At 31.6% G+C, this 72,089-nt stretch overlaps 3 protein-coding genes and 1 pseudogene across 6 annotated transcripts; 2 read left to right on the forward strand and 2 right to left on the reverse strand.

Moving 5' to 3' along the window:
• Positions 1 to 4,412: 4,412 nt before the first annotated feature.
• On the reverse strand, positions 4,413 to 21,187 carry LOC124842417 (Ran-binding protein in the microtubule-organising centre protein). Its single transcript, XM_047318889.2, has 12 exons — positions 20,768 to 21,187; positions 20,586 to 20,687; positions 20,424 to 20,504; positions 15,503 to 15,612; positions 15,228 to 15,363; positions 13,584 to 13,682; positions 12,890 to 12,977; positions 12,152 to 12,603; positions 11,907 to 12,083; positions 11,585 to 11,782; positions 5,269 to 5,595; positions 4,413 to 4,708 (listed from the first exon to the last, which is right to left on the reverse strand). Exons 1-12 carry the CDS (start codon positions 21,017 to 21,019, stop codon positions 4,616 to 4,618), a joined length of 2,115 nt encoding a protein of 704 aa, XP_047174845.1. The 5' UTR covers positions 21,020 to 21,187; the 3' UTR covers positions 4,413 to 4,615.
• Positions 6,578 to 10,680, forward strand: LOC148206755 (uncharacterized; annotated as a pseudogene).
• An 8,354-nt stretch (positions 21,188 to 29,541) lies between the features above and the next one.
• LOC124842420 (pentatricopeptide repeat-containing protein At5g39350-like) lies at positions 29,542 to 32,621 on the reverse strand. 3 transcript variants are annotated; one of them, XR_015783725.1, is made up of 2 exons: positions 30,392 to 32,621; positions 29,542 to 29,963 (listed from the first exon to the last, which is right to left on the reverse strand). XR_015783725.1 is itself a non-coding variant. In XM_047318893.2 (1 exon), exon 1 carries the CDS (start codon positions 32,459 to 32,461, stop codon positions 30,602 to 30,604), a length of 1,860 nt encoding a protein of 619 aa, XP_047174849.1. In that variant the 5' UTR covers positions 32,462 to 32,621; the 3' UTR covers positions 30,105 to 30,601. The 3 variants fall into 3 exon arrangements, 1 of the variants encoding a protein (XP_047174849.1); XR_015783724.1 differs by having other exon boundaries at positions 29,543 to 29,935; XM_047318893.2 differs by lacking the exon at positions 29,542 to 29,963 and having other exon boundaries at positions 30,105 to 32,621.
• A 34,085-nt stretch (positions 32,622 to 66,706) lies between these two features.
• LOC124842419 (cyclin-dependent kinase inhibitor 7-like) lies at positions 66,707 to 69,929 on the forward strand. 2 transcript variants are annotated; one of them, XR_007029181.2, is made up of 5 exons: positions 66,707 to 67,341; positions 67,477 to 67,532; positions 67,819 to 68,019; positions 68,113 to 68,256; positions 69,635 to 69,929. XR_007029181.2 is itself a non-coding variant. In XM_047318892.2 (4 exons), exons 1-4 carry the CDS (start codon positions 67,087 to 67,089, stop codon positions 68,180 to 68,182), a joined length of 582 nt encoding a protein of 193 aa, XP_047174848.1. In that variant the 5' UTR covers positions 66,708 to 67,086; the 3' UTR covers positions 68,183 to 68,611. The 2 variants fall into 2 exon arrangements, 1 of the variants encoding a protein (XP_047174848.1); XM_047318892.2 differs by lacking the exon at positions 69,635 to 69,929 and having other exon boundaries at positions 66,708 to 67,341; positions 68,113 to 68,611.
• The last annotated feature ends 2,160 nt before the right edge of the window (positions 69,930 to 72,089 follow it).

Here is a 72,089-nt window from a genome sequence, read left to right on the forward strand (position 1 = left end):
TTTATTAATAGAGGGAGTTCACTAGAAAGATACAAGCCCAATAAGATCTGAGTCCAACCATACAAGGGATTGACATCACTCTGTTCCCAAAATCTTAAGACAATAGGTTAATGGGTCTTCATCCTTATATGATGTTTCACTTTCTCATTTCTACCTAATATAGGACTTAGACTCACACTTGAATTTTCAACAATACCTCCTCAACCAACATCAAATGATGACATAAACTGACTTTCTAAAAGATTTAGTTATGTATTTTTTTATTTATGACCAATTTTTCATTCTTTTTCCACAATATGATATGTTATAGAAGCCTTAGCAACCCCAACCTCAATATCAACATGTTAGCTCTTCTATCTAATAATTTTTTTATTTATAACAAACTTCCATGTCCACATACATGGATGATCATCAATGCTTATCTTTTCAATCACCATATCAAAGTGTTCCGTACACATATAATTTTCTCTTCTTTGCCAAATCCTTTTTCTAGTCCATCAAATATGTTTGAAACTTCTATATTTATCCTTCAATTCGCATACGAATCTCACATTATCATGTCATTCAAGATTCCATAATGAAGATGACAATAATAAAAACATGATAATAATAATGATCCACTTCTAACTTTATAGAAAACATTTCAACAAAAACATAGAAAACACACAAAAAAATAACCAGTTTATGAGACATGAATAAATTATCTATCAATATATAATAATCATGTAAATATAATTGAATAGCAATTTTCAATATTAATTTTGATCTTACTTTAATTTTTTTAGTCAACTTTATAGTTTCTTATAATTATATTTTTTAATTTTTCTCAAAACAAAAACTACACATCTTAAAAATAAATTAAAAAAATAACATTCAGAACACTATTACACTGTTTTAGACAAATATGTAAATTATTAGAGTTATATGAAGATTTCACGACTTCAAAACAAAATAAAAAACACCAAAATCATTTCATCAGTGAATAACTTCAATAAAATTAAAAATATATCAAAGTCATCAACAATTTGCACCTACTTCAATATTACTCAATTTTTTGAACAACTCATGAACACAATTTTAGATCAAACAAACAGTATCAAAGTCATGATAAAGATAACAATAAATTAAAGGTTTAAGCCCTCCCTTGGTCCTCAAGTTTGTATGAAAATCTCAGTTGGGTCCTCAAGTTTTTTTCTGTCTCAATTGGGTCATATTTTTTGTAAAAATAAACAAATTTTACCCTAACCGTTAAATTGGTGACGTGTTGCATAATTAATGTGCTGATGTCAAAATATTTTATTACCTGGAATTTTTATTTAATTTGAGAGATTATGACATGGCGATCGTTCTCTTCTTCTCCTCCGTTTTGGTCTTCTATCCTGCGCAAAGATTCTTCTCCTTCCTTTTGCTTTCTCTGTTGTGGGCGTTCCTTATCCTAAAAAAATCACGATGCTGAGGGCACTGCACCTTGCTCCTTGAGTTCTCTCCCTCGGTGTCCACACCATTGGAAACAAGATCATTGCCTCCAGTCATAAATTTTTAAGTCTGGTTTTTTCTTTAATGAGTAATGTACATGTTTTGTAGCTTCAATCAAATTTTAACCTAGAGAATCTGTTTTTTATTTTATTTTTCTTTTTTTCTTAAATTGATTGATGTCCTGTCAATCAATTAATTTATATTAATAATAAGCTAAAGTATTATTGGCTGTCCTGTCAATAAGGGAGTAAGATGTTAAGCTCTTTTTATATTAATCTTAATAAATTCATGTGTTTTGTATTATTCATTTATTTATTTATTTTGAATTACATATTATTTTATTTAACTTATTTTTAATTATTATTTTTTATTTAATTTATCTTCAGTTACACATAGTTTTTTCTTATTTATTTTATAATATATATCCGTTTACAACTGAACATGTTTACTTATTTTATTTAATTTTAGTTTTAATTTTACGGATCTTATTTATTTTATTTTTAATTATGTACTGACCGTATTTAATTATTTCTTTTAATTTATATTTAGTTATGAAATACTTTTGTTTATTTGTTTTATCTCTGCATTAGTAGTATTTATTTATTTCATTTAATTTATCTTTTTTATCTATCGATTATGTTTATTTATTTTATTTTAATTATCTTTGATTACTTATTGATCTATTAATTTATATTTTTATTATTATATTTGTTTATAATATTATAATCCATGTATATTTATTATTTTAAATTCTTACTTTGATATATTATATATCATTCTTTTTTCTAAATATTATTTTTTCAGTGAATATAATAAAAGAAAGTTACTTATATGTTTTATATAATTTATTGTATATCTTTTGCATTTGTTTAGATGAAATATATATTATTGATAAATAATAAATATATTGATAGTCACTGATCTTAAGAGGATGTTTGTTCAAAAAAGTTTTAATTTTGGTTTTGATAAGTTGAAATCAAATCACAGTTGTGGATGATATGCGTTTGAATGACAGTTGTTTTTGTCTGTGATGAAAAAGAACATGTTTTGGTAATGGAATCTAACAGGGGTGTTCTGTTTTTTTGGATATAGGTTCACGTGTTGCCCAGAAAAAGTTTGCGCTTCATCTTGTTCCTTCTGGTATTCTGATCGAGGAAAAAGTTTGCGCTTCATCTTGTTCCTTCTGGAGAATCCACTGCAAATGTTGTAGATGGTGGGTGGCGCCGGTGGAGCAACAATGGAGGAGGAAGCAGAGGGGGAGGGAGGTAGTCAAAACATCACCACGTGCCATGTCATAATCTCTCAAATTAAATAAAAATTCCACGTAATCAAATATTTTGACATCAACGTATTAATTATGCAACACGTCAGCACCAACTAACGCCGTTTGTTACAATTTAACGGTTAGGGTAAAATTTGTTCATTTTTACAAAAAATATGACCCAATTGAGACAGAAAAAAACTTGAGGACCCAACTGAGATTTTCATACAAACTTGAGGACCTAAATTAAATCAAAATATGTATAGCATCTACCCATTATTTGATCAGAACAAAAAAAATCCACGTATTATTTATTCTATTATTCACCAAATACTTGTTTAAAAAGTATTCACAAAAAATTTTAAAACCCACAAATATCCATAAATACCATAAATACTTAGAAAAAATTTATTAACTTTTAAAATCAAATATAAATAAAATTATAAAAAATATAAAATATAATATAAATTAAATTAATTAATTTAATTTAGTTAAATTAACCAAATAAAATATGATTTTAATTAAATTTAATTAAATCATATATATTTAATTTAATTTACTTTTAATTAAATCTAATAAAATATAAATTTAATTTTTATTCTAATTTTTACAAAATAATGTATATTCACATTATAGATAATATAATACTTATATTAACCAATTTATAAACTAATATTAAAATATTTATTATTCACTGCAAGTAATAAATATCCGAACTTATCAACCATTTATTGTAAATTTTATCCACAAATACTTACATATACACTTCATCTCTAATCAGACGTTTATAATTAAAATTATTGATAAATATTTTTATTGACCCTCACAACTTCATTAATAGAAGTTATGTTATACCTACACAACTCCAATTTCCCAGTCAAAAGTCGTGTAATTTGTTGATAACTACTTCACAACGATATCATGTCGTATTCATATCCGTAGTTTACAAAAGGAATTACCTCATACTCATAAAAAATTAAAACCTCTCTCTATTTTTTTTTGTTAACACGGAACATCCATTAAAACTTTTAATCACCTTTTATGTCAAACATTAATGTAAAACTTTTAATCACCTTTTAAGATTTACTCATCTACTTTTAAAATTAAAATAAACAATTACTAACTTATACGAATATAATTTATTATATACTAAAATGTCTCTTCTAGTTTATTCATCTCTTATTTACATCCTATGTTAATTATCTCACAAGTTTCTTGAAAATTTAAGGACAATTGTTATACTACAAATTCAGTCCAACCAAAATTTAAGCCTAACAGATATAGACTCCCAGAAATGGGGTAAACAACAAAAAAAGAGACAATTAAGGGTGCATTTAATTTTAATTTTCAGAAACTGTTTTAATAAAAAAAAAACACTCCTGAAAATGCATCACTCACCTATATCTTTTTAAAGTTTTAAAATACCAACTTAAAATAATTTTAAAACTTCATGCATTCTACAGGTAAGGATTTGATTGTTGAAATAGCTTGACACTAGGCCAAAGAAGTTTTTAAAACAAAAAAGTCAGAAATCAAGTATGCCCTAAATTGCAGTCATGTATGAATTGTGCAAACAAAAGCACGAAACAATCAGCTTCACGAATGATTTTATCCGTGAATAGAGCCGCTAGTGTAAAATGTATATGCAAGTATCATTATCTTCTTTTGAATCCCCTTGAGTCACGCCAATAATTTTTTTATTAATTACAACTTTCTCATATTAAAACTGAGGTAATAATCAAGAGATTCTGTACAGAAGAGAGTAGTTTCCATCAATTTAGATTTCAAACATTACAGTGACTTCTTTGCAGCTATATGTACACGGGTATAAAAAAATCACAAATTTGAATAAAATAATATTTTAAAAAATAATTTTACCTAGGCAAATATCTGCTGAATGACTGTCTCGGCATTTCCGTTGTATTGTGCAAGCAGATGTATGGCATCAGCCCTAGGTAAAGCTAAAAACTCCTGCACTCAGCAAAAATTTGAGCATCAGAACAGACCCTGTATGTCAAATAAGTTGTATGGAAAATTATCTCCAAAGCTAAAACACTCCAACAATAAGAATCATGATGACTAGAAAGACTAAAACAACATTTATGACATGCTATTATTTAGTGGTCATAAGAGAGAATAATTATCATAGAATTGACGAAGAACCAACCAAGGAGAAAGACATTAAGATACTGTCGCAAAATAGACACTCAAGTCCACAACAAAACGGAAGTTTCCTGCAAGTTCAAAATCGCAAAATGTATACTTATGCATTTTATTTAATCTACCCTGTAAAAGAATAAATAACATTTGATAACATAGCAATGAGAATGGGGTCTCAAAACAAACTAAAATAAAATGGGAATGGGACACGGTAACAAGAAAAAGGAAGAAACAAAATAATCCGTGTAACTACATTTTTATTGTTTTATTGAAAAATCAAAACCCATCATGGAAAGCTTCATAGGTCAGAGTCATGTTACGGTCTTAATTTTTATTATGAAAAGAATTAACGGCAAGAACCCAAGACTCACCATTACTTTAAGTATTGCTCCTTCGTCACAGATAACATCCCTTGAGGATACTTGAGTTGGACTGCTACCATCTTCTGACGTCCTGGTCCCTGAAGATACTGTAGCCTGAGAAGATCCATTTGTGCAGCTATCAGCATAGGACTTGGATATAGATACTGGTGCAAGGAAGGGAGTGTTGGCTTCCTTCAAGGAATCAATCCTCAGAAGACCTTCAAAACGATCTTTGCACATTTGAAGTTTAAACCACTCGTTATGAGTATAAAGAGTGGCTCGCATTATTTTCATAAGTTGAGGTTCTTCAACACCAAGCCTTCGACCAACTGCAACCTATTTAGTATATAACAGCGTTACATAATATTACAGAAATCAGAAATAATAGAACAAACCCTACACAATAGATACCGATGTGAAACATGAAACCAAATAAAATATCTTACTATAAAGAACTAGTATGATAATAAGCCCCTGCACCTAGTAATTGTAAATCCTAGGAAGTAGATATTATTTAGCATGCTAAGCTATTAATACTAAGTAGGTGGCCTTACTTGCACAAATGGGTTAATATTGTGAAAAAATTACACGACCAGGTAACTTTAAATTTATTATGAAGAATGGAAAGTCATGTTTTAAGAAAGTTGTTTTAAAACATACATCATTTTTTTTAAAGTAATGCTGTTTTTAATAATCTAACTAATAATTTGTGAATATTTTTAGATAAAAGTTGTCTCGTTACACAACTTTTGCAAAAATAAAAAATATTACAAAATATCTTTTATGTTAAAAATGCTGAGTTATCTTTATCACTGTACTTTTTTCATCACCCCACTTTTTCCACGTGCATTTCAGCCCATACAGCAATTACGTTCCCATCACTTCCGAATGCAATAGCTTCACTACTACCAAAACTGTCACAATTTCGCTGGATCCCACATTTTTCAAGATAAAAGTTGTCAATTCTGCATTCATATTTCGCCATTTGTCATTCCTAGATAGCGAGCGGCCGACCCCAAAAGTGGGATGGAGGAAAACATATTTTATAATATATATAATAATTAAAAAATAAAAATATAAGCTGAAAATCTGCAAAGAAAACTCAAATTTCACACACTAATAATCATTAACAATAAAAAAAAGGGTTAAATATGTTTTTAGTCCCTGAACTATCAAGCGATTTTGGTTTTAGTCCCTACTCAGAACTTTGATGGTTTTCAGTCTTTATTGTTTTGAAACTCTGAGTAATAGTCCTTAAAATTAGACGGTGTTAAGTTTAAGTGGATGTGGCAAACGGCGTTGCCACGTGATCACTGATATGCTTTATTCTCTGTCTGCCACGTTGGATGTTTAAGTGTTTTAACTGAGATTAAGTTACTTAACCACTCAGTGATCTTTTATAAATCAGATTTGAAGAAGTTGGGTTCTTCTTCGTGACTGTGAGGACCGCCGCACGCTCGGTCTTGTACTCCTCCGCAGCGAGGAGGTCATCTCCATGACCGTCGAGGGATCACCTCCGCCAGAAGAGTCCCACTCAAAGGCCGTAGGTGCCTCCGCACTCGTCGGCCCCGACATCGGTCGTGCCGCCGGAAGAGACATTCCTCCCGCTCCTGTTGTCCAGGCCCAGCCTGGTCTCGCCGGCCCAGTTCGCGGCGTTGGCGGCCCTGCCCCGGGCATGATGCAGCCGCAGATCTCGCGTCCACCGCAGCTCAATGCGCCGCCGTATCCTGGCGGTCCGCCGGTTATGCGTCCACCGGGGCAGATGCCAGGGCAATTCGCTCCTCCCCCCATGGCCAGGGGTCCGCCTCCTCCGATGCCACCCGGACAATTTGTTCCTCCAAGACCTGGTGGCGGTCCACCTCAGTTCTCCGTTCCTCCCCGCAATTTGGACAGCGCCCCATGGGACCTCCTTCTCCGGGATAGATGGTGAGAGGACCTCCGGCTCCTCCGCGCCCTGGTATGCCTGCGCCTCCTCCACCTCGCCCCGGCATGCCCCCACCACCTGGCAGCGGTGTTCCGGTGTTTGGTCCTCCTCGACCTGGCATGCCTCCTCCCCCAAACCCTCCAAACCAACAACAGTAACGAGATAATGGATTGGTAGGTTGTATCTGATGTGTTACTCATTCCCGTCTTTTAGATTCTGGTGAGACCGAGTGCCTCTGTATTTGTGCTTGAGTTTGCGTTTGAAAAATTTACTGTGAAAACTGATTTATGCCTAGTCGAGTTTACTGTAATAGTAAGTTTGATGTAAGATCTAATTTTTGTCTTTCTCATTCCTCTCTTTTAGATTTTGGTGAGACTGAGTGCCTCTGTATTTGTGCTTGAGTTTGCGTTTGAAAAATGTTCAAACTGATTTATGTCTGGTCGAGTTTACTGTAACAGCAACCAGCTGCAGTCACGAAGAAGAACCCAACTTCTTCAAATCTGATTTATAAAAGATCACGAAGTGGTTAACTAACTTAATCTCAGTCCAAACACTTAAACATCCAACGTGGCAGACAGAGAATAGAGCAGATCAGTTATCACGTTGCAACGCCGTTTGCCACATCCACTGAAACTTAACACCGTCCAATTTTAAGGACTATTACTCAGAGTTTCAAAACAATAAGGACTAAAAACCATCAAAGTTCTGAGTAGGGACTAAAACCAAAATCGCTTGATAGTTCAGGGACTAAAAACATATTTAACCCTAAAAAAAACTCAAACAAATGCTGATACATATAAATAAAAACTTCTACAAGTCAATCGAATGCTGAATAAAAAACCAGAAACCAAAATCATAAGTAAATATAGACTGATAGAAGTCATGGTCATATACTGAACAAAAAGACCACAAAGTTGGGTATGTGGTCGCCAGAAAAGAGGCTAACTTTGAGGAGAGAGAAAACGTGTTCAAGTTCGAACACTAGAAGATGAAGACATATGTTCGTTCATGCTCTATTTGTTTCTATTGATTTACTCTAGACAAGTATGGAAGAGCGAGTGAGTAGGTCGTTTGGTCAGCTGATTTGATTTGAGGAGAATTGGGCAGACAGATTTGCCGGATTTGCAGTGAGGTGTCTTCACTCAAGTGAGAAGATCAGTGGGGAAAGCCACCTCACGTGATATACAATTTCGATTTTGCCCTCATGAATCGATTTCTGAATTTCTTTTTGCCCTGAGAGATGATGGATTGCAGAAGGAGAAAAGGGATCCAAGGGCCAAGAATCTATTCTACTGTAATGTTAAAGACAGGAGAATCAATTCTCCTCTTTCCAAAATCTATTATCTTCTCTAATGGATTCCTGGTGATACTATTAAATAGTTTTGGAATATATGAATGAAGGAGAATTCATTCTCCTCTCTCCTAATCGATTCTCCTTCCATGTGCATATGCGTGAGGGCATATCCATGTAAAGTGGTTTTAGGTTTTATTGGTTTTAGTTTTACAATTATATTTTATATAATAATAATAATAATCATAATAATAATTATTATTATCATTATTATATTTTTTGTAATTTTAAATAATAACCTCAGTTTCATTTTAAAATATATTTGCTATTTATCTTTAAATTTATATCACATTAGGATAAAATTATAATCATCTAATTTAATCCATTAAAATATTTTTTTAATCTATTACACCCAAACTTTCATTCCAAATCTACTGAAGTCACACCATTTTTTCCTTAATCCAAACAATCTCACCTTAGCCTCCTTTTCCTCTCAGATCCCCTCCCTCAAATCCATCTTAAATCCAAACACACCCAAAGTATTCACGGAATATAGCTTGCTCATTTAATCTCTTTTTTCTTCCTTAATAGAAATGGGAACTTTAAACCCTTTTTTATGTCTTGATCCGTTTTAGTTCACTGGGTAAAGTCGTTTTTTGATGTTCATGTATGATAAATATCTAGGGGGCGATTCGATGCACACTAAGAATGTTGGGTAGGTCTGCAGTTTCCATTAACTCGAGTGTTTCCGGCGAATATTAATATATGTTCACTTTCACAAGTTTCGTGGCCTTTATCTAAAAGTATTTAAAAAATATTGCAGAAGTCATGCTTCCTATATAACATTTTAATTAATTAATGAAAACTGTATAGTTCGTCAAATTAAACACGACTTCTTGAATTAAAAAAAGGTAAGTAGTTTGAATTGTGTTTTAAAACACAACCTATCCATTCTCCCAGATAAAATTTAAAATTAACCCATTCCTATAATTTTTTAACAAAATTAACCCATGAGTAAGAAAGCCTTAAGTTGGCTTGTGTTCTAGCAAAAAGTATCGAAAATTTTTAAGCTAAAAGCATTCAAATTGAGTTAGCTACAAACTCATGATGTAGGGATCTATTTAGACTCAGAAACGGTATATTCCTACTCTCTCTTAGGGATAGTGAGCCTTGTGTTCGCAGTGCATGCATGCATGGGTCTTGGCCCTCAAGTTACTTTGTGGGGAAGGGGATCACCACACTAAAATAGGTGTGTTTCCAGGACTAGTTAGTTTATGCATCCAAGAATATCAAACCCATATAAAGGAATTTACTTAGGACTTGGCTAGTTGAGTCATATTTCGACCCAACTCCCCCAATTAGTTCATTGTGTAATATCCAAGTTGTATAGAGACGTAGTGGTACCTTGTTGTTGGGTCATCAACAGTCCAAGCAATTGTAGGGAGGTTCAACACACATATATTTCCACACTGGTAAGATATTGTCCTCTTTGGGCTAGTCCTCACAGATTCACTTTTAGTACCACTCCACATAGTCTCTTACCAAGGGAAGTATCTTATGTGTATAAACTCATATCCATCTCTTGTTTTATTCTATGTGAGACTTTGTTTACATCCTAACAACCCTCCTCTCAAACAAAGGACTATGGTTCTCCACCTCCCCTACAGCGGAAGTCTTTTCTTATCTGAGTACACTACATACCCATGGTCATGCCAATGAGCATTTATTGCTCTCCACCTCCCATGATTCATTTGGCTATCTGCCACCAGCCACCTGACAGGGCTTAACCTTACCATGAAGGGACGTACTCGTCTGAGCCCGGTCACTAGACCTGAACCATTTGGCTCTGATACCGATTGTAGGAAGGTTCAACCCACATAGATCTCCACTAGGGATGGCAAAAATATCCGCACCCACGAATAAAATCCACGACAGATAATTGGTACCCGCAGATATTTACTACCTGCGGGTTGCGTGTATTTTAGTACCCGCTTATAAATGGACCGGGGCAGGTATTATATATCCATACCAGCGAATATACGTACCCTCAAAAAATAAAAATAAAAATTTTAATTTATATTTTATTAAGTTAAATTTAATTAAAATTAACATTAATTTTTTTTATAAGGTTAAATTTAATTAAAATTATATTTTAATTTATATTTAATTTAGTTTATATTATATTTTATATATATTTTGTAATTTTATTTAAATTTTATTTTAATAATTTATATATATATTTTTAAAATATTTGTGGATATCCGCGGGCTTTAAAATACCCTAGGTATTTTTTAAACGCGAATAAGCGCGAATTTGTGCGGGTAGCGAGTGAATTCTTTTTGTCGGGTCAGGTTGCGATAGCATTATTCGTGTCTGACCCGACCCATTGCCACTCCTAATCTCCACACTGGTAAGATATTGTCCACTTTGGGCTAAGTCCTCACGGATTTACTTTTGGTACCACTTCAAAAGGCCTCTTACCAAAGTATCTTATGTATATATAAACCCATATCCATCTCTTGTTTTATTCTATGTGAGACTTTGTTTGTATCCTAACACCAGGGTGTAGGTCAAGCTAGGTGGACCAAGTCATAATTCAATCGTGGAACTTGGGCTGTTACACTCTTAAATAAAAAGAGTTAAGTTCTAACTATTAGCTATAGCTTTTAGCTTAGTGATATGCGCTTAATCCAACAAATGGTATCAGATTTAATACTGATGCCTAACCCCTACGTCCTAAGCATACGTGAAAAGACCATCAACTAGGACAGCACAATGCCAAGTACACATTGGGTACATAGCTAATGTGTACTAAAATGCAAATTTACATTTAGGAATTGGAACTCAACTAAATTTAACAAGAATGGACGGTTGTGAAAAGTTATAAGCTCGCACCACTCACTTCTTAATTCACCTACTGAACTCCTTCACGTCTTTTATTTGTACTCCTATATCTTAGAATAAAGAATCACACTTACCAACAATTTTATCACAACAATTCTAGACAAACACCATGATGAATAAAATCCTACTATCAACAGATTTTAAAAAAAGAAGTATAGCAATGGGAAAAAAAAATCATATATTAGAGTAGCAAAAATGCACAACACCTGTAGAGAAGCAGCTAGAGCATGTAAGGGTAATGCATTTCCAAGAGCATCTTCATTTGGCCTTAGTAAAGCCAAAAGAGTTTCTTTCAACGGCTTTAATAAAGCAGGATCACTAGAAGCTAAAGGACCCAAATGGGTGCAAGCAACCTTTAACGCAGCACTATAATCACCAGAGCTGACCAACTTGAGGAATTCAACCTATAGCCAGGAATCCTCGTTAAAAGATAGCATTCACAACACAACCACACAGCCTATATCATTCTCTGGGCCTCTCTTATACATGTAATAAAGAAACAGAAATTAAGAAATAGAAGCCACTTACCTGCTTGAGTTGGAAGAGCAAAACAGAATTATGCGCAAAGAAATTGGGATCAATAGCATTAACCTCCTGGACTGCTTCAGCAGCCATTCCTCTGCTAGCTAATTCCTTCATTCCCAACAGAATCTCGTATCTATCTTCCACATTACTAACATCATGTACAGAAAGCTTTTCAGAGCCCTGTAAAACAAAATTCTCTCAGTAATTATCTCCTAGTTAGACTACCATCAAAATTATCACACATATACCTGTTTCTCCTTTGATATAGTTGAAACAACAGTACTTATGCTATGCTCTTGCTTGCTGTGCTCTTCCAAAGAAGCATTGGGCATGTAACTATTGTCATCATATCGCCCTCTCCAACGCTTGCGCTTGCTCCTTTCCCCATTTCCAGGCAACCTGCCTCGCTGCAAAGCAGCTGCATCTTCAAGTTGCTGCGAACCACTGGTGCTACAGTCTTCATGGATGCTTGTGAGTTCAGAAGCATATCTTACTTCAAAATCAACTTGTCTCATGCTTGTCACATCAGCATTATTTTCAGGGGAACCATCCATCTGAGCATTGGTAACAGAAGTTTCACCATCAGAATGCTTGCCAGCATTACAATCAATCTCGAGAGAACAATCCCTTGATGAACAGTACCCAGGGTCTTGTTGGTTGAATTTCACGGGTTCTGAAATAGGTTGTTGCTTCCCAGAAGCTAAGTTCATAAATTGAAAGGAAAAAAATCAAACTTATATAGGATACCATTGTAACTTAGAATGGGACTTTGATATTGTACAACATGCTTTACTAGATTACAAAGCACAGATGAAATAACCAACTTTAAATTTAAACTGAATTTTTCATGATACTAGAAATCCTATGAAAACTAATGTTACGAGAAAATGCCAATAAAAATAAACTAACAGAAGCAAGTAGCATAAAAGTTCTTGACACTTATCACACACAGAAAGAGCTGGGATTCAACAGAGGAGATGCTTTACCAGAGTCAACAATGCCTCTGTAAACACAATACTCTCTAACAAGCTGATCAAGAAGTGGAACATCCAACCTCATCCGACATAATTCATTCTGCACAAAAAAAAAGTACACAATAAAAAAGCTATAGGCAAGATTGGTGAAAAGAATAAATATATCACCCATGCAGCCATAAGTTAGTATTGAAAGAGGTTGAAATCATTTGTCATATTTTTTACATTAACCAAAAACTGATTTTCTTTTTTACTCCTTTTATATTCAAATTCCCATAACCATTAGGGTGATGAGATCGTTCCTTATTGGTGTGCAAAAAGAATTTTTTTTACTACGATCCAGTTAATATGTGAAAGTAAAGAAAAGCTTTTTAAATTAAACTTTCCAGAATCAATATGATATTAAGCAAACAGTGGTTTTTTTGTATAGTAATAGTGCAAGGAAATCGATTAACCTGAAGAGAAGACGATTCAAATTAGAATTTAAAGGTGATAAACTAGAAATTCAGTTTAAATTTTATTTTCATCAAAAGAAATTGAGATTTTAAATTGTCTATTTTATGAAAAGAAAAGAAAGAGATAATATCACTAAACCAAATTATATTTAAAAAAAATCAATTTTAAAGTAATTTAGATGTAACAGGAAATTCACGGGTAAAATTTAAATTGAAGGAAAGGCAGATGAATTAGTAGGATTATACGTAACCTGAAATGCCAGGAACAGATCACCCTTACTGATTCTCAAGCTATCAATTGCCCCTTGTCTGGTAAGCTCTACAGCGTGTGCAAGAGCCTGTATGTCAACCTGGATTCCAAAGTAAAACATATAGCTTAAGCTGAAAAGTAAAGCATGTATGAATAAGATGTAAAGATACAATAAAAAAAATTGTGGCCACAAGTGTTCATTAATACAAACGTGCAAACACAGATTAATCAATTTGTCGTCACAAAATGATAACATTCACCATTAACATACAGATGACTTTTGATAAGCATGAAAAAGTATAACAGTACAGATGGAACAACAGCAGAGGATTGAGACTCATTAGAGCATGTCTGAAAGGTGTGCAATGAGGATCAGTGTACTGTCGGTTTACATTGCAACAACCAGCTTATGTCGCAAGCAGAAATGTTGATTGAGTGCAACGTTCAGTAATGGAAATCAAACGAGGAGTCAAGAGACAATAGGGCAAGAAAACACTGAGCAGATTCAGAGCTCAAAGTTTCCTCTGTAAAGCCATATACTGGTGCTCATATGCAACTGATAACGCATCATGATAATTTGAGTGATAATATACATCATAACAAGGTAGTCAAAATCGAGATCTTACTCAAGATCAGAAAGGGAAATATAAATCATAAATCGGAAGATCGTAACACAGGATAATAAGATCCTACAAATTTTATGAAACTTATATTCACACAAAATCATCATATGTCACTCAAAATTCATAATTGAACTTCATAATATATAAATAAAATACTACATCATTAAATAGCTGAAAAAAGAGTGAAAATTGTGGTATTTTGGAGATGGAAGAGCGACAGTCTAAACACATTTTAATGAAGGGAGAGCAGCGCTTATTTCATCCATGGAACTGCTATGCATGGGTTTCGCTTGTGGGAAGAGAGGGAGTCAAGTGTGGCAGTTTTTCTCAGTTATAGAAGAGAGGTAGTCACTCTTTTGCGTGACAGTTTGAACTTTTTTTAGAGTCTTTTTTTTGGGTGCAATGGTTGTTTCAAGAGAGGCACCTTTTTTATGTGCAGTAACAGTTTTAGTAATTGGGCTTAAACTAAATTGGCTAACCTTTTTAGGTTAGAATACAATTCCGACCCATTAAAAAAAACCCTAGAGTAGTCACCCACCACCCCTCACGAAGAGACTCGTAGTGAGACCAGCGTTGAGGCCACCACCGTACCATGTTGATGTCTACCATGTTGATGTCTACCATGTTGATGTCTACCATGTTGATGTCGCGAGAGTCACCGCTGATAGAGGTGCTGCCGCTGTGAGGTCTGTTTGCTTATTCTCCATCACTGCCAGGAGGGATCATGAGGCCACAAGAGAACCAGCGCCGCAAGCTCTGTCGGCTGCTCTCTCGCCACAGGGAGGGACTGCATCGCGAGAATCGCCACTCTCACACGAGTTGCGATTTACAACAGCAATTTAAAATAGCAATCTAGCACGATCTGTGAAGATCGTGAGTTTTAAGTGAAGCTAGATCAGAAAGGGAGAATAAGATCGTAGACTCATTCGGAATACATTCTGGATCGTGATTTTGACTACCATACATACCATTTTCCTTCATTAATGTGAGGAATTTCAGAATTATCAACATAAATATCTCACCTCATCAAATGGTGGAACTTCGTATAAAATGTCTTGTGGTGTTGCAGGAGGGTCCCTCTCTTCAAGGAGCAATCTTTCAGTCAGATCAGAGATGGGTGATGTAATACCTTGACGTAAACAATATACCCTGTGTATGCTGTAAAAAGACAGAAAATACAAAAGAAAAATAAAATGAAAATTTGGCATAAGAATCCCAAAAATTTGCATAATCCATGGCAATTAAAATAGCACAGTTTAACTAATTTCTGCAAATTGAATGAGAAAAGGCTGATAACCTTATTAAATATCTCAAAGCCATTGAAAAAATTGGGTCATAAGCATTTAAATGAGCCCTTAACATTGAGGACATATATCCAGCTAAGTCAATCCTCCTCCGTTCTGACCACTGCAAAAGTAAGCAAGCCTTATCATGAGCTTAACAAATCCACTATTCACAAAAAGTATATAACATCAAACAAAAACCTCACTAACAGATTTCAAAAATAAAAAGGGATCAATAAATTTCCAATACTTTTATTATTAAATGAATTGCAAATTTCAACTAGTCGATCTAAATAAACATTCAAAAATGAAAAACTGACAAGAAATAACATGTTCTGTCTTCTATAATATTTTTCTCACAAAAAGAAGTAAGTTTTTGAAAGAGTATGGACATATCCTCAGAAAACAGTTGGCTAGATGTATCACCTATAATGGTGATCCAAAAATAAAATAAAATCCATCCTACAAATGTCTCTCCTTTCTACCATTGACAGTAAGCTAAGCACAAAACATACATAACCACAGAAGTCAGACATCTACTATATCACAGAGAAAACAGAACATAAAATCACTAAATGCTTGTTTTCTAAGTGACCAGAAGATTTTAGTACAGTATATTTACAGATTATTAACATGCTTTCATATTTATATATTATTATATATTAGAAAAGTGAATGATTTACCCCAGGCATGACACATATACTACCAGCCTATGGTCCATGTCTACACCACTACCAATTGATCACGTTGCATACTTGATAGCAAGGTTATCAAACTAACTCGTGAGAGTAGGGTAAACTCGACTTGTAAATTCAACTCTTACACTCGTAAGAGTTTACTTCAAATGAAAAAAATTATATAAATAATATCTTAATTCAAATAAGTCTACAAAATTATATAACTTTAAATAAATAAAATTTATAGATATATTGTTCATAAAAATAAATATTGTAAAACATAAATACTTAGATTATTGTCATTAATTTTGATGTGTTTCATTAAATATATAATAAAAAAAGAATTGTAGCAGTGGCAAGGACTTAGGTTTTATTGTTTAGAAAAACAATTTTTGTTACCTATTATAAACCAAAACCGTGCTCAGCTCACGACTTTGTTAAAAAAGAAATAACTTCATTCAACAATGAGTGACGCAGTGGGAAGGAGGCGAGACTAGTATGCGCAATGGTGAGCGTGACAGTAGGCGCCACGGAAACCGCAAAACAGACATGATGACAACCACGAAAACCACAAATAGAGCGCAGATGGAGTGTGAACATAGTGTGATCGAGTGCACGCGACGACAACCTGAAGGAGGCGAGGCAATGGCGATGGCCATGGAGAGAGACAGAGGGGCGCAAGAGATAGTGACAGTCAAGTCATGAAACCCTAAACCCCAAACAACCTCGTTTTTCTTAACTTTCCCCCTTTCAAGCTCGCAGAATCGCTCCAAACTCGCGATTCTACACGATCCTACCGATTTCACAGTCGATTTTATCGAGTTTATGCAGAAAACGAGTTTACTTCCGAGATAACTCGGAAGCCATGTCTGGGAATGTAAACTCAAGTCTACGAGTTAACTCGAGAGTTTGATAACCATGCTTGATAGTACAAGTTTTCCATAGAAAATCATTCCATTTTAAACGTTATTTTATTTCCAAACGAAGCAGCAACAGGTAACCTACCCAGGCCACCATGTCCAGGGAGGAGCACACCATTATTTCAATAGGACAGGTTTTAAAAGATTCAAAGGTTGACATCTCCCAACTCAAATTTAAATTCCTATTCCATATAACACCCTTACTTGTGCAAGATATCCTTATTTAATTTTTTAACAAAGGGTGTTGAATAAGGGTGTACAACAAGTTGAATTGAATCAAGTTTTCATTAAAGCTAAAGCTTGGCCTTGAAAACAGACCGTGCTACTTAAGCTTGCAAAATTCGTTTAATATAGTCAAATTAAAGCTTGATATGAGTGTTCAAATATATGAAGCTTGAGTTCAACTTGTTTAGTATATATATATAGCTTGATTATTCTCTTCCTTCTTAAAGAATTCAAGTATTTTTTAAGCATACAATTTGATATTTATTTAATAGACGTCTTCACACTAGAAGTGAAGCAAAGATAGACTTACAATTTAAAACAATAACAGAAATAATTAAATAATTATCATCTATATCTTCCGTACCCAACATTTTAATTTACTATTTGACTGAAATTTTACTATCTAATTGGTCGGGAAAATTAATCTGAGACCAGTTACTATATTTATCCCATTCGTATCAAGTCCATATACTCAAGTAGGAATCAGTCGTAGATCTCGAATAGAGGTGCAAAGCAGCTAACCCCAAGGACAAAAAAGTGTTCTGACAGCTGCTAAGAAAGTTCATTCGCACATGAGTAATTTCTATTAATTCCATCTATAGTCTCAGCCAATGCCAAATCTGGATAAAGGAGAGGGATTGTCTTATCTTCTCAACAACCAATGTATAACTTATCAAAATCCAAACATGTATATCACTACATCAATATTAAATAGATTCTACTATAAACATATACATCGTAAAAAAAATAAAAAAAATATTGTGAAAATTCATGACATTTATAATTAACAATAAAAAGTAATATAAAGCAAAGCATTTAAATAATAATGAAAGTAAAGGAAACAAAGAAGGTGACTGGAAACAGAAATAAAAAATGTAGCTGGATACAGAAAAGAATGTTGCGTTGCTGGAGAATAGTGATTGAGAATAGAGTTTTCCAGGTTTGTGTGGATCACATTTTTGTGAACAAACTTTGAGGATCAGTTCAAGTTTCTTTCTTTTTCCATTTGCATAAAACAGCCAAATTGCATAGGCCACTGAATGTTGCAAGCTATTATCTTAATCCAATGATGCACTATAATCCTGAGTTTAAAGCATATTATAAAGTGAAGTGTGGAATGTATAATTGTTTGGATAGGTTGGTGGGAGACATTGATGAGATCAGTAAGGTTGATGCTCAAATTGAGGGTTTCATGAGCAAATCTAGATTTTTTTGGTAGTCTAATAACTCAAAAATCAAAACCAAAACTCCAACAACACGATGATGGGAATCATTAGGGGATGAACACCCAGAATTACAAAGGTTTTTTATTAGAGTATTGAGTTTGACTTGTAATTCATTTGGTTGAGAGCGTAATTCAAGCATTTTTTAGTGGGTAAAAATTTAAATTTACGAAATTGGTTTTATAATTATTTGCCTCACCACCCAGAAGGCTAGTATGATGTATCAAAATAATTTAATAATTATTTAAGTCCACACCAAGAAAAGAAATCATTAACAAAAAAAAAAATCATGAATGATGTGGTGTTTGTGATGGCTAATTCAACAAGAAGTATGTTAGGAAAACAAAACGACTATAGCATTGATAACCTTGGTTCTAATGATGAATGGGCTATGGAGGAGAATGAAGCAGATTCAACTATGGATGCTTCAGTTGAAGAAATCTTAGTTGAAGTTGGAGAAGATGAAGATGCTAGTGGTGTTGCTGCTGCACCTATGGATGATTTGGAGGTTCCTCCAATTGCTAATAATGACGAAGGTCATGGCGGAGATGACATTAATAAAAATGAAGATCATGGGGAAGAGGATGACCATCCTGCTTTTAGTGAGAATGCTTTCCTTGGATAGTTTGATTGTATTAAACACTTACGAATTTATTAGTTGTTTTATTTACAAGTAATTTTATGAACTGTGAACCTACTTTTAGTTGTGGTACGTATTGGATCGTATACTTTAGACTTATTGTGAGTTATTTGCATCATCTATATTATTTTTAATGCATGCACAAGTCTATGAATATAATTTTTCATATAATCTTAACTCTAAAGAGTTATGGTTTTTTATTCCTCTTTCCAATCCTCTCTCTTACCATCCACGAGTTTGACAAAACGAGTTGTGTATGGAGTTTAGTTAATGACTTTCTTATGTTTATGAACTATAACTACGATTATAAATTTAAGCTTAATTAAGTATTCGGTGGGATATATGTGTTTTTTCCCTCTCATTAGTTTATGATATGTTATATCATATATATGAATATTGCGCTTGGTGTTACAATTCAACAATTTATTATATAAATTACTTTCCTGAGTCTGAATAGAATCTCGAGTTTGACTATCTTAGCCACCACGGTGGTATAGTGCACAATTAATGACTATGCAAGGAATAAAGAAGGGATACAGTCATTCTCTCACAGCCTCTTCTTCAGTTGCATTGAAGTAATGGTTCACGAAAGAGTTATGTAGCTTTGAAATTATTACATGGAAAACTTAGAAGCGGGCCCACCCCTTTCTATAAGGTATGCTGTTTCCCCTTTATGACCAAATTCAAGGGCTTCGAGGGGAGGGCAAATAACGTTTTTCCTTTTGATATTTTTCAATAGTTGTGCTTTTTAATATAGCATGCCTAAAAATATGAGAAAAAATAATTCCGTAATAAAGACGATCCAGGCTAGTATGAGTGTAATTAAACTTGGGAAAATGCTAACTGATGCCCTAAGGAAACTGGTTAAAGAATTAAAAGGAAAAATGTTTCATTGAAAATCATATGGAAGTGCATTAAAATCAGTGGAAAATATTTTCATGCGTTTTGTAATGCACTACCATATTATTTGAAAAAAAAAATCAGCCATTAATTCCTTAACCGGTGCCTTAGGGAACTAGTTAGCAAGACCCTTTAACTTAACACAGTTGCTGAGTTATATGATGGAAGAATTTGTTTGCCAAACTAATTGTGTTTAACTGAACTTCTATAAGTAGAGTCAACACACTTGAGGAGTATCACAACTATACCCATCGTGTGTGCAACACTACAACAGGAAGTTCTTAGCAAACATCAATGCATATCCCATTCAATTGTAATCTTCTCAGTATAAGTAGACTGGAGACCTATACCTCATTTGCCACGGGAGAAGTGTTATCATCCTTGTCATATATAAAAGCTAGCAGAACGTGCTTGAATTCCTCATATGCTTCCTTAAATACAAAAGCCAACCGTCAAACCCAAACAAAAGAAAAAGTGCATAAATAGCGAATTCAAATGAACGGTTCAGATACCGGATAAGCATCCAGCGCGCAAGGAGCGAGAGACGTCCTCAGACACTGAATAGCAGACTCGCGATCCTCCGCTGTCCCCTTCCGAAGAAGTTCAATAAATTTCTACACCACAATTATAAAAAAATAAAATTAGAAAAATAGGTCGGATGCATGGTTAAAAATGAGGGGAGAAAGGGAGGGACCTGTTTGTGGAGGCGGAAGAGAATCTTGTGGTCGGTGAGGATGGAGGGGGCGTGGAGGCGGAGGAGATGGACGGCGGCGTCAATGGCGCCGGTGTGGAGGGAGCGTCGGATGTGGCGGATAAGGAGGCGGGAGTGGTAGGAGGAAGAGGAGGGGGAAGGGGCGGAGGAGTCTTCTTCGATTAGGTTTTCCGATTTAGCGAAATCGATGAGGAGAGCGTCAAGGGCTTCCCAATTAACCGGTGTAGACTCCATAGAGGGGAGAATCTAAAATCTGAGTGTGTTGTGGTGCTGTGAAATTGGAAGAATGGAGATTGATTTTGATTTTGGGTTCTCTCTGGGCAAGAAAGGCGGCGATGTGAGGTAAATAAGGATTGCGCTTCTCCCGTTTATAGCTGCCCGCCACCTGTCTCCTTCTCTCTCTTTCTATCTCTTTCTATCTCTTTCTTCTCATTATTCGCCATATCTCTTTTTATTACAGACAAAGAAAATGCTGTCCGGCCCAAACGACTTCGTTCCATTGTAAATTTCGATTTTAATTAAATCAATGGAATGTCTTCCTTGTAGAATTTTAATTTTAGAAAGAAAAAAAAAAGACAAATACACATGGTTTTGTTATTGATACATCTCATTTGCATCAATTAAATAATAACAAAAATTATAAAGTAACCATATAATTTAAAATATTGCTGATAAAAAATAAAATTTAAAATATTATACTTAATGAAAAAATCATATTACTAATTTTTGGTCGACTTTATCTAACTTTGAGTTCTAATATCTAAAGCAAGCATTTTTTTATTTAATTTAGGTTAGATTTTATTAGACTAAAAAAACTAAGCCAATTTAATTCATTCAGCTCAGATTATAACTTAATTTGATTATTAATTATTGAAACCCCTAAAGAAAAATGCAAAAATAATGTTTTATCTATTAAAGTTAAAAGAAATCAACTTTGGTGATTGGTCAAAGTTCCCTATTGATAAAAATAGTTATTGCATTAACAATTAACGAGCATGTTCCTTCCTTAATTATTGTGAGTATTCTACCCAAAATGGTTGAACCAAGTGCACCCACAGAGCCAAAAACAAACAACACGAAGATTTTCTAAGGGCAGACAAACAAAATAATAAAATCAATCATTTAAAGTTGGAAGGAGTAAATCCACCTGTTCACAAAAATCACAAAATTGCGTCTTTCTTTCGGTTTTTAACACAGATACATATAGCTCTTTTTTTCCACAACATTATGGTGTTAAATTTCGATGAAAAAAAAAACTTTTTCTCTTTTCACCACATATTTAGATTGGATAAAATATTTTATTTTATTTTTTATTGTTTTCATAAAACAAAATAAATAGTGAAATATTTATTTATGTTTGGTAAAAAAATTGGAAAGAGTAAAAATATATTGGTCAACTTTACATTACTATAAGAATTTTCATAATTATAAATAGAATTTTTTCGTCCAGAACAAATTTATTAGAATAGTAGCAGTGACGCAAGATGGTCCAGCGCCAATTCATTAAAGGTGGTGGTTGAAGTTGAAAGAAAAGAAAAAAAACAGGAAGAAGAAGAGGAGGTGACGGTTGGGTGGAGAGGGGAAAGGAGATGAATAATAGAGGAGAGGAAAAGAAGAAGTGTTTGAGTTTTAAAAGAAATTTAAGAATAAGTTATTTAAGAAGTAAAACAAGAAAGAAATTGTTAAATGAAGTCTCATTTTTATTGGATTAGTGAACACTTTAAATTCACCTAAAACTCAAACTGAAAACAAGAAAATAAGAACTACACATGGTACACAATCTCATGTTTAGAAACTTCCTAAAAATCTAAAATTACTGCTAAATTCATTTGAAATAATCAAACAACTTTAAAAATAAAATAATTAAAATATTTTAGCATGAAAAAAGAAGTACAACTTCAACTCTCCTCTTTTGCTTTGATTTTTGTAAATCTCTAATGCGACCAAATGTAAAATGTGCAAGTCATCTACTTTTATATGAGCCTATTGAGAAGCATTAGAGCCATAAGAGACGGCAAATGCATCACTATATGCATCACTATGAAGGGCATATCCTTAACCTTATTGACCTTTTAGATGAAAAGGTTTGTTTTGTCTTCATGGCAAACTACAACCACATTGAGAAGGAGCAAAACCAATGTTACACCTGTTGCTACAAAACAAGAAAAACTATTTACATCAAACATATGGATTTGTAATTCTTAATGAGATATTGAAGTGTTAATCACTCTTGTGTCAAACTTTAGTATGGAAATTTTAAAGAATGTTATTTGCTCCTCATTCATTAGATCAAACACAGCTTTTTCCTTTCAGTTTTACTTTGAATACATCGTTATCATTTGCATCTTTGATCAAACACTAATTACTTTCAAAGATAGCTTTGAAACCTTTTTAAGTCAACTAGCCAACACTCAACAAATTTGGATTAATATTAGTTACAAATAACACATCTTTGATAAGTTTTGTACCTGAAATACAATCAATTTCTATTGTGCCTTTTCCTTTTACTACAATGTATTTTCCATTCCCAGTCTTCACTTTAGATACTAGAGAAGTACCAAATTCCTTAAAGAGGTCATGATCAAATGTCATGTGGTTAGTGTAATCACTATCAATTAGCCACTTATTGCTTGAATTGGAGATGACAAAGCAAGTGGCCACAAAAAGCTCATCCTATTCTTCATCAGTTATCTAAATAAATTTATTTTTTTGCACATCCTTTTTCATGAGTATATTTTGTTGATTAATGCTTTTGCAAATTCTTTTTATTTTGTTGATTAATGCTTTTGCAAATTCTTTGATAATGTCCCATCTTCAAGCATTTTTTTCATTGTTGGTTTGGCTTCCTCCAACACTTTGAAGAGGGGTGAATTTTTCTTCCACGATGTTTACATAAAGAGAAATAATAAAATTTTGTTTCATTTCTCCTATAACTTGAGTTAGTCATCACAACTAGTCCACCTTTAATAGACCCTTTAGACTTCATAAGGAGGGATGACAACGGATCAAGTTGGTTACGAATAGTTTTAATCGCTATCTGACACACAACAAAAAATATCGTTACCCACACTAGTACGAAATGTGGCTTCAAAGTCTATCGTTCAACATTAGACCGCCAAGCACGCAACATAAAAATGAACAGTGGTAATGTTATATATAAATTCACAAATTAGACATCGGTTGTTAATATATTCGACGTTTAAAGGCTTTTAGACATCGGTCAATCAAAGAACAACCGCCTAACTATGCTGAGTCATTAAAAACCTGAACCAAAAAGACGTTTATTGGTGTTCCAATTAACTATGTTGTACCAATTAGACGTCGGTGGATCAAAGGTTCAACATCTATTGGTGTTCTAATTAATTAAAAATTTAGCATGAAAGAAGCTTAAGAGACCCATTAGACGTTGACCTTATAGGGCATCCGACGTCTAATGGGTATATGACATTGGTCTCAGGAAGATCCCACGTCATATGGCCTTTTATCTAAAAGAGACAACGCTAGAAAGAGCATTTCCCTTACTATTTTTGTGCAGTCCTTCTTCAGTGCGTTTCGAACGTCTCTAGCGAAACTTTTGGTGACCACTAAATGTAATGTTTCTTCTACTTAACACAAATCTGCATTGATTGAATACTTTATGTATAATTTTCTTTCATTTTGACAGATTGGTTTCGTGCATAAACACCATTTATAGAACCATCGAGTTCTCTTTTCTCCTTCACTAGCGATGACTCTCTACGTTGGTCGCGAACCCACCCTCACAGTTAGTTTTGTTTCTTGCTTTTTTTTATGTATATTGTACTTTGTTTATAAATTGGTTGTTGCACTTTCATTTTGGATATATATACCACGGGGTTTGCAAAATTTCAAGATTAGTTTGGGTTTTGTGTTATATATTGCACTTTATCTCTTATGCTTTGTATGTGGCATTGGTTGTGTTTTTGTCTTTATCATTTAATGTTTTTTTTGGCATTTTATTTTTTTATTAAAATTTTAAAATATTTGTTGTATGAAATGATAATTAAACATTGAGTGAAACTTAGCTCACGTTCAAAATTTTACATAAACGATTAAACTCTTAATCGTTTGTATTAAATATTGAATTGCCCAATCAGACAGCTTGGAAAAATTATTTTTCATAGTTTGCTATAACATGTACGTTGGAGTTTATGAATAAATTTGATAAAATTTCGGTTGAGATCGTTTTGCATTATTCTCTAAATGCATATTTGATTGTAGTCATAAGTGATCACTTTCATTTCGAGTATTTTGGAAACCAATGTAAAATGTTGTTGAATTTTCATCAAATTTATCATGTTGGACTTCTTTGTATATGTGTTAGCAATTATGAAAAATACTTTTTCCCTGATGGGAAGGGGCTTAACCTTGTGAGAGTTAAAAATTTGAGATTAATGGAGTTTGTTACAAACATAATATTAATCGAAGTTGGATGAATGAACGTCACATAAGTGAAAAGTATGAAAAGAGAGTTTCTCAGTTCTTGCAATATGTTCAAGAATATGCAAAATTTGTGAACGAGACATATTTTTTGTCATTGTGTTCGTTGTCTTAATCAAATACGCCAGGACTTGGACAACATACATAATCATCTTTTCATCAATGCTAAAATGAGGAGTTATACAGTTTGAACTTGACATGAAGAAGTACTACACAAGCCTATAACATCACAAAGAATAAATTATGTGGATGAATGATCATTTAAAAAACACGATAGATAGTGTTGGTAAAGAAAATTTTGAAAGAGTTCGTTTTTATGATTCTTTTAATAATGAATCAAAGGAAGAGTTGGATCCAGAGATCTCCCAATGAATTGATTGCTAAGCGACCTAGCAACTTGTCAAGTGAGTGTACCTTTTAGAGGTAGTCGTTGGATGAGAGTGAGTGGTTGCTAGACGAGCATTTAATTTTTAGAAAACTTTGAATGTTCTCTCTAGGCAGAGAATAAGGGATTTGAGAAGAAGAGACGAGTTTCTTTTAAAGAGAAAAAATGTAACAAAAACGAGACATTCTATTTTTGTGTATGTGGCGATTATTAATTAATGAAGAAATACTTTGTTGTGTTGCTATACGCATGTAATTTTTAGAAAACTTTAAATGCTCTCGCTAGGCAGAGAATAAGGGATTTGAGAACAAGAGACCAGTTTCTTTTGAAGAGAAAAAATGTAACAAAAACGAGACATTGTATGTTTGTGTATGTGACAATTATTAATTAATAAAGAAATACTTTGTTGTGTGGTTTATGATGTATATTGAATATATATTTTTTGACGATTTATTCATATTCTATTAGATATTGTGATTCATATATATATATATATATATATATATATATATATATATATATATATATAAAGTACATGAGTTATATGATTTTGTTATATTTTATTTTAAAAAAATTGATTTCATTGGAGGAATTTAAAAATCATATATATTTATATTATATGCCTAGATATTATTAAATTACATGTTTACCAGTAATGTGATACTAAATAGAGCGGTTACAATTGTAACATCCCAAAATATATAGTAAAACTATATAAAATAGTAGTCATCATTATAATATTATAGAACAGTTAGAGACTTGCAGATAACGAAATAATCTTACAATCATCCAAAATGGCTGTAAAATTTGAAACTTTATATATAATAGAGTATCTCAAAGCTATACAAAACAACTCAGAAATCCTAACTAAACTAGACAGCAACGTCATCACCCTCCAAGGTCTGCTCTAGGGGCACCTCGTCTACCTCTGCTCACATCCAAATGGATGATCATTGCAAAAGAAAACACCACATGAACAACATACAAACACAAGCAGAAGGGTGAGCTAGATATACAAATATCATACAATAATAATAGCATAAAACATGGAAAGTTCACTCAAAACAAAGTATACTAGATCACACATCCTAATATATTATATTCTAGACTTGACTCGTCCAGACTTAGAATGATTACCGAGCTATGGCGGGTCATGCACTCGTGGTGGCCTCTACTGCTTTGCAAAGCCGTTGCCAATGGGTTTCACCCTACCACACTCACGAGGTTAGTCTGTTCCGGGCCTTGAGGCATACTAGAAGCCCCCAAGACTAAGACCTCCTGCTAGTCCTCACGACATGGTTCAATCCTCTCTACTTGAGAATGAAAGACCATTGGAGTTTCAGGATAACCCTTAAGACTGAGCTCCTACATTCATTCTAAACAACTTGGAATCTCACTAAGAGATTCTAAAATGAAACTTACATTCACCCCTTTTAAATCACATACTTTTATTTGTAATTAAACTCATAATGATTCTCAATTATATACAAACATCCACCTTCAAACATAATTCACAATACATACCACAAGTAATTTAATCAAACTCAATACAAAGTAATTAAAGAGAAACTATTTCAAACCTTCCGCTCTGCGCACCCAATTCGCAAGGCGAAACCAGGAGTCTCTCGCATAGCGACTTGTCTCGCTATGCGAATTAACTTGCAGAGGTACCAGACCTCAACCTCTCGCATAGCGCCTTAGGTCGCTATGCGAAAGTCCAAACAGAGACCAACCTTCCCAACCCACTCGCTATGCGACCCTTTTCGCTCTTCGAATAAAATTAAAAGTAACTCCATACCCCAACCAGGCGCATAGCGCCCTGATTCGCCATGCGAATCACTAGGCAGATAGCAACTCACCCCAACCATTCGCACAACGCCCAAACTCGCTATGCGAATGTTCAGACAGAGAGCAACGTCTCAAGTCATTCACACAGCGCATCAATTCGCTGTGCGAATGCCCTTGGAAAAGAGCAACTCGCCATAGCGACTCACTATGCGAAACTATTCGCACAACGAGTCTGCATAATCTGCATAACGAAATTCTGCAGATTTATGCAACTCAACCACAAAATGTCAATTCTAACTATTTTTCCCAACTTCTAACACTCCTAGATTGTATTATATACCTAATTAGACTTGTCTAAGTGATTATAAACATGCCTACGACCAATCTAAAGTGATTAAGAACCAATTCCTCAACTTAAAGACCCGAATTTAATTCTACCACTTTGCACATGTTTTTGACCATTTAAATGACTCACACAAGTCACAAATGACTTACCTACTCTGCCTCAACAGACCAAATGAGCCATTGACCTCTAATTCTCAAATTCACTACCTCACTTCCTCTAAAATGACCTAAAACACTACCAATTCACTTAACTTTCAACATAATAGCTACTATAATAGAATACATTCATCTAGCATACTCAATTATAGTTGCACATCACATCTAATCAATTCACAAACAACATTTCACAGTTTCATCATTAGACATTCAAAGAATACAATAATTAACCTACATAAGAACTATATTTCAGCTCAAACAGCAACAAAAATGCATAATTTAGTACACACACCTATCAAACTACTAATTCAAACAGAAATCTAACTCCCCTTACCTTAGAGATTCACAACCCAGCTCACAGGATCACCTCGACAGTACCTTGCATTGCAAGGAAACTCAACAGAACCCTACAAATCACCAATTGGTGATCAAGAACAACTCTTAGAGCTAGAATTGGACAGAGAATGGAAGAGAGAACACACAAGACACATGCAACCAGCAGAGATTGCATGGTCTAGGTTCAAAAACAACGAAGAAAAAGGGAAGAACAACTTACCAACTAGAATCGAGAAATCAATCGGTCAGTTGTATAACCCTCTACGCCGTGGACGTCTGGGCACCTCCTGATCATCAATCCGACAACTCAATAAGAAGGAAAGCTAGAGAGAAGGTAGAGAACAAGTAGAGAACGGAGGTTTTAGATAAATGAAGTGATTTAGATAATGAACCAAGCTTTAGTAAGTTATATCTATATTATATGATTATTTTAAAAATAAGACGCTCGTCTCATTATTTTAATCCACTTATCTACTTTATTACTCTATTTTCTAAGTTCTTACAAAAATAACTTTATCTCGTAATCATATAAATTAATATCAATATCATCGTTCCTTCCACGTGTATATTATCATTTTATCAGCTGGAACACGGTTAATGAAGAAATTTAGAGATTGAATTGTTGCATATTATCCGAGTGAGAGAATTAATGTCACTATATCTTATATTCGTATTAAGAGCAATTTTTTCTTACTTTTATATCTTATATTCGTATTAAGTATTAAGTGGAATTAAAATATTATTGATATCCACAAACTTAAAATTATAGTTCCTTTTCTAATTCTAAATTGTTATTCATGTTTTCTTTCTGTAGTAGATCTTTAACAAATATTTTAGTGATGTCAAAATTTATATATATATATATATATATATATATATATATATATATATATATATATTTAAAGGTATTAAATATATACAAATATATTAAAATTTTAAAACAAGTTTAAATTATATATTAATTTATATAAATATAAAAAAAATTGGATTCATGACAACTGTAGAATCAGAAATTAAAAGAGAACAAGGATAGATTTTTTTTCCAGTGATTTCTTTCACCTGTTCATTTCAGCATTTCTTTAGTCTATACTTTTTTAAATCGATAGGTAATAACTAGAACACTTTATACTTTACCTTGATAAATTTCATTATATCATTGAATAATATATTAAGTATAAGATAAAATATTTAGTTAATTTTGTATTTATTTAAAAATATCAAATAAATGTCTATATTTTAATTGATCTTAATTGAATACTTATTTTTAAAAATTTATAACAATTAGACTGAAATCATTTAAGTGTGTAAAAATTGTTAATGATAGACTGAATGGACATGCATATGGTTGCATATTGTTAAACCTGGCCAACCAGGTTGTTGGTGATACGGGGTCTTTGTGGTTTCAAAAAGCAAAAATAGGGTTGGAAGCGTGTTCTCCTCCACTGCTGCAATATTTTTCCCCAGCATCGCCGTGGGTTAAACCCTGCTGCCCTCTGCCACCACCCTCTCCTTCACCTAATAATGCTTTGTTTCCACCACCGTTGGCTGCGGAGGTGCCACATACTTTTACCATGCCGGAAACACCGGTGATGCTGGATGACCCACCGTCTTTTATAATGCTCACCTCACCGGCTGAGTCCCTGCCACCGCCGAAGCTGTCGGAGGATCCGCCGGATGTTTCACTGCAACCGCCGAACAACAAGCTTATCACTGCCTTTTAAAAAAGAAATGAGACGCCGTTTCATACATATTTCTAAAAGCCGTTTTATAAAACATAAAGGAAATGATATGATTGTTACACATTTTCAATTGAAATTAATCAAAATTGAGAAATTATTTGAGATTTTAGAATAAATACAAGTAACAAGCAAGTATTTTAACTTAGTATAAACAATAACATGAATGTTCCCAGACAAAATCTGTACATGCGTAAAATCAAGTTTAAGACCTTATAAAATTTAAAGAAGCCTAACCTAACAGTAGAAGTGTTCACAAACTAATTTAGTAAAACATTAACTGCAAAGTACTCAAAGTTATACAGGTTTCATCAGATACGATCAAAAGGCAATTTAAGCCAGATTTGGGTACCATCTAATTGACTCAACCCCTTTCAGCCTTTGTAAGTTTTAATAGCTTACACGATGTTCTGGACCTTGCATTTGTCTACGTATCAGTCTTTTGGAAGTACTACAATTTGTTTTCATTGTCGTGAAGGCTAAATCTGTTAACACCGAACAACACTGCCCCGTTTCATCTCAAGGCAACTCATCGCATAGTCGCACACCTCTAACTCTTGGTGCCAATTTGACAATGCATATTGACTTGATCAAGTTGTGTTCCCCTCTAGGCTAACTTCCAATACCAACCAAACTATGTCCTGAAGGCTTAGGCAATGCATGGCCTTTCATCCTCCTCCTTACTATTGCAGCATCATCCCATCTTCCAGCTCTTGAGTATATATTTGACAGCGTCACATAATGACCAGCTTCTCGAGGTTCTAAACTGATCAATTTTTCTGCGGCTACTTTTCCAACGCTAACATTTTGGTGTTCTTGGCAGGCAGCAAGTAAAGCTCCCCAAACATGTTTATCTGGCTCCTGGGGCATTTGGTTTATGAAGTCAAAAGCCTCTTCAAGCCTACCAGCACGGGAAAGCATGTCAACGACACAAGAAAAGTGTTCCCTCACTGGTGTCAAACCCAAGTCTTTTGACATTCTGTAGAAAAGTTTGATCCCCTCATCCACAAGTCCTGAATGACTACAAGCCGAAAGTACACACGAAAAAGTCACCAAATCAGGTCTAACACCTGAATCACTCATCTCCTGCAAAAGCTTCAGAGCAGTTTGGCCAAGCCCGTGTGTTCCGAACCCTCCAATAATCGTGTTCCATGAAACCAAGTCCTTGGCCACCATGGCGGAAAACACAACAAATGCATATGCAATGCATCCACGGACCGAGTACATATGAACAAGCGCATTATTAACCGGAATCACAGAACTGAGACAGCATTTCCGAACATAAGCATGCATCTCTTTTCCACATCTCAAATCACAGACAGGCAATATAGTAGATACAGTTGTGCCATCAATCCTCACTCCCCTTTCCTGCATTTCTCTGAAACATTCAAGTGCCAGATCTCCCAATCCTACATCAACCAAACAAAAAATCATCGCATTCCATGTAACAACATCACTCTTATCCATCCTCCGAAACACAATATCAGCACGATCAAGTCTCCCGCAGCCGGCATACAATGTCAACAATGCAGCACCAGCAGACCTATAAAACACATCCCCATACATGATTTTAAGGCCATAGCCATGAATCTCCATCCCACTAGCCAAAGCTCCCAAAGACCTGCACGACACAAGCACCCCAGAAAGAGCATCCACATCGGGTGAAACCATGCCCACATTCATCATCTCCCTAAAAATCCCCAAAGAAACATCATGCCTCCCAGCACTAGCATAACCCGATAACAAAATCGTCCACGAAATCACATTAGGAACCTCAATCTCTCCAAAAGCCCTCCAAGCCTCGCAGCACTTTCCCATCCTACAATAAGCATCCATCAGCGTGTTCCACGTGACAGCATCCGGTGCACACTCAAACCCATCCCGTTTCATAACCCGGAACACCTCCACAGCCCTCTGAGGAAACCCATTACACACGTAAGCCGACATCATGGAATTCCACGAAAAAACATCTCTTTCAGGCATTTCATCGAAAACCTGTGTTGCACTCCAAACATCACCACATTTGGAGTACATATCCAACACGGAGTTGCGAACTTGCAAGTTGGACTCCGCCCCAAACACAATGACATCTTTGTACACCACAGTGCCGGTTCCCAAGTGCGATAACTGGGCACACGCTTTCAACACCTTGGGGAAGACGTAGCCATCGGGTATGACACCGTTTTGCCTCAGTTTGGCGTAGATTTGGATGCAGTGGTGTGGATGCCCGTGCTTGGAATAGAAGGAAAGGATGGAAGTGAAGGCGAAGACGTTGGGGTGGGAGAGTTGGTGGAGAAGGGCGAGTGCGGAGCGAAGGTCGTTGCAATCGGCGTAGATTTGGATTAACTTGGTTACGAAGAAAGGGTTGCGGTGTGAAGCTGTTTGGAGAATGCAGTTGTGAAGTTGTTTTGCTTGATTCAGAGTTTTGCAGGCTCTGATCACAGAGTTGAAAGAGTGCGTCAGATTATGCATAAATGAATGAACAATGAATCAATGAATCAATGAATGGGTTCTTTTCTCCTATTTCTAAACAGTTTTTTTTTTTCTTATATTAGTCATGTGCTGAGAGTTTTTGTAATCTGCACTATTTTTTCTCAGAAAAAGATTCTCATGATTGTAAAACCTTAGTTATTCTCATGGCGTCGATGTTGAGATAATTATCATGGGGATGTTACTTCCTCCACCACCACCCCTTCTCCCTCCACCTCCCCACAAATTTTGTAATGACAAAATTGTCCTTTTAATTTTTAACCTTTTTACTTTTAATTTTATTTATTTACCAAACCTTACATCTCTCACTGTTACTCTCTCGCGTATAGCCCCACTCCTCCGCTTTCTCTTACTCTTTCTTGTGAGATTCGTTGTTTCTTCTTCCCACCTCCATCACACTCTTTTCTTTTTTTCGATGAGATTTCTCACCCCAACTCTCCCTTTACTCTCCGTTCGTGGTGGTGTGATAGTGTAGCTGTTCGTGCTCTTCGTGCCATGGCTCATACAATAATCATTTCAAATTTATTTTTAATTTCGTTCAGTGAATCATTAAAGTTATTAAAACATTCAGTAGTAACAGAAACCAAACACAAATTAGTTATCAGTTCATAAGGTAATTTTTAAACTGCCGAACAAAAAGAGTTTTTAACAAGTAATAACAAATAATCTTCCTCTAAGTTCTAATTGTAACATCAACAATCCATCTACACAAATAATTTTCATTAACAAATACAATGGTATAGCCAAGCAAGTTCTTCCTACAAAGAAACAATAACTTAAAGTCAACCAGAGACCCTATCCAAAACACACAGAACCCTACAATTAACAAGAAACCAAGTAAATCACTAAAAGAGGAAGAAGCACAGACCAAGCCAGACTTGACTTTCTCCAAGAATTCACTGTTCTTGAAAGCCTCGAAAGAAGAACCGTGCTTCTCAAACTCCTTGAGCCTGATCTTCAATGCACAAATCAGCTCCCAGTCCTTCGATTCACCCTCGCCTTCGTTTTTCCACTACTCCCAGAAACTCAACCTCCTTCCCCTCTTCTCGAAATCCATAATCCCATCTTCATCTGCCAACACAATAGCCTTCTTTATCACGGAAAGGTCGATTCGAATCCGCGACCTTGAGCTCCATTTCTCCAGAACCCTCTTGCTGAAATCGGGTGAGGAGTAGGCGCGTCGAATCTCTGACAGCTTCGGGCGTAGACTATTGACAAACTCGATCTCCCTTGGCGGTGGAGAGCGCATGGCCGGAACCGAGAACGGCGGCGTTGCGAAATTGAAGAAGTTCTCAAGCTCGTGGTCAAATGACGTCGCTAGGTCTTTGAACAAGTTCGCTCGGTCACACATGAGTTGGATATCAGCGTCCGCTGAGTCTCGAACCTCCACGGATATGGCATATCCGTGAACGGATGTGGTACATTCGTTTAATGACATATAACGACAGATCTCACAAGAAAGAGTAAGAGAAAGTTGGGAGGTGGGGCTGTGCGTGAGAGAGTAACAATGAGGGATGTAGGGTTTGATAAATAAATAAGATTAAAAGTAAAAAGGTTACAAATTAAAAAAACAATTTTGTTATTACAAAATTTGTGGGGAGGTGGAGGGAGAAGGAGTGGTGGTGGAGGGAGTAACACCCTTATCATGGTCGTTATAAAATAGAGAAGAATGTCCACTGGGCTTCTTTCAAACTGAGGCCCAGACCAGAAAAAAAGTGGGATGTTGCTCCCTCCACCACCACCCTATATTTCCTCCACCTCCCCACATTATTTTAAATATAATTATATCTTTAAGTTAAAAAGATTTTTACTTTTACCCTATTTTAAATAATTTGAAACCCTAATTTTATTTTCCCAACACCCATCCACGGAACTCTCTTCTCCTTTCCCCATTTTCATTTCACCTCCCCACCTCCCACACTTCCATTCCTTTTTCTTCCCAATTTTTTTTTGGTTTGAAAGCTTCCATTGTCGCACCGTGGTGTGAAGGAGCGTCGCCGCCGTGGTGTGGAGGAACATCGACGAGCGTTAAGAGCAGCGTGAGGAAGTATACATCAACCCTAATAAAACAAACTCTAAAATAAAAAAAAAGTAACCTTTAAACGGAGGTGACATCTTCAATGGAGGTGACATCTTCAACAGAGGTGACATCTTCAACGGAGGTGACATCTTCAACGGAGGTGACATCTTCAACGGAGGTGACATCTTCAACGGAGGTGACATCATGTCACCTGGTTACGTTTTTTATTTTAGGGTATTATTTCAAGGTTTATTCGAATACGAGGAAGCACGACACGCACTGCACCACTCCACGCACTGCACCACGAGAGGGATACTGCACCACGAGAGGGAGACTTGTAGTATCTCACAACGAAAGAAAGAGAGGAAGAAATATAATGTTAAAATGAAAGAAAAATATTTTACTCATGTACGGGACTAGAATAGGTTATTAGTGAAATAGGTTATGAATGGGTAAAATTAAAAAATAATAACCCTAAAAATAAAATTTTACTGAGGGACAAAATAGTAAATGAGAGGTAGAGGGAACAACACCCAAAAAAGTGAAGGGATTTTATTATTCAAGCCACTTTTTATTTATACCTTCAAGTGGTTTTCCATTTTACAATATATATATATATATATATATATATATATATATATATATATATATATATATATATATATATATATATATATATATAAAGTATGTATTTGTTGTGTACTTCGAAAAGTTTGTGTGATATGAAAAGATCTATCGTTCTATAAAGCAAAAACATGCTTCTACTTTTACAAGCTTGTTTTTCAAAGGCTTGGTTAACTTAGCAAAAGTCAGTGTGAGAATGAAAAGCCCAAGAGAAAGAAACGATGATATAAGTCCATAGAAAACCATCATAATGTGATAGGAAAACACGAGGAAGCAACGATCATGTGGGCCAGAAAACGAAAATGTGAATTATATATATATATATATATATATATATATATATATATATTACTTTTATAAAAAATAATATAAGATAATAAAAAAGATTAGATATAATAAAATATTTATTCTTTATTCTAGTACTATATTTATTAAAAAATTATTTATCAATCTATCAAACCATTTACAAATTTTAATCAATTTTTCCTTTATTTTTTATTATCTTTCTCTTAATCTAATAATTTAATTTTCATTTTTGTCTTTGTTGATCAAATTTCTTCCTTAAAACAAGCAAATGTTAGAATAATGTCAACTTATAAAATAAATTCATAACAATAATATATGAGACCTTTTTAGCATATCAATAATCTCTATTATTTTGATGAGATTGACTTTAAATAACTTCTTGTTAAATCTAAATATTCATGACACATCTTCTCAAAATCTTTTCAACCTATATTTTTTAGAAAGTAAAAAAATGTCATAATAAATTTGGGGGCTTCACTTTGTACTTGCAAGCCTTCTCTGCTTACACCTTTAAATTTTTCATTAATGACAAAAGTACCATTTTGACAAGGGTAATCTTTTTTTTCTCTTCTATAATCGAACTCATCCACCTACAACCACCCACTTTTGCTCTTCTTGCAAACCCTAGCATTGCACTTTCCTTTGCTCTCTTCCACTTTTTATCGTCCCTACACAAATTTGTTCTAGGATTTCGTCTCTCGTTCCCTACACAATCTTTGTTCAACTACACCAACCAACCTTTGTTCTTCATCCCTATACATCAGACCCAGAGATACATATTTCTTTTCTTTTTCATGTTGGTTTATATTTCATTTAAAATTATTAAAATAGTGTATATGCACATAAAAACGGTGGATCGTGTGGATTAGGGAAACACAGTTTCCATATTTTGAAATCTAGTTATAATTTTTATCCAATTTCAAAATCTAATTAAAAGTCTATCAAATTTAGATTGTGAGCTAGATTTAACACTAGATTTTAAAATTCGGTGAAGACCTTAACCATATTTTGAAATTTAGTTAAGGACTTAATAAGATTTTGAAATTTGGTTAAGGCCTCAATTAGAAATTGGTTTCTCATTCAATTTAAGAGGACACTCATATTTTTTATGTCATACATATTCGTTGAATATTAAATTTGTATTTTCTATATTTTCAATCCACTTTCACATCCTAACAATACAAATTTCTTTCTCCCATGTTGACTAATAACTTTATTAGATTTTATAATTAGGACAATAAACTCAAGATCAAAAACAATCATTTAAACCCACTTAATTAAGTCATCACATGTGTAAACATTCTTATTGGTTGTAAAATTATTTATATAATCTCTCTCACATATTTCATTCATAAAAGAAGATGAATCTGACATGAAACTCAAATTTACTTATGAATCTCTCAAATTGAAAGGTTAATCCTCCATTTTACATTATAACAACCTATAACACAAAATCATCACCATTGAATACCTCACTTCTTCGATCATAATACTAACAATAATACCTAGAAATTATTAAAAAAGAAACAAGTAAAACAAATTAAAAATATTAAAATAAGAAAGTTAAAAAAATTACAAAATTTTTCTTTTGAGGATGTAATTAGATTTCAAAATTCACATAAAGACTTTACCGGATTTTGAAATCTAGCTTAGGATATCATCGAGATTTCAACATTTAGCTATTTCTTTAACCTATTTTCAAAATTTAGTGACTTCCTTAAATGAATTTTGAAATCATGTGACTTCTTTAACCGAATTTCGAAATTTGGTAACTTCCATACCTGAATGCCAAAATCTGGTGATAACCTAAATCAAATTTTTGAAATTCAGTAAGTACCTTAACGAGATTTCAAATTTCGATGACTTCCTAAACTGTATTTCAAAATCCAGTAACTTTCTAAAATGAATTTTGAAATACGGTTACTTCATCAATTAAATTTTGACATTTAACGAGTTATGAAATTCAATGAGTTTTTTTAACTAGATTTTAAAATTCGGCGATTTCTTAATTCAAATTTCGAAATCTAGTAACTTTCTAAACTGGATTTCAAAATCCAATGAGTTTCTTAAACGATATCGAAATCTAATACATAATAAAAATAAATATATCAAACAAAAGAAATATAAAATTTCAAACCCTTTATACTTGGATGAAATGAAGTGAAGAAGAATGTGAAGGTGAACCAACCAATGCAAGAGGTTTTAGTTTTTTGATGAAAGCTCACCACCAAAGCACACAACAAGTAGCACTACCACACATACAAGAGAGAAAAGAAGAAGAAACATGAAAAGTGAAGACTTGGAGTGCATGACAGTTTATATACAACTCACGTTAAATGTGATGTGGTAAGCAATAATTAATGCTTAACTAATTTGATTTTATATACATTTTTAATGAAGGACACATATGTCAACTTGAAAATCCAAAGAAAAGGTTTGGAGGTGCAGGCAGAAGCATCCTAAATTTGGATGTCAAATCTCTATAATAATAAATGGGCTAATTACTTTTATATCAAACTGGCTCTTTAATATTCGTTTGTTCTTTGTAAACAAGACGGTTATAGTAAAGGTAGAAGAGGCAAAAATTGGGACAACAAGAGAAGACAAGTGGGTCATGATCTAATGCATCAAGATGGGAGAAAAAGTTCAAAACCAAAAATAGCAAACACAAGGTTGAATAGCCAGAGCAACAATATTAGAAGTTGAGTCCCCTTTTTCTAATTCTTATCTTTGGAGTCTTTGATGTTTCTTAGTGTTTTCTTCTTATATGCATTTTGTCTCTATAATTTTTGATACTTGTTAGTACTCATCACTTCTATTGTTAGAAACTCTTGCGAAATAAAACATATTATAGGACATGATGGTTATTTTTATTTCTGATCTTCATGCTTGAATCCATTCTCATTACAAATTGGTTAGATGAGAATACTCCCTATAGGAACTCTCGTCCAATATCAAATGATTGTTGAGGCTATGAAATAGTGAGATAAAGAGAATGTCATTAGATGTGAGAGTTGACCATTAATGGATTACGGAAACAAAACGTTGGTGTAGGTAGCACATTTAGATTTGTCAATTTGATCCTGACTCAAAGACTAGAGTCGAGTGAGAAAAAAAATACAAAACTAAAGTGTCTTCTATTAAAAATACTCATGGACTAAAATATCTACAAAAGCGCTATGAGTCAGGCCAGCCCATATGCTTTTTTTTTTAAAATAAAATATTCATTTTGAATATAAGAAAAAATACAATCAATTTTTAATCTGGCACAAATCAATGTATTTTTAATTTGTCAAATAATTATATGCAAACATTTTAATCAGACTAACATAGATTTTGTAAGAGGTTTTAATAAATTTGGTTACTTGTTTATATAAAAAAATTACACAATAATATAAGACGTTGAAATATTTGATATACTAAACATATTTCATTTTCCTTAACTAGTTAAACATTTTTTAAATTATATAAGATAGTTATTTAATTTTGTTGTGAAAAAATTCATCATAAAAACTAAATAATATATTTCAATTTAAAAATTTTAAAATAATGAATTTATAAATTAGTAAGTTTATGATTTTTTTTATTATATGTTGTTTATTTTTTAAGGTATGACTTAAATTTATACTTAAATTTGACCAATTATTTATTTCTTTTTAATAGTGTATATATATATATATATATATATATATATATATATATATATATATTTTCTAATATACTTGTTTTATCTTATATTATCAATAATTATATTTTAAATATATTATTACATTATTTTAAAAATTAGTTTTATATTTAAAAGCTCTTATTTGTGATTATTACTGTATTAAAAACCCATGGATTTTTGGGACTAAGCCTTTACAAAAATTTCTAATTGAATGAATAAAAAGATATGACCTATTTTAAGAAGAGGCCTGAATCAACTCAAATCATAGACTTGAATGACATCTCTACCACCACTTTCCAACCATTTCAGCTAAGGAGTATAAAGTTGGATTTTCCTCTATTTAACTGTTCAAATGTCCTTCAATGGATATTTAAAAAGCGGAGTAATTCTTCAATTATTACAATACACCAGATGAACATGCTTAACCATTGCAGCCATTCATCTGGACAAAAGAAGTAGTTGTTCTTTGGTATCAAATGCTAACTAGCACCAATCCTTTTCATTCATGGGTTGATTTTACAAGGGCCCTTGAAATGGAATTTGGACCTTTCCTTACGAGTGTCCTCTAACACAACTATTTAAATTCACACAAGCCATTGCTGTACATGATATTATAACTTCTATAGTTTACAACTCTTGCTAACAGTGTCTGAGCAATCACTGCAGAAGCAATGTTCGACTGTTATGCTATATATTAAGAGATTTTTTGGACTTGGAACAATGAAAAATTTACAGATACTACAAATGGAATGCAAGTTCATATCTTACAAGATAGTGGCGGTTATGACAATTTCTTACAGCTGAGACTAACACATTGTTTAAAATTACTTGACGAATCAATTTCCAACTTGCAAGTTTTGGTTGACAATGTAATTCATTGGTGGCTGAAGGATTCAAGGACCGTCCTTGAAATTACCTATATATACCTATTACCTGTTGTTAGGGCAGATTTGATTCTATCATTGATTGATTTTTATTTTCATGAAAAATGTGTTTTTGTGAGTTTCCAATTTGCATGATTTTTCATTGAGTATTCAATTTTTTGTTTGTTTCATTAATTACCCAATTTTCAAGATAAATTTGAAAAAAAAAAAGTTCATATCCCAAGATTTTATATGGAGATGTTAGTAATGGCGAATGATTGAGTGACTAAACACCATTTAATGGATTTATATTGATTTTTTTTAATTGGAAAAAAAGAAAAGATATTTTATTTTGGATGTAAACAAAATATTGATTTATCTTCCTATCCATGATTAATTCTATGGATATTAATGATTTCAAAAATAAAATTCAAATATTAAACCAATCATTGCAAAGACAAGAATAATAAAAGATAAACTAGGTTACATAGACCAAAAAAAAAAGATGTTAGAAATGAGATAAACTAAAATTCAAGGACTTTAATGCAATAGTCAGAATATTTTGTATCTTCTTCCCATCCACCTTCATAGCTTATCAAAGTAAATGATGACCAGAGATAATGATCACACGGAAGAAGATGGTAAATGATATTTTACTCTTTAACTTCCTTTTAACTTTGTTTTTTATTTTTGGTGACAAACTTACATTTAAATTTACATGGAATTAAAACTTTGATCTAATGTTGACAAATAATGATTTAATACTCAAAAAAGATTTTAAAAGTTTGAAATAGTTTATAATAAAATTTTATTTTGGTTGATGGTTAGATGAGTGACTCTTTACCCCTTTATTCTCTCATGATGTATTGTTTGGACATAAATTTTTTAAATGTATATGATGCTATTTGATAGTTGTTATATATAAAGAGTAAATATATATGTTAAAACTATTTTATTTCACCTATTAATTAATATACAAATATTAGTTATACTTGAGCATTAAATTATTAAATAAGCATTTATTTTGTATAATTTATTTAAACTCTAGTTTAAAAATAGAACAAGTATTGCCTTCTAAATGAAACTTTACAAATTTTATATTTAAGACTATATTATCAAAATTTTACATGTATTTATTAGGTAAATATCTGACTTTACGAGAAAAAGCACTAGCATAAAGTATTTGTGATTAAATAGTTTATGATTATGTACACTCTAATTATTAATATTAGTGAAAATATAAGTGTGTGTATATATTTACTTTTTTTAAAATAATAAAAAGTAAGGAAATTACAATTATAAAAATAAATATATATAATTTTATAATTTTATAATTTAATTGTAGATAGTTTTTAATTAAATTATAGATAATTTTTATTCATTTTGTAGATATTTTTTTATTTATTTAATTATAGAAAAAAATTACATTTAAAAAAAAAGGTTAAATTAAAAATAGTTAAATTTTAGAAAATATAACTTCATGGGTAAAATTAAAAAAGAAATGTGAAAAAGGATACATAACAATTAATAGATATTAATATTTGAACTATGTAATATTATTTTTATGAAGCTAATAGAATAATTTAGATATGTACAAATTTATTTAAAGTATCTTTATGTTATTTTATATTTTTATCCATTATTTTTTTAAATTAATAATTATGTAACTTATGAATTCTCATTTTGGTGTTTACAATAAATTATATTTGATTAAATTTAAAATAACTATCTACAATCAAGTTATAAAAAATATTTTAATCTTATATCATAATAATAACAATAACAATAATAGTTTTATTTTTTTATTATCATAAAAAAGTGTGTATAATGTGTTACATATGGATTTCACCTATTATTATAAAGTAAAATAGTTGATCAAGATATTATTTATATATTAATTTGAAGTATTAATTTCGTAACCTTTTTAGCATTAATATTTATAAATTAAATGAAAAATTTATATATTATTTTGTCAAATTTCAAAATAATATGAAAATAAAAATTATTGACAATAAAAATGATTTAATTTTATAATTAATTTTTTATGAAAATTATTTTATAATTTATTAATATTTTTTATTTCAATAGTTAAAAAATATTTTTTAACTTAATAAAACTCTTTTTATAGTAAAAAAAAGACAAACATGTGCATATTAAATATATTTTCACTAGTATGCATATTAAAAAAATATAAAAAGTGTTTAGTTGACTTTTTTTTAGAACAAATTTGGTGAAGAAGATTTATAGATGTAATTTGATAGAAAGGTGATTAATTTTTATAAGAAATTACTTATAAATTTTAAATTCTTTAGATACATGTTTTAACTTGTTGTTCATGGAGTGAATATTTTAAGAATTTATATATATATATATATAATATATATATATATATATATATATATATATATATATATATATATATATATATATATATATATATATATATATATATATATATATATAGGTTTACTAACGCGTGTACGTCTGTTTTTCCATTGGTATATTTTAGCAATGTGTACTGGATTTTAGTAGACAAAAATATCCTTATATATCAAGGATTCTAAGTTTTAAGATTAAGGGTATATTAATAATTTTCATTCTCAAAACTAAAAAAAGAAACCCCCAAAGTCTTGCTCATCTCTCTCATTCTTCTCAACCCTTTCTATTTCATGTCTCTCACTCGAACATTTTCTCTGTCATCCTATGGTAACCCAACTGAAAAAAATCAGAAACACTAATAATTGGCCTGGATGGTTTTTTTCACAAGCATAATGACATCTGAATGAATTGGTAATTGGCTTGGATGGTTTTTTTTAGAGAGGATGATTCAACATATGCAGAGAGGTTAGTGAAAATGGTGAAATTGAAGAGTTGAATGAACCTTTGCCTGAAGGTGAATATGTCAATGACTCAACTCTTTACAAAGGCAAATTGTTTAACGGCAAATGTTTCTGATTTTTTTCAATTGGGGCTACAGTGGTAGGGATGACAGAGAAAAGGTTGGAGTGAGAGAGATGAAAGAGAAAAGGTTGAGAAGAAGGAGAGAGATGAGTAAGAATTTGGGAATTTTTTTTTCTTTTTTTAGTTTTGAAAATGAAAATTATTAAAATACCTTTATAACCTTAAAATATATGCAGATTTTCTCACTCTTAAAGTAATTAATTATTCCTAAAAAGAATTAAGAAAAACTATAAGAAACTTATTTCTTGTCAATTTTATAAAGAAATTTATAAAAAGAATCCTAAAAGAATGAAGAAAATATTCTGTTAAACATTTATTTATCTATTGCTCAAACAAAACTTATCTTGTGTTTAATATTTTATTCTCTTTTTTATCTTCAATTAAAGTTAACATTAATAAAATGGGAATAAAAATTCGAATGAGATAGCTATTGCAGAACAGTTTTAATTTTAATGAAAGAACTATATCAAAATTACAGTAGAATATTTGCCTTTGTCTATTTTAATTTTTATTAAATAATTGTAGCATTTTAATAAGTATTATTGTTATTGTTTCCCTCTTGTTTCTAGTCATACATATACATCACTTAAATTCTGAGCATGCTTGATAGTGACTGTGTGGTATCATCAAAGTTATCAAAATCCTGTTGGTGAGAAAATAACATATGATTTTAAATATAATTTAGTTCTATACATAGATATAGAAATTACTGACTGCATTTGCATTAATTCAGTACCAAATAAATCTAACTCATTACTCCAAAGTAACAAAATTATTTAAAATACGTCTTAGAAATAATCTTATCTTAAGCCTTTTAACTTTTATTCTAAGATGTGCATAGTAAATTTGAAAAGCTTGAACCTTAAAAAGAAATTGCATGTATGGTAGTTTATTGAAGAAGTGAAAAATGAAAAGTTGAAGAATTTGAGAAATAATATTTTGAATGGCGACAAAGTGCGGAAACCAATGCCACTATTGATGGTTTGAGGGAGGGCCCTTGGCACTCCTTTTTCTTTTACCATAACCCATTTCGTGGGATCCACAAACCGACCCTCAAGTTGTTTTTGGCCTGGCTCACTTCACTCTCCGCATTTTTCAATTTCCAATGATTTTGTAGTGTTTGCTTAGATGTCTGCAACAAAGAAGAGGTCATTTTCACTTCTATCTTTTTCTCTTCTTTTTCTTTTTCTTCTTCTTCGTATTATTTTTTGAACAAGGTCCACACCACGATTAGCATGGCATCCAGCCACTGACTCAGTGCCTACGGGTTACATCTGTTTTGACGGCGACACACCATCTGGAGCCACGTTACAATGTCTTTCAATTCTATCTGCACACACCTCGTCTCTCTCTTTCATCTTTATTTCCTTTACAAAAACACATAAAAACAAAAAACAGTTTCGAACGAATAATAACATTGTATAATTGTTAATGAAAATATATTAACAGAACAAAAACTCTTTAAAGTAACTTTTTATTGCCTGGTCTATTGGCCATATATAACAAATTAGACCACCTTATTATATAGGTTGGTAGTGTTGGATAAAACCTATGATCGGAATTAGCGGCTCCATGACTATGTTATTGGATTGCGTGTTGTCTTGGAACCTTCTTTCTGTTGGGTCAAGTACCCAGCTTCCTTCGCCTGCAAGTCGCAAATGGAGCGACAAGCTTGAATCATGAACCAGAATCATGGTTTTTTGGCTGCGAGTGCTCCAACTATGACAAAAGTCCATGCACTTAATAATTATCCTCTGGTCCCGAGTGAGCGAAAGATAAGAGGAGAGAGAAATAGGTCAAAATTGTTAAACTGAATTTGTAGGGTGAAGTAGTGGATAATTAGGAACAAATTTGTGTTCTCTTATCATGTACATTTTTGTGGAATATAGAATGTGCATGTCTAATTGATTTCCGACATGTATTTTAGTGTGTTTGGGCAAACTAACTAGAAAGACATGGAAATAGGTTTTGTGTGTTATTTTTTTTAGCATTAAGACATTGACATGAGAATAAAATATGGTGCTCCCCACCACCAGTGTTTGTATTATGGTCCAAATAAAGGACGAAAAATGGGAAGTGTAATATTGATTTTAAGCCCGTTTGTTTTGGAACATGGGTGGTTCATGTATTGACATTTCGAAATGTTCTTTCCTTGTCTCCCACTCAGTTGCTACTACAATGCTTTGGCCTTTTCTCTTGGTCTTTTTCATTTTGGTTTGCAGAATTTTTCTCTTAGATTTTGGACCACTCCAACAGAATGAAAGCCCGTTGTGGTTATGCCATAGCTGCAGCAGGAGTTGTTGCAACGTGGAGATGGAAAAGGTTGCGTAATGATGATCATTATAATATCCTTGGAGAAACTGCAGCGCACTGTCACTTCTTTCCCTTTAGCAAATGTAAATCCATTCTACTTTACAAAAGCATATGACGCGGTTCAATTCTTTAAAGTCAGAAAAATAGATATACAACAAAAAATTATACTATAGAGAACTATATCATTCATTACTTTATCATGATTTTTATCACCAATTAAACTTGATTGAATATGAAATTTAAAACTACTAGATTTAAAAAATCTTCAACGAAAAAGTTGAAAAGTGTTTGGCACAAATACCACGAAAAAATTCTTTTCATATTTTATCTTTCTAACCATGAAAAAAAAACAATATATTAATTATTAGAAATAACACATAAAAAATGCAAACATATATTAAAATGAACATATGAAATTACAAAAATCCAAACAAAATAAATACCAGATAACAAAATCACATTTTGCCCATCTCCTCATCAATAGTTTCATTGTGGTTCTGACGCAAAGTTGTCCTTGTGTAGCGTAGCTCTCGTGTGACACTGCTGTTTAGCATCGTCCAGATAACTTCATTCTCGCACGATGTCACTCTTGAGAGGTTTATGGGATGGAAAAATGGAGACACGAGCACATGGATTCACATAAGGGAGAGAGGCAGAGGGAAATGGAAGACTAGAAAAAGAGAGAAGTTAGGTTGAACGAAGAAGAAGGAAAAGAACAGGATTTACAAAGTTTCAGAATAGAAGTTGTGATTATTGGGAAGAAAAATCAGTGTATCTTAGATTATTAATAAGAAAATAAGAGATTAAAAACAAATAATTAAGTTCGAGTGCAAATATGATTTTGACAATTGAGAACAAATATCTATTGTAGACACTATAAAAAGTAGGGTGTCAAAGCCAATCACTGATTGAGTTAAAAAATATTAGTTTAATGTGACTATTTTTTTTAACATTAGAAGCTTTATAATCTGGATTGGTCTATACAAATTGATAAATTAATGAATTGGTTCACTTAACTCTTTTTTGTAATTTGTTTTATATATGTATTATATATAATAAAAATGGATTGATTTGATATTTTTATAGTAGTTGAGTCAAAGAGTTTATTTAATTATCTTAAAAAAAATAATAGTTGAAAATTAAATTATCAACGTGTCTAAATTTGACAAATAAATAAATAAAATATTTAAACTATTCAACATTATTGAATAATATTCAAATACTTCAAAAGATCTTGTAAATTTATATAATTAAAAGTAATAAATATTTTCAATTAAAAAAACTTATAAAAATGACAAAAATAATAATAAAATGTTGTTGTTGGTGAATTACGAGTGAACCCACCTTCAATTGGTTCAAACTCAAGGCTTAAGTTAGCTATAATCACTTCAATCCATATTCAAAAAAACTGAAATTTTCTCAACCAAACCAACATTCACTAGTACAAAAACAGTGTATAACGTCACACGTTCAATGTCCAACCACTTAATAGCCAACTTTAAAAATGAACAGGGTCATTTTTGAAAATAAATGCAATTATTAAACATCGTTTAAAATTATAATTCGACGTAAAAGATATAAAACGTCGAATGACTTTTAAATTCGACGTCAAAAGGTTAGTGAATTCAATACAAATTTGAGCGAGAGATTGAAAATTCATTCACTTTATCTTAGCACGCGATACCCTATTTTCTTCTCAAACTTTTCTCGAACGAAGTTTGACGAGCATCACGTGCAATCTTTCTTTCATTTGATACAAATGCATGTTAATTAATTACTTTATGTATGATTTTTGTTTGTTTTAACCGATTATTTTCGTGCTCTTGTCCTTCGTAGGCGCATTCTACTTTCTATCTCATTGGTGATGAAACTTTATTCCAACGAACCCACCTTTTGAAGGTTAGTTTTCGTTTTCGTTTTGAAGAACTTATTTGTTGTTTGATGTTGTTGTTTGGTTGAACTTGTTTGTTGTTGTTTTTTGATTGAACTTGTTTGTTGTTGTTGTTTGATTGAACTTGTTTGTTGTTGTTGTTTGATTGAACTTGGTTGTTGTTGTTGTTTGATTGAACTTGTTTGTTGTTGTTGTTGTTTGATTGAACTTGTTTGTTGTTGTTGTTGTTTGATTGAACTTGTTTGTTGTTGGTTATTATTGTTTGTTGTTGATACTACACTACACGTTCATAGTTCATGCTTTATAAAATACCAAAACCTGAAATTTATTATTTTTGCTTTTCAGGTCTCGTAGAGTTGTAAAAAAGGATCACAATTAATTAAAATAAAATTTGATTAACATCGATTTTTTTTTAAATTCGACATTAAGTTAACATCAAATTTTTTAAATTCGACGTAAATTTAAAGTCTCTTGATATGACGTCGTTCGTGAATTCGTCGTTAAAAGCCCAAAATATTCGACGTTGTACGCGATTTTTGTACTAGTGATTCCTCTTTATCGGTCTCATCCTTCTCGTGCCCTACCTCGGTTATCATTACGTTGTCAAACGAACTGAACCAAGGCGTCAAAGCAGATAAACCCTTCAATGAGATTCTTTAGATATTGGCATTCTTTTGTGGTATGTTCTATTTTTCGATGATAGGAACACTGGATCGGAGGGAGGTGGTTGAAGTTCTAGGAGCTAGATGAACTTCAGGTTGCATGCTTCTTTATATGTATGGTATCCCTACTAGCATTTATGTGAGTATAGTTGTATTGAGATGTAGCTCAAACGTTGGCAATGCCCTTCTTGTTCGTCGCCCCTATTGGGGTGTTGGACTTCATTGTTCTCTTTAGTCTATTTTCTTCAATAGTCATGCACTTGGTTGCTTAATCCCTCAGATCATCCATGTTATTCAACCTCTTTGTGAAGAGGGAGTCGAAGAAAGTTCTGGATTAAAGATCGTAGATAAGAGAATGCATAATCATAAACAAAGTGAGGTTTGGGATCTTGGTCATTACTAAACTTTCCATGAAGTGTCTAAAAGTCTCATTCTCTCCTTACTCTATGTACTTTAAAGTAGCCCACGTTGTGGGTATTGCCTTGCGATCAACAAACCGAACTTTGAACATGGTACTTAACCCTTCAAAAGACTCCATCCAAGGTGGTGGAGAACAACCTACAGAACACCTTTTTTGTCAAGGATATGAATACTAACTTGGATCATATAGGCCTTTAGATGTGTGGTTTGGTGAGTTGTTTCATTGTACTTGCATATGTTGATTAGAGTCACCTTTGCGATGTTGGATTGGGCTACCTCTAAGTGAAAGGATCAAAGTTCTTCACGTTAGACAAACATGGGTAACTGGTCCAATCTCGGAAATCTAGGTGTTTGAGGTTTGTTCGGGAAGTTTGACATTCTTCTTTATTTACCTGTCTATCAGGATGTCTAATAGAGTTTTAAGATTTCGCTAACTCTGCATCCTAGCAGGGGCTATGGTGCCTTCGTGCATCGTGATCTCATCTTGAATGGTGAGATCGATCACGATCTCCTCGGTCATGGCCAAATTGATTTTCTTTGAAATCTTCGGGATTTGTACCGAGCACATTGACTTTGACTCACATGGGAGTCCCACCAAAGGGATGAGCTATGTAAGCCTTCCTCTTGATGACTTCCCTGATGCACAGGGTGCGAATCTTACCATAATGCTTTCGTAAGGGCGACTTCTCGCTTGCCGTTGAACGCGCGTCTAGACTACCAACTAAGGAGTTTTCCTCTGATGATGAGTGTGAAGGGGCTTCGTTAATCAACTTTTTGTTTAACACCTACAGGTTTGCCTGGTGCTAGGTGTGTAAGGCTTCAAACTCTTCGTTGCAATGATTGCTTAGTTGTTTGTTCTATTGGATCAACGTCTGCATATGATTTTAAAGCGTTGTCATTAAGTTGAACTCCATCTTGTGTAACTATTGGGCTTAGCTCCGAGTAGTAATCATTAAAGAGTGAGGTCGGAGCAAAGTTTTACAGCAAGGCTCTTAACCTTATGGTCGTGGGTTCGAGTCCCACGATGGGCGCCAAATGTTCTAATTTGGATCCGAAGTGTGGACCTTTGACAAGTGGATTGGAGAATCTTGATTTATGCTCTAGAGGGCTGGAACAAAAGTGAAGATTCATCTACAAAAGACTCTGAAGTAGAAGTCAGTAAGAGAATTTGAATTTTTTAAGTAAACAAAAATAAGTATAAAAGGATGTGTATTTACTAGTGAAATACCATGTGTATTTATATGGTTTATGGGTCTTATGACTTATATAATAAAAAGCATATAATATCAAGATAACATCAAATAACATCAATAAAAATAATAACTTACCAATATATGATAATTAGAAAAATAATAATAATATGATTCCTTAACCAATTAATATACCAAATATTCTGTAAACACACATAATCAAACTACTAAAAATTGATCTTAATATATAAATATATTACACTAACTAAGATATTTTAGAATATCCTCCAACAATAAAACTGAATGAATTAATCTTATTAAACAATATTACTAAACATATTTATTAGATGTATATTTATCTATCTATGTGTGTGTGTGTGTATATATATATATATATATATATAGGGGTTTGGTAACGCGCGTACGCCTGTTTTTCAGTTGGTACATTTTAGCAATGTGTACCGGATTTTAGTAGAAAAAAATACCCTTATATATCATGGATTCTAAGTTTTAAGGTTAAGGGTATTTTAATAATTTTCATTCTCAAAACTTAAAAAAAAAAAAAGAAACCCCCCAAACCCTTACTCACCTCTCTCATTCCTCTCAATCCTTTCTCTTTCATCTCTCTCACTCCAACATTTTCTCTGTCATCCCTACTGTAGCCCCAATTGAAAAAATCAGAAACACTTGCCTTTAAACAATTTGTCTTTCTAAAGAGTTGAGTCATTGACATATTCACCTTGAGGTAAAGGTTCATTCAAGATCTCTTCAATTTCACCATCTTCACTAATTTCTCTAATTTCATCATCTGCATATGTTGAATCATCATCTCTAAAAAAACCCTCCAGGCCAATTACCAATTCTTTCGGATGTCATTATGCTTGTGAAAATTAGATAAAATTAGATAAGACAAAAATTATAAAATAAAAACTCATTATAAAGTCATTTTTTGTAAGAAATTGTTTAACAACAAGTATTTCTGATTTTTTCCAGGTCAATTACCAATTCCTTTATGCTTGTGAAAATTGGATAAAATTAGATAAGACAAAAATTATAAGATCAAAACTCATTATAAAATCATTTTTTTTGTAAGATTGTTTAACTTTCAATTGGGGCTACAGTAGGGTGTTTCTGATTTTTTCAATTGGGACTACAGTAGGGATGACAGAGAAAAGATTGGAGTGAGAAAGAGAAAGATGAAAGAGAAAGGGTTTACAGGAATGAGAGAGGTGAGTAAGGGTTTGGGGGTTTTTTTTTTTTTTTTTTTAGTTTTGAGAATGAAAATTATTAAAATACCCTTAACCTTAGAACTTAAAATCCATGATATATAAGGATATTTTTGTATACTAAAACCCGGTACACATTGCTAAAATGTACCAACTGAAAAACAGAAAAACAGACGTACGCGCATTAGCAAACCCCATATATATATATATATATATATATATATATATATATATATATATATATATATATATATATATATATATATATATATATATATATATATCTGAACTCCTGACTTTACGGATCTCCATGAAAAATGGAGAATTAAAATTATATAGTTCATTTTAGAACTTTTGTTATTTATTTTATTAAAAAAGGTTATGAACTATCAAAACTATAAGTTAGTAAAAAGATTTATACACCAACAAAGTGTTTTGATAGAACCTTGTTATTTATTTAAAAAGGTTATTTCGTCCTGTTTTTTCTGTGTGTGAGTCTATTTATAGACCAACAAAGTGTTGTGATTGTTTTTCGAGAGAGTAAAAAGATTTCATTTTTTTTTTGAAAATAAATGGTGTCAGCTTATCACTTTTTGATTGAGAAAAGTGAAAGAATCAACAGAAGAAGAAAATAGAATAAGCAACAAAAAGAATAATTGATAATGATAGAGATGGAATTTGATTGGATTATTTTGTAGACTTATGTCAATTTTGATTGAGAAAATTGGAGGAAGTGGAAAATAAAGTATTAATTAATTGAAAGCCTGGTAAAAATGTAGAAAATTTACTAATAAAAGAGAAAAGATATGGATAATGTTATTTTTTGAGTTTTGTTAAATGGTAAAGGTCAAGTAAGACCTAATAAATGCAGAAAAACACCTACTTATCCAACATTGTCTAGGTAACCAAAAAAATATTAATTAAATTTTAGATTTAATTTTTTTTTAATTAAAAATTTTGACATTTTTGGTGATAAAATTAACTCAATTTAATTTAAATTATCAAAATGTTTTAATATGTTTTTTCTTTTAATTTCAAGAAAAGAAAACATAAAAAGAAAAACAATATCTTTAATTGCTGTACGAATGGATAAGACATGCTTAAGATGATAACTACAGTTACAATTCAATTAAAGGAAACAAATGATTATGTTATGGTAATGATATATAACATGGATTTTCTTTTCCCATATCCGTTGGTGTTTTTGAACCATTTGAGTGTCCTGCACATGAGTATGCCACTCATGTGGTATGGTTTACAAACTTTAAATCTTTGTTCATTTGAATGGATTCGGAGGAGAATGAATTTGAAAGTAAAGTTTGTGAGAATTATCATAGAATTTGATTGATGTGACATTAAAAAAATGGTTTAATACCCAATTTTGTCACCACTTTGGTTCGGAAATCTCAAGTTAGTCCCTTTATAGAAATGTGAGTGCAATGGATCCTTACTTGTAATTATTTGACTCTAATTAGTCACTTCCGTTAAATAGAAGGAAACGGAGTTAGTGGGCTGATGATGTGGCAGTTGTCTTTGGTGAGGTGTCAAGACGCAATTGTTTGCGTGCTTACGTGGTGTTAGGGTTCCCCATTTTCAAATTGGGTTTTATTAAAAATTGGGGATAAAAGGATTTGGGGGTGATTTGTTGGAGATTACGGCATGTCCGTGTGCGAGAAAGAAGAGAGAGGCAGGCAGTGATCGCGGGAAACAAAGGGTCATGAACCCGATGTTACTAGTAAGAGAGAGGTCCAAATTTTGGATGATACACAGTCAAACCGAAAGGCCATTCTGGATGAAGTTATAAAAAGAACTGGTTCAAAAAGGAAATCATGTTCTGAAATTTCCATGAAACCAAAAATTTCAACAGTTTATGTCAGGACCAAAGCATCTGAAACCACCCTTATAAGACTCTTTACATACATTTCCTATTAGGCATAGTAAATAGCATAAAATATTAGGAGTAACTGTTTGAGAGGTTTTTCATTGGATGTGGTTTCAGATTGTGAAAGATGGGTACCAGTGGAGGAAATATGGGCTAAAAGTGACCAGAGATAACCCTTGTCCAAGAGCAATTTCAAATGCTCTTTTGCTCCAAGCTGCCCGCTAAAAAAGAAGGTGCAAAGAAGATTGGATGATCAATCTGTTCTAGTGGCTACTTATGAAGGGGAGCACAACCATCCCCAAGCTTCTTCACAAATGGAGGCAACATCAGGTTCTGGGCGTAGTGTGACCCTTGCTTCAGTGCCTTGTGCAGCTGCCACTCCAACACTAATTACCCTTGACTTGACAAAATCTAAGAGCAACAACGATTCCAAGAGCACGAAAACTAAAGTAGATACACCTAAAGTTTGCCTGCCTATGTCTTCTTTCTCACACACGGACATGCCCTAATCTCCAACAAATCACCCCCAAATCCTTTTATCCCCAATTTTTAATAAAACCCAATTTGAAAATGGGGAACCCTAACACCACGTAAGCACTCAAACAATTGCGTCTTGACACCTCACCAAAGACAACTGCCACATCATCAGCCCACTAACTCCGTTTCCTTCTATTTAACAGAAGGGACTCATTAGAGTCAAATAATTACAAGTAAGGATCCATTGCACTCACATTTCTATAAAGGGACTAACTTGAGATTTCCGAACCAAAGTGGGGACAAAATTGGGTATTAAACCTAAAAAAATTTACTTCAAAATCTCCTCTCACTTACCTTCAAATCCACTCAAATAAACAACAAAAACTAAATTTTAAACAATATAAAAAAGTATCAAGAAATAGTTGAGTCATTACATTCTAATATCATATCTAATAATGCCTATCCAATAGTGATGACTAAGACGAAATTGATAATAACATTTTAATTAATGTTTTTAATAATTTTGTATTAATATATTTTTATAATTAAATGATGGTTCTATTTTACTTTGAATTATTTAATTAAGCAAATATTCTTACATCATCTTACTTCACCACAAAATAATATTCGTTTAAGAATCCTCCTTGGAAATAATATAAATATAACACAATTGTTATCTTTTCTTATTAATATAATTCAAATTCTTCTTGCGACAATTTTTGTAAGAAAGTAGGTGATGTAATTTTATTTTAAATTTTATCACAATTATTTACTAATCAATATTTATAATAAATTTTATAATTTTATCTTAAAATTTATCACAATTCGTAATAGATTGATGGTTAAAAGTACTTAGTAATTAAAAAAATGTTAGAAAGACTAACTAGTTAATTTAATTTTAAGAGACTATTTTAATTACTGATATTTTATAGGATTTAATTCGGTAAATGTAACATGACAAATTAGTATTACACTTTTTAAATTTATCACTTACTATATATATATTATTTACTTTAGTGCTTTGCGCAGCAGTGTGGAGCATGTATCACTTCGTGATTGTGTGCGAGAGTTTTTAGGAATACGAGTGATTTGACATCTTTGGTATGAATGGCTGGTTGAGACGAGGTTTTTCACTTGGTACTGGACATGTGTTATTTCTTTTATGGAGTTTAATATTTTTGGGTTGCTTACATATTAATATTATAGAAAATTATCTTTTTCTAATTTTTATTTAAATGTCTAGATATAAAAACATATATATATTTATCTAGGTCCTTAATATCCTAATTATTATTATTTTTGTAAAGAAAGACATGATAGTTTTTCAAGAAGTTTATTTTGTTAGTTTGGAAAAGGACCATGATATTTTAACATCTTTTTTTAACAAATTTTTGACAACAGATGATGTATCACTATTTTATTGGTTCATATATTTGAAACGGACCAATCACACGCTATCATAAGTTGTTGTTAAAAAATTATCAAAAAAAGTTGTTAAAGAGACATTTTCCTTTGGAAAAATATAAAAATTATTTGTATGAACATATTTTATTAATAAAAGGGGATAAATCGTTTACATATTTAGATTTTTGTAAAAAAAAATTATGTGACTTGAAAGTATTTTGAATCAGTGGAAGATAATTTCATTTCGCAAAGAGTTGTATGAATTTGTTTTTTCTTCTTTAGAAAGACATGTGAAACGTTTTCGTTGTTGGAACTTAAAATTTATCTTTTGGTATTCTTCGTCTTTTTTCTTGGACAAATCCTAACATCCATGAAGCTCAAGAAAACTCGATGTTGGGTTTACATTCATAGCCTTCATTTAGAGTACTGACAATCAAAAATTATTTTCTTAATATGTGGAATTGGTACACCTTTATTTTTAGATACTTATACCAAAAATAACTTTTGAGGTTCCTTTGCACATGTCTTGATTGATGAAGATTTGTTATCTAATTTGCCTAATCAAATTTGATGGAAAGATCATGATTTGTGTTTCTCATCATGTGGAGTATAAGAAATTATCTCTATTTTGTTTAAAATGTAAAATGATAGGTCATAATCTATCTAATTGTAGACGATTACAACATGATACCAATGTTATTTCTAGTGGAGAAAAAACAGTTGGCACAAAATACAACAACATTATTATTATAAGGTGGTTGGTACAGGAGATGAAACTAAGGGCTTTTTAGCTCAAGTGGTAAAACCAACGATGGAGTCTGTGGTGGAATTTATGGTTTAGCCTTTTAAGGCGCAACTTGTTGCTTAATCATAGCCAGAACCACTGGTGGTTAATTGTGATAAAATTATGTTTGAATGAATCTTCTCTTGTTATGAATTTTGATGGGGTGTGCTAGTAAAATCTGATTCTTTCTTGTATGTCATTTTTGGAAGATGTAACCTCATTGTCAATATTTGTGAGATTTACAACAATTGTTCAACTCATAATAGTTCACGACAATTTCTAATTTTTTAATGTCTAAGAAGACTCAATTCGCGAAGAAATTGAAAATACTTGTTAAATAGGCTAATATGCTTGATGAGAGAGAATATTCTACTACTGAAGAAATGATATGTTAAATCAAACTATAAGACAACCTGAAAGGGATAGACGAAAGAAAGTTAATACTAAATCTTCTAAAACTGAAACTTCTAAAATTTAAAGGTTAGTTTTGAAAGGTAAGAGAATTGACTAATGATATTTTTTTTAATATGATGTATCTTTTTTTTAATATATGAAGTTCAAAGTATGAAATGATTTTTGTGAAAGAAATCATATTTTATCTTTTTTCATAATAGGTTGATATATATATTTGATATAATTTTATCATGAGTTTTGTATGTTTTTAAATTGTTTTTCTACTAAAATTTTCATATAATAGTAGCAAGCCTAATATGAATTTATTATTGAAAAGTTTAATTAATGTCACTTAAAAATATGTTTTTTTTATGGCAAAGCAATTTTCTAATAGAATATTCAAATATATTATTTTTATTAACTAAGAAGAAATTACTCTTAGCTGGTTTTAACTAATTACGTAGTAGCTTCGGTTTGCTGGGGTTTTACAATTATAGCGGATTTTTGTTTCTCTTATTATACCACTTCATTTTTTTTTTCTTTCCTTCTCTCTTTTTATTACAGAGTACTCAACTTCCAATTTGTTTCTTTGTCTTATTTCAAATTGACCCTAGCAAAAAAAAAATCTCTAGAAGGCTTTATCATGTAGATTCGGCTTTATTTACTCTAATTTTACCAAGAGCTTAAAATATAAAAAAAGAACTTATCAGAAGACACAAAGATAAAAATATAAAATAAATAAAACTATTATAAAATAAAAATGTACTAAGGAAGGAAAAAAATGTGTATACAATTTTTGGCTCGGTACTTGGAAAGACAATAGGAGAAAAAGATGAGAGAATATTTTAAGAATATTTGACTGAAACTGATATTGAAATGTTTTTGACAAATTATAAATGTTCCTAAAATAGTGTAAAGTTTTGCAACAAGACGAGATGGTATTAATGTGAATTTTCAGGAGCCTAAAAAACAGTCTATTTTAATTATATAGTACATAAACCTTTCTCCAATTAGCGAGCCACGGTTGAATTGTGTTTTGTCCATGCAATGGAATTGTTGCATGACTTTGGAGAAGAGAAAAAGGCCTTGGCAACAAAAGTCACACTTTATAAAGTGACCACAGAGAGGGTCCTTCAGAAAAACTACCCATTCTCTTCTCTACCCTCCGAAAGTGACATACATGCTTTAAGAAAATTATTGACCATTAGAGCACTTCCTACCACTCACACATTTGATTCACTATTTTATTGAAGGATCAAAAGTTATATTTTTCAATTAAGTCGTTTAATTAGATTTTTTTTTAAGTATTGGGATGAGACTACTCTTACTTTACGTATTGCTTATTTATGTGTTTTCACATGAAAAATGTTAAAATGGTTTATTAAATTTTATTTTATTTTTATAAATTTGGATATTTTTAATTAAACTTTTATTAAAAGTTTTTGCCTTATTGAATATTTAAAATTTTTATGTTTTTTAATTGAATTTTAATCAACAATTGTAATGATGTGATAGCATGATTTTGTAGTTTCAAGCATAACACAATGAATTTAAACAATAAAAAGTAGTTAAATTTTGAAGTCTTAATTATCTTTTCCCAATGTCGTTTGTTTGGTGTCTTTATATAATTGATTTTATTTTTATTTTTATTTGTATTTAATTTGTAAAATAAAACTACCTTAGTTTTTTATAAAGAAAATTAGGATTGTATGTTCAATTTTTATTAACCAAGTTTTTTTTAAAATTTTCCTAGAGACTAGAAAATAAAGAGTCACATAATCCCAATTGACGTTAGAGATTCAATTACAAAATATAAAGGTTTTAGATCCTCAATAATTTTTTTAATAAGAACTCAATTTCAAATTTATAAGAACTTAGAATTTAATTAAGTTTTTTATTTTTATTTTCTAGCAAAGACACTTAAGGAATGATGATTGAAAATAATAGTATCTAACTCCAATTGATGGTAAAATAAAACATTATACAAAACCAATTGAAATATATATATATATATATATATATATATATATATATATATATAGTGAAATTTTTTAATAGAAATTTAATTGAAAATATACAAAATTATTAGGGAATTAAAAAATAATTAAACCTATACAAATATATATATTTCATATCAACTGCAAACAAGTTTAAATTATAGTATATAATTATATGCAAATTTTGTCCATAAAGAATACTAGGAGGTAAAATGTTGTTCATTTTAAATTTTAATGATTCTCTAAAAAAAATTAATAGATATATATTCTAAAAAATCTTTCAATTCCATTCTAAATGTAAAATTTTTATTTATATTTGTTTCTATCATATTCAATAATTTTATATCTTTTAGAATCAACGTCAAGGTAGTTTAAATATTTTTTTTTCTTTCATTCTTCAAAAATATTTTTTAAAGACAACATTGTGAAAAAAATTCAAACTCCAAAAAGCAGATATTATCTTGTATGTAAGATGATTGATTCTAATGTGAATTGGACTTATAATACCTCAAAGCTTTTGAATCTTCGAATGTGTTTACATCTTAAAAAAATATCTTAAATTTAAATTATCTGAATTTGTTTTAAGAAAAACTTAAATTAAGTATTGGAGTGTTGTTTCAATTTAACTGTTGTTTTGTTTTCTTTCAAAGATATATGTGAAAAGAAAACAAGATCCCTTTAATTCGTTTATTACTCCTTGAGAGATTCTTCATTCTGTTTTTGCGCCCCACACTCCACAACTTTCCGTCTTCATCTTTTCACATTTTCTCACTCAACATTTGAATTCATTCCACCGTCTAGCATGATTCACAAAGAGATGACACAAAACATAAAGTTCTTTGTCCTTTTGGAGTTTCGGATTGTGATCAAAGTTCTTCAATTATATGTGTTTATTTCTTCTTCTTTTTGATCCGTGAAGTTTCTTTTCTAGGGTTGGATCCACCTTGCATGTGCTTCTAGGTTTGACCTAAACTGAGGAGCCATTCTCTTACTTCATAAAAGGAATAATATCCCTAATCATATCCAATTATGTTTCTTATAGAAACTCTTCACCGAACGACCAACTCTTTTAATATATCTTCACAACACAATTTAACCATAGGCCTTTTTCTTTTACAACTTTTAAATCTCATCATTTAATTTCTTTCTATATTTGTCACTTATTAATACAATGTGTTTATGCATGCTATTCCACTCTTGTGATAGATATAGATTTCAATATTCCATGGCTAATTTTTGTCTCACTGCTATGTTGGGGGACTCTTGGATCTCCATCATATTGGCACCAAGCAACTCAAACTAAAATGTGATATGAATGTAACCAATATACAAATCACAAACATAAACTTTAGGTAAATTAGCTATTCTTGTTTTCAAATCACAACAATGCACAACCCTAGGAAGGGAAGTAAAAGAAAATATAAACCAAACTCAACAAAAAATATGACAGCACCTTCTCTGTTTCTATGGTGAAAAAAATTACCTTTTACTAATAATTTGTTTCGTTTTATGTAACATGATATTTACATAATTTTTATTATACATAATTTTTCTAAAATAGAGTTGATTACCATGTATCCTATCGCAACCTTAGTCGAGAGGATTTGATCCTTTCATTTTTTTCACAAATATAAATAATATATATATATATATATATATATATATATATATATATATATATATAATGTATTTAGCCTTTTCAAATTTATATATATTTATAAAAAAATTGACACTTCAAAATGTTTTTTTGATTAGTGACTATATGCATCATTGAAAAATTAATTAATGTATGAATTTAAGGTGAAAGAAATGGAACAATAAAGTTATTTTATCTTATCTTTCAATGATAAAATTATAATTCAAATAACTAAATTATTTTAATTTCTGAAGAAAAAAAATTTAGTTAAATGTAAAATGTAATTACTAATTAAATCCTTTTCGGCTTCTACATTAGTTTAATATTTTTTCTCTCAAATTTGTAGAAGAGAAAATAAAATGTATGCACATACATAAAATAAGGAATTATAAAATTGATTTAGTGATAAAACTCGAAAAGAATGATGTAAAAGATTGTGAATTTAATTCTTCCATTAATAGTTAGGAATTATAAGAATAATTTAAAGGATTTTGAAAAAAAAAAGTTTAAGAATTTAATTCCTTCCACTAACATTTACAATTGTTGAAGAAAAAGAAGAATGGAAAAAAACTATAAATGGAAATCCAATATGGAAATTATGACTAGAAGTGACAATGTCAAATTTGGTGGAAACATGATTGGCCTCTAATGTTACCTTGTGTTGTTATAAAGCACTTGTTAAATTAAAGATTACGAAAGGCGCTTTCATATGTTAAAGTAATCTTGAGCAACCATGCATAATGAGGGCACTGACTTCCACTAAAAACCCTACTTTATTATAAGGCAAAACTATTCCACTTTTGTGAGCCCACTCTATAAATCAAGGTAGGGTATCTTTTCTTTTATCCATTTTTTAGTACTTAATGGAATCTTAACCTTTAAAAAATGTATAGTTTCTCTCACCTTTCATGTGAAGGGATTCATTAGTGTTTGGTGAAACATTTTTCACCTTTTTGGTAAATTTCAACCACTTTTTTTTTACTTATATTTTTTCAAATAATGTTGTTTGTCTCTACTTTTATAAGAAAATCTTAAATTGGTTTATCTTTGTATTCGTCTTAATTTAATTTTTATTTCAAAAATTTGATGCCATCATTTTGTATTTATGTACTATATTAACAACATAAAAAGATGTTATGTATAAGTTTATGATTTTTTTTATTTTTTAAAATTTTATTTTATATTTTTTTTAAATTAAAATTTATAAAGAGTTAAACTCGTATTGTGTCATGTGATAGCAGTAGTGCAATGTGACCATTGTAATACTACAAGTCTTAGTCTCAATTTGATTTTTATATTTTTATTTTGTCTTAATTTAGTCCTAATTTTATTTTTAAAATTAAGAATTTTTTGTCTTATTCCAAATTAAAATCAAATTAAATATATATAACTGTTATACAAATATTTTAATTAAAATTAATTTTTATTAAATAATTTTAACAAAATTATTTATATTTATATTTATATTTTAAATTGAACATTACTTAAAGTTGTTTTTAAATTTTAAATTTATTTATTTTAATTTATTTTAAAATTGTTTAAAAAATATTTTAAAATTTAATATTTGAATTTATAAAATTGTTAATTTTAAACCAACTCAAAATTTGTAAAGAAATAAGTGAATTTTACACATTTTAAACATACATAATTATTTAAAAAAATAAAAAAAAGTTCATATGTTTACTTTATTTTATGAGTGTTATTAATAAATAAGTTTAAGATATTTGTTATTTATAAATTTAAATAAACTTAATTTTTTAAAAATATTTAATAAAAATATCAATTTTAATGAAAATATTTGTATAATATTTATGTAACAACTAAACTTTCTTTTCACTAAAAGAAAGACGACATTGTTTAATTAAAAAAAATTCTATTTGTTGAAAAAAACAAAAATACAATAATCAAACTAAGATTAAAACAATTATATATGACAATAAAACATGACATAATGTGAATTTAATATGTGACAATTTTTTTTATTTAAAATAAAATAAAATAAAAATAAAAAATTAACACAAAAATGGATCAAAGTGTTGAAGATGGACAATTATGATGATAAGATACTTACAAAAACAAATTATGATTTGCTGACAGATTGTTTTGACGACTTTTGTTATTAATAATTGTGATTATACATTACTAATATAAATATTCTTCAATAATAAGAATTATAATTTTTCTACTGATTTTTCTAGCGAATTTTACAAACGAATTTTATACTCTTAAAATTATCTATCGGTAAATTGAAATGTGAAATATGTCTGAAAGATCCTCGATAACTTTCAGTTGATTGGTGGATATGTTGTCATTTGATAATATTTATTTGGTAATTAATGAAATTGTTGTAATATAAAAATAATATTTTCTTGACAAAAAATACCATGGGAAAGAGTTAGTTTAGAGCTCATTTTTAGTTAAAAAAAATATCACTAAAATGATATTATGCAACTTTTAAAGCAAAAATATCAATAAAATGACATTTTGCAACAACCAGATAATTGTTAGAAATAATAATAACATCACAAAATTACTTTTGCATGATCTTTACCACACTTTGTACTTTAAATTCCTTTTTTTTTTGTTGAAGCTCCTTGGATATAGAGATGTGAATTTTTTGCAATTTTCTAATAATAGTTTCTATGTAATTTTTGAGTAGTTACACCACAACATGGAGGATTGATATTGATCTTCAATCATAGTGTGCGATACCTTCTCCACAAGTCAATGAAGGATGAGTTCCTTCATGGGTCTTTAAACAGATACTTTTTCCTCCTATGAAAACACACAACTCACACCTCTTCTCTCCTTCTCATCTTCTCTCTATTTTTATTTTCTTAGTTTAGATCCTAAGTTATAAAATATTTTAGAGTGTTTTTGCTAGTTTCGAGATCCTTTAAGATATCCCATAAGTTCATGTTGTATTACAAGATATTTGTAATACACTATAGATAAATCGTTAAGGGCAATGAACATACACACTTCGAGAAGTCCACTATGTTCATGTTTTTTGTCAGATTTTGTAACAATCTTAAGGATTTGTGATTGATGGTATGAACAATAACAAAAACTCTGCTATAGAGAATCAAAACATTGTTTTCGAAACTCAAAATGTCTTTGCGAAACCATTCTCGAATGTGTCGAAAATAAAAGTCTTTTCTGGATAGAACTTTTGGCATTGGTTGAAATGTGTGTCTACACTATTAGACATGTATGGAAATGCTTATGTTTTCACGTCTTCAAAACCCGACTCTCATGCAAAACAAGTTCAAAACTAGATTCATGCAAACAAGATAAGCTAACATACTTTACTTAGTGACTTGTGTATTGACTTATTTTATGTATATTGTTCAGATAAGGAAGCGAAATACATTTCAGACTCATTGATTCTCAAATATATTGTCGAAGATGTCGTCAAAAAAGGAATTGTCATAGGGAACTGCTACCACTGTAAGATGATTGAAAATAAGGACATGAACATCCAAATCAACAAATACCACAAATTGTTTGAAGGTATCAAAGCAAAGCCCTAATTGATAAGTTTGTTTCATAACTTTTAATCAAAAAGCCTCCAAAGTCCTGGATGAACTACAAACAACAACTAAAGCACACATACATACAAATGTCATTGTCATAACTAATCATGCACATCATCATCGAAGACACCAGCTAAAAGGAGTGCATTGTTGCAAAGGCTAACACATAATATGGTAGATGATAAACTAACTATAGAAAGGTTATAAAAAAAACTTGATCACAAAAAGACAAATTTTAAACAAATTTGTTGTAGTGGCTAACCCCACTTTTAAGAAAAAAGGAAAATGTTTTTTTTTTTGTGTGAAAAATCAGACCATCATGCACCTTAGTGTAAACATAGAGTTAGAAATGACAATCCTTCTATAAAATAAATATAGTTGAAGAGAAAGATACAATTGGTTACTTATGGCATGCTAGATTGAAACATGTTAATTCCTCGTATGTTATGAACTGACAACAACTATAATTAATTAACATGCATGATAAACAAAGTAAGAAAATTGATATATATGTGAAATCTAAATTAAAAGAAAACTTGTCATTTTGTAGAAGGTCAAAATGTACTTTTTAAGGTTAATTCATATTGATATAGCTTATCTGAAACAAAATGTCTAAAGATGAAAAAAATTATTTTGTAATGTTTATAAATTATTATTCTAGATGCACTAAAATGCACTTATTATTTGATGTGTTTTTAACTTTAAAGCAGAAGTAGAAAATCAATTAAATAAAAAATTAGATCAAATAGAAGTGAAAAATAATAATTATTATGTTAAAGATGACATTATTTATGAAATAATCCAACCTTATTCACTTAAGTTTAATAGAGTAGTTGAGAGAAAGAATTGAACTCTTAAAGAAATTATGAATGTCATGCTAATTAAGTTCTAGTATCCCTGATAATCTTTACAGAAAAATTCTCTTCAGTGCATGTTTTTACAAAATAAGATACCTCATAAGAAAAATGGTAAAATTTCTCATGAGTTATAGAGAGATTATCAATCCAATTTTAAATATTTAGAGGACAATTTTTAAAAAATATTAATATACTAAAAATAAATAATTAAATAGTTTAACTTATAACTTAAAATTTAAAATTTTATTATTTTTAAAATCATTTTATTCAAGATTACAAATAATATGGTAATTTGATTTTACATTTATTCATTTTAAAATTAGATTAGCCCAAATATGCTTTCTTATAGACTGGTAGCAGAGTTTTTTTTTTTCTTCTTAAAATGAGCACAAATTAATGTATTTGACATCAGTTTTATAAATTAATTTATATTTATTGTAACGGGGATCCTATGCAAATTATTTTTAAAGTTTTATTTTCTTTCTTTTATTGAGAAAGATAATTTGGTATTGACATAATATTTTACTCTGGTCATAGCAGTAACTAGGAATTCTTTGTACCTCAGGGATTGGTTTCCTGTGCTGTGAATATGTTGCTACTGCTTTAGTTATGTGGATTTGTCCCCTTATATTTAGCTGCAGAGTGCAGATCCTGCATGCATATCATGGTACTTCAATTTTTGTCTGTTCGCACTTGACATAATAAATGCATGGAATGGACCCTATAGATGCAATAACATTTGTGTCAAATGATAGTAATAACATCATGATATAATTAGAATGTTGGTAAGAATTTTTTTTGTATTAATTGAATTCTGATGTATAATTCTTAGTTTTTGTGACAATATAATTTAAAATTATATTACTGTAATCTTTATTTGATTTACTTACAAAAATAGCCACGCGTGCATTGTGTGCAACATATATGTGCAATTAAGTAAAGCATAAGTAATATAATAACAAAAATGCAAACATTTGCATTGATCTGTCATGGGTAATGTTAGTTTTTACATTCAACAACTTTTTACATACATTTTGTATCTACTATTTTATCGTTTAATTTTTTTCGTTTTTTATAAATACGAAAAATTAACTTTTTCTAGTGATTAAAATATTTTTCAAAGTGAGTTGTCATGTGATATATCTAGTATAAAAAGATACTTTCCATCTAATATATATGGGTTGTGTGGGATGTAACAGGAGAATGAAAACAGGTAAAAAAAATGTAAAAAAAACGTAAGAGAGTAGAAATTGAGTTGTGTGGAATTAGAGAAAATTTGAGCTAATTTGTTTTTCGAAAGCTGTTTAATTGAAAAGATTTGAGAAGAGATAAAAGAATGAAATTGCATAAAATATTTTATCAGTGCTCTTTATTGCACCTTTAATTAGTTAGTAGTACGATTTTTGTGATAAAGATGTATTAACAAACTTAAGATATCATTTCCATCCCTCTCTTTCTGTCCATATATGTTTTCAAGGCAATTTAATAGGGTTGATAATGGCTAATGCTTACTAAAAATTAAATAGTGTTCATTACCTTAATACCTTTCATTTTGAAAAAGGTCCCTTGTGGTAATAATTTTGGTCGCTCAACATATATGGCAAACTATTTTACGTTCTAAGAAAAATAAATTATCATGTTAGAATAAAAATTGGAAAAATTAGTAAACAAAAGTTAATTAAGAAAGAGCAGTGTAAGTTGTATTCATATATGATAGAAAATGAGAATGAAAATAGGGTGGGAAAAGGAAAATATAAGTGTTTGGAGTGGGGAGAAATAGAAAGTGAAAGGAAAAATATATAGAAAAGGATGAATGATTTGCATGGAAGATGAATGATACATATAGGGAAAGTACGTACGTAGGCATATCCAGAGAGGATCATTAATCGAGAAACAACCTAAACTTTTATGGCAGTGGTCCATATTTTGTCTGCCAATTTATATTTCATCCATCACAACCCACGTGTAAGTAATTGCATGTATGCCACATGGGGCGTCTTAATCGTATTTTACATTACCTAATGATCTTCTGTATCAAGTTTAAAGAATCAACTGCGATCAGAAGAAGATAAAAACAAAAATAATGGAGAATGAAAAGCACCAATAAATTACATCAAAATTCTTTTACTTCTTTTGTAAGGCATTTAGGATGAAAAATATATGTTTTTTGATACTTTTATTTAATTTTATGTTTGCCTCACATTTAAGCCGTCACGGTCCTAAATTAAATGACCATGTGTGCGATGTCCCCTCTCCAACCATCTAAGCTTCTGTTTTATCATTTGGAAAATCCTTGTCTTCAATTGAAGGGCACACACGACAAAACAAATATGAGCTGTATAGAAAAGAAAAGCCAACCCCCCAAATAAAAAACAAAATCATATGCTGACAAAATCTACAACAATTTACTCCCACTCTCACAAAAATGTTGAACCATTTAACTCAGGAATTAGTTTTCGTCACATCAACCATTTTCTGCATTCTATATTTTCATTTCCTTCACTTTTAATATAATTTTGTATAATTTGCAACAGTAACGTTTGATTTTTCACTCCATTAATGGTTTATGTTTCCCTTCTTCCTTTCTCACTGATGTTCTCCTTCTGAACCATGTTGTCAGAGATCAACCTCCATTCAGCTCTCATTTAGGGTTCAGTTTTCCACAATTTTTCTTTATGTTATTCATTTAGACTGTACATTGTTAATGACTGAAGGAATCATCTCTTTACTTAAAAAATAGAGATATTTATCTTCACAAATAACAATCATAAAAACAATACGAACACTCGCACCGATACTCATATAAAAACTCTTTTTTTTTTATTCTTCCTTTAGGAAAATAAGAAGAAAACAATGATACACAAATAGAATCCCCTCAATTGATCCCTTTGTTGTTTGTGTCTTTGCCTTTAATAATAGAAAAAAAAATATAAATAGTAATTATAAGAGAACAACTGAAAATAAAAGAAATATATAAAATATTGTGAGAGAATAGCTGTATGTTATGCTAAAAAAGAAAAAGAAGAAGAATGTGAATGGAGAAACTAACAACCAAATAAATGTTAACAAAGAAAAGGCTATAAGTGTAATTTTCTCGGAACACAATTATTTTGCTCGAGACCGGTTCTCTCTCCAATCTTCACTCGCGAAACCGAATTCTCAGACTCAGCCAACCCGAAACAATCTATATATGATTCTTCATTCCTAACCTCATGATTCTCGTTTACTCATTCCCCTCCCAACCGCATCATCAATTTCCGTTTCCGACACCATCCACCGAGAACTCCCTCGGCGTGTCACTCCTCCATTCGCCGTCCCTCCGGTGCCTGTGATCACCGCCTCGCACCGCTATCAAACCCCTCAACGCCTCAACCTTCTCCCCTCTTGTAACAGTTTCCTCGTCGCACCAAAACACTACACAATACATCCCTCTCTCTCTCTCTCTCTAACACACACACACACACACACTCAACACTGAATTGAGATTACAGCATAATCATGGATATGGCTCAGCTGAAGACACGAGCTCGAACTGCATTGGGCGTTGGAGCTTCTTCGACTTCACCGAAGAGAAGGAAAATCGCCATTAACAAAAACAGCAACAACATCTCACCGTCCTCCTGCGTTCAACTCAAGAGTAATACAACGTCGCCGGAGTCGGAGGAGCGCTGCTCCGGTGAATCTCCGGCGTCGTGTTGCTCCAGCAACGGATCATTCGACGAAAACCGAATCATCAAATTCTCAGATCTGGAGGTGATTATTGTTAATTATTATCAATGAATCACCTAAAATTAATGTCGGCGCAGCGATTTAATTGAACTTGCGTTTTGTCTCTCATTAAGTGCTTCTCATAAATGTGTAATGTGTATCGTAACGCATTTTTTTCAGGTAGAGAACGCTCAAGTTGAAACGTCGACGTGCAACTGCGGTGAACAACAAATGAGGTCTCGAATTAAATTAAGCTTTAAATTGTTATTGATAATTTTAAATTCAAAAAAGAAAAGTGACTTCAATCGTTTCAAATCTTTAATGATTCCGTTAGTTTGAATTCAAATAATTAAAGGTGTTAGTGCATCGTATCGTATGTGTAAGTCATCATGATTATTTCTTCCGTTCAAAAATCTAATTCCTTAACTCTCTGACGTGCATGTATCAATAATGCGCTTATACATATATACACGTCATACATTCCGAAAATTAACGGAAACACTCAACATTGTGTCTGCACAGGAGGGAGATGAGTCTCTCGAGTGACCTTCGAATTACGAATTCGCAGGAGGTGGATTCAGCGGAGAAGAAGCCAACGATGCAGACCAAAACCAAATCTCGATGTTGCGTTCCACCAGCGCCGCAGAAAATGCCAACGGAGTCAGAGCTCGAAGAATTCTTCACCGCCGCTGAGAAAGACATTCAGAAACGCTTCTCAGAAAAGTAAACGAATAGTAACACATTTTCATTTCAAATGCGAACAGTAAAAACTGTGATATACTGATGTGTGTGTATTATATTCTTGTGAATCTGCAGGTATAATTATGATATTGTGAAGGACATTCCCTTGGAAGGACGATACGAGTGGGTGAAATTGAAGCCATAAAAGTGACCAACCTTGAAGAAAGAAAAATGTGAAACACTACTTGCTGACATTATTCTCACGTTAATTTACTTGAGGTACTTGATTTTAATTACTTTTGTTTTCTGTCTTCCACGGTAGGAGTACGCTTTTGTTTGGTGTACAGTTATGTTTAGTTTTCCTCTGGTTAATTAAGGTGAAGGGTGATTTATCCCCCGATTGTTATTTGTGTACGGGTTATAGATACGGAGAAGCTAGTTCTGTGCGGAATTCTGTAAATTCCGTTGGTGAGGACTGTAGCGCAAATGGTTCCTATAAGGCTATAACAAAATTGTAGCCTCAATTTTCTTTCTTTGTGCTTCCCCCTAAAATTCGTGTATGTTTCTCTGGTTTTAACTTTGAAGGGTACAGCAAAGTCAGTGACTGTTATGTTATCTTCTCTTTTTTTCTTTATCTTTTCTTTCCTTCTTCTTCTTTTTCCCCTTTCCAAGACGAAAATTTAATCCGGCTTTATCTGTCTTGTCATTTCATTGATTTGTATTTTTAGTGCTGATTTGTCTTTTCCCTTTTTTAAACAATGGAAAAACTTTGCCTTTTGTCCCGAAACTTTCTGCGATAACTTGGGTGCTGTTTCTGCGTGGATGGCGAGGTCTTTTCCGTTCCATATAAAATATTATATTAAATCAAAAGGGAACAAAATAACACAGTGAAGAATATTATCAAGCATGGTGAAATGTTGGAGGAGGACGTGATTGTTTGTCTAATTATAGGAGGAAATGGGCGTGAGTTACAGTTACAGAAATGTAGAGGGGATTGGACGGACAGGTGATCTTATTTACCTTTACCCCATGTGAGAAAAGTCTTCCAGTTTTGGAACCAAATTCATTCCACTTTCTCAAGTACAACAAAATTGGTACAGACTACAGAGTAAAACTAGAGCATTGTTATTTCTACTACACTTACCTCTTTCTCGCTTCTTACATATTTAAATACATTACGTACATCAGATAGTACTGCCTGTTGTTGGGTAAAATCAAAATCCGAAACAGTTAATTTTTTGAAATCCATTTGTATTATTCACCGGCTGGAAAAGGATCATAAGGTGCGAAGGTGGTCCTGCTTCTGCCCCATAGCATAACAGATAGTTATGTCTCAGCGAGTTAGGGTCGTTGAATGGGAATGAATAAATGACCAGTGGCGAGTTACCTAATTATTTCGGTCGTCCTTTTCTGGTCAATAATGTATAACTTTACTCAGTAATTTATATCTATCCTTAAATTGGTGAGTAAATAGCATTCTTTCTTTGAAAATGCTAGTAATACATATTTAAAAGCATTCTATGATTTTCTTTCTAGCTGTTATCATTATTAAATGAAAATTTAAATTGGCTCAACAAAATAATTTCTTTATTTTAGTAAACTGTACGAGTGAAACTTCTCTTATTTCTTTTATATTTAAAATTGTGGTGCTACGTAGCGTGGAGAGAAAGAAGGCGTTTGTTCCGTACTAGCTAGCGGGAGTGGGTTAACGCAGCACATGGGTTGAGATTCCCTGCTGCGCGTGAATTTCATGATGTGGAATGGGTCGTGAAGGCAGAGACGAAGGGGTACTTTATCACACCCAGAAGCAGGAAACAATATGCCTGAGCAATTCCAGCTTTACGTTATTCAATAATCATTGCATTGCATAAAACTTATTATCCTGCGGCATAATTCGAGTGAGATGTCGAATTTCATGATCTCCAAAACTAGGATATTCTACTCCATATAAAAGAGGATATTCTTTAAAACAATTTAAATTTCCGTCTTTCCCTTATTTTCTTTCCTTTCCAGTTTTCCCTAGGTTCTGTTACTCTGCTCTCCCACCGCTGGTGCTCATGGCTCCCCCAGAATATATACCTGGTTTTAAATAGATCCCTTTCTGCTCCTTACACTATTCCAAATGGACCCCACCACCATCATTGAAGTTAGCTCGATATATTTACTTATTACGATTTTCAAAATACAATATGCAAGAAAGAATGAAATAATTACTTTGAAGAAATTAGAATAGATAATTTATTGACTTTGATAGGGGTCTCAAATATGTTTTTTTCACTGAAAGGGTGACTTTTTACTAAAGATTAAAGAGGTCCCACTCTTTCAATACGATTTCGACATTATTGTTTTAGAGAGAAGTCATGCATTTAAGTAAGACTTCATTTTACCTCCATCCTTCTCATTCATAGCACCTTCAGAATCAAATCTCCAACCCCACTTCTGCATAGTACCATGGAAATTTTTCACATGACGATAAACCTTGACGTGTAGGAGAACAGCTTTTCTACATTTCCAGCCCCATTTATGAAAACGACGAGAGGCAAGGAAGTGGAGCAAATACCTATTAGCATACATTTCTCCCTCACGTTTTGAAAAGAAGTGGATCTTCTAAGGAGGATGAGGTAGCCCTTGTGTCAATCACTCACCGCAACCCACCCTCCTTTCACTCCAACGAAGAAGCTCCCTTCATATGCTTGTTCCGTTTCTTTAAGACATGTAAGGCTTTGACCACAGGTAATTCAGGTAGCAATAAAAATAATAAAGAAAAACTAACTCATGCATACATCCACAACTTCCCATAAAAGAAAAAATAAGAAAAAATAAAGAGATATTTTAACCACTTTTTTTAATAATTTTTTTATAATAGATTATGGGTCACTATTTCATTGTCATACATTTAAAATGTATCAATCACAAACTATCACATAAACTGTTATAAAAAAATTGTCAAAAAAATTGTTAAAAAAACATTTTTCAATAAAAAAAACTTATGCTTGAATGGACCTTTTTAAATAAAAGAGAAAAAAACAAATCTGAAAACATGTTTCAATCCCAATTTACTTTTGTATGAATTATTTTACGTATGATTGATTTCATTGAATTAATAAAACTTGAAAGATTATCTTTTTTTCTCATATCAAAATTGTCCATAAATTTTTTTTATTTTAAAAAAATAATTTAAAAAAAATGTTTTAATATTTTTTTACTAATTTTTAATAAATTTTATAAAAAATTAAGAAAAAACCAATTATTGAAAAGAATCAAATATCGAATATTTATTAAAGAATAATTACAAATTTATTACTTCCTCCTCATCTTATAATTCATTTTCTATTTCAAAACTTTTCCAACAACTCCTAATAAACTACATACCTACAATGATAAATGTTCTCAGATCAATCCCACAAATCCTAAAGCTCCTACCATAAAAACATTGTCATCCTATGTTTAACTAGCAACCATATATATTAAAGTGATGTCATTATATGTCCTCCCATCTTGTTGGGACAACATCTTAATATCCCTTTCTGTGCATTGCAATAGTTCCAGGTAACAAATAGCTTTCTCGTCCCAAAATATTACTAAAGCTATCTAGACAATTTTGTCCTACAACTATCATTTTCAAAAGAGTTACTTATTAAGCATGCATACTCTAACCCATACCAATTCATAATATAGCTTCCTAATTTATAATTCAGACAAAATATTATCATTTATGATAAAATCTTCAATTTCCATAGATTTCACAATATAATGTAGTTAAGGATTTTAGAAAGTATTAAGCTCAAAGGTATTGAGATAAATTTTAAGTTCTAGGTATAAGAATAAGTACTTAATAGAACATTTCTATGTTAGTTTACGTAAAATTAAATATATTTTTTAAAATAAAATAAAATAGTAAAACTAAATAGATAGCAATAAAGATATCACTACAAAAAAAATGTGATTTCGTCGAAAACAATAATTTTCTATCGATAATTGATAATTTTTGACGGCTTACTGATGATAAAAAAATTGTCATAATTTTGTTGTCAGGAACTATTATTGACGGGTACTGGCCTTCGGTAATTATCGACGAAGAAATCTTTCGGCAATTACTGGTGGACAAATCC

The sequence above is a fragment of the Vigna umbellata genome, chromosome 1 (assembly GCF_029865625.1).
Source record: "Vigna umbellata cultivar VRB3 chromosome 1, Vumbellata_1.0, whole genome shotgun sequence".
NCBI classification, from domain to species: Eukaryota; Viridiplantae; Streptophyta; class Magnoliopsida; order Fabales; family Fabaceae; genus Vigna; species Vigna umbellata.

What these genes read in the sequence shown, in the direction of transcription:
- LOC124842417 (XM_047318889.2), bottom strand. Translation starts at nt 21,019, where the DNA reads ATGGAGTCTACACCGGTTAATTGGGAAGCCCTTGACGCTCTCCTCATC. An exon ending in CTATATCAAAGGAGAAACAG is followed by an intron (nt 12,084 to 12,151) that starts GTATATGTGTGA and finishes TTTGTTTTACAG; the next exon opens with GGCTCTGAAAAGCTTTCTGT. An exon ending in CTCTAGCTGCTTCTCTACAG is followed by an intron (nt 5,596 to 11,584) that starts GTGTTGTGCATT and finishes TATACTAAATAG; the next exon opens with GTTGCAGTTGGTCGAAGGCT.
- LOC124842419 (XM_047318892.2), top strand. Translation starts at nt 67,087, where the DNA reads ATGGATATGGCTCAGCTGAAGACACGAGCTCGAACTGCATTGGGCGTT. An exon ending in TCAAATTCTCAGATCTGGAG is followed by an intron (nt 67,342 to 67,476) that starts GTGATTATTGTT and finishes CATTTTTTTCAG; the next exon opens with GTAGAGAACGCTCAAGTTGA. An exon ending in TGCGGTGAACAACAAATGAG is followed by an intron (nt 67,533 to 67,818) that starts GTCTCGAATTAA and finishes GTGTCTGCACAG; the next exon opens with GAGGGAGATGAGTCTCTCGA.
- LOC124842420 (XM_047318893.2), bottom strand. Translation starts at nt 32,461, where the DNA reads ATGCATAATCTGACGCACTCTTTCAACTCTGTGATCAGAGCCTGCAAA.